The sequence below is a fragment of the Triplophysa dalaica genome, chromosome 1 (assembly GCF_015846415.1).
Source record: "Triplophysa dalaica isolate WHDGS20190420 chromosome 1, ASM1584641v1, whole genome shotgun sequence".
In the NCBI taxonomy this organism is placed as follows: domain Eukaryota; kingdom Metazoa; phylum Chordata; class Actinopteri; order Cypriniformes; family Nemacheilidae; genus Triplophysa; species Triplophysa dalaica.
In genome coordinates this window covers 13,041,687-13,113,775 of record NC_079542.1, presented here as the reverse complement: position 1 = coordinate 13,113,775, position 72,089 = coordinate 13,041,687, and the positions used below count along the sequence as shown (strand labels likewise).

The 72,089-nt window shown below is 38.2% G+C and overlaps 1 protein-coding gene across 10 annotated transcripts; it reads right to left on the bottom strand.

Moving 5' to 3' along the window:
* Positions 1–12,385: 12,385 nt before the first annotated feature.
* vstm2b (V-set and transmembrane domain containing 2B) lies at positions 12,386–49,244 on the bottom strand. Of its 10 annotated transcripts, none has more exons than XM_056758733.1 (6): positions 49,079–49,244; positions 30,669–30,823; positions 24,389–24,576; positions 23,632–23,661; positions 22,797–23,199; positions 12,386–13,386 (listed from the first exon to the last, which is right to left on the bottom strand). In XM_056758733.1, exons 2-6 carry the CDS (start codon positions 30,679–30,681, stop codon positions 13,298–13,300), a joined length of 723 nt encoding a protein of 240 aa, XP_056614711.1. In that variant the 5' UTR covers positions 30,682–30,823; positions 49,079–49,244; the 3' UTR covers positions 12,386–13,297. The 10 variants fall into 10 exon arrangements, with proteins under 10 accessions (XP_056614711.1, XP_056614721.1, XP_056614754.1 ...); XM_056758743.1 differs by having other exon boundaries at positions 30,669–30,820; XM_056758776.1 differs by lacking the exon at positions 49,079–49,244 and adding an exon at positions 48,968–48,986 and having other exon boundaries at positions 30,669–30,820.
* Positions 49,245–72,089: the final 22,845 nt, after the last annotated feature.

Here is a 72,089-nt window from a genome sequence, read left to right as displayed (position 1 = left end):
TTGCAGTACTATCCAATTACATCTTACATTTTATGACACTATGTAAGCACCGTTATGTACGATTTTTCATGTCAGGCATGTCATCTCACGCTGTCACCTCAAGGCAATGCCATCCTCCAAGAAGACGTGTGAAGTGTTATGTATTAATTTTGACATTCAATCTTGAATGATGTTCTTTCAGACAGTTGTGCGCCAAACATGCTGACTGCCACCCAGAGTTTGGATTGAGATGCGTTGGATGTGAGGGTCCTAAGGGAAAGTGCTGAGGGTGTCGGCATTGGCAATGTCACTATATTTCTGATTTCTTTCTCCAGTGGGGTTGACAGGCTGAATCACTAGGTCGAGACTGGACAGACGGTGGCAGCTGTTTATTCTGCGGTTCAGCTGACTGGGCACGGAGCAAGGAGTCACAGTTTTCATTTTATTTTGCTCTCCAGTTTCAGGAATCAGAACTATAATACTTTCCTCTCTGTGTTTATGATGATTGTTCATTATTTATGATACTATTTATTAAAGAAATGCCTTATAAGGAGAGTGTAATTAATGTGCGTAGCAGGATCTCATTTTAATGCACATAAATAAGAAATTATATATTGTGAGACACATTTTATATATGATCTTGTGTATATGTCTGCAATGTGGAGATGTCAAAGTTATAAACGGTGGTTGGCTGTGTATATGAAATCAATGCTATATTTCTACAGTAAAGTACATTGAGATAAATGAAAGTATGTTTGGAACATTTTTAAGATATGTTCTTCAAGATTAAATATGAAGGGCATGATACCTTAGGGAATCACGCAGGATGCACACAAACATAACAAACATCCCGCCCCCCCAGATTTAAAAGTGGTGTGCCCATTATGCTTGTGTTAACATGGAGATGTGTGGACCATTATGCACAAGTTTAATTGGAAGAATAAAAATGCTGGTTTAGCATATTGAACAGAAGCCACTCTTAGATCCCTGGCCAAAAATTATTTATAGATATCACAGTATTAAAAGCATAACTGTTGACTATTTACAAAAAGCCCGGATCATCTTTATACTCCTTTTATTTCACGGAATCAGAATTCTCAAATCTATTATTTATACAGCTCCAAACACTACCTTGTTTAAATCTCTTTTACTGCTCAGTCATTGATTGTTTTGATCTCAGCGAGACCCAGGACCTCCTTTGCTCCCCACCAGAGTCTGTTCTTTCTTTTTTCTGGCCTTTATAAGATATGAGACATATGGCCAAAAGGACACACACAGATGACAGTTAGTGTGTGCCAGCCAAGCTTCCTTTGTGTATAAACAGACTAGCAAGAAGCATTTTCTTTTTGGATGAGCTGTGTGAATGGACTTCTCATCTTCACTTCCACACCCACACACTTGTTGGGTCCTTATGTTTTATGGCGACTTTCCATAGACATAATGAATTTTATATCAGACAAACTTTATGTTCTATCCCTTACCCTACCCCTAAATCTAAATTTCACAAAACCTCTCTGCATTATATATATATATATGTCATTCTCCAATATTCTTCATTAAGTGGACTACCAGCAAAACTTTAGGACCAAAAATGATTCAGATACTTAGACAATGTTTTGATAGTGTTTTTTCTTTAATTGCTAATGAGACATTTTTACACCAAAGACTGAACAAAATGAACAATGCTATGGTTGTTAAATTGGCATTATCGGTATTATTATAATTGTTTACTTAAATTTAACAGCTATTCAACCTTATTCATTACATACATTTTTATCAAAGTTATCAGACATTACCAAGATTAATTTGTTCAGACACAGTTTAACTCTGAGTACTTGTCATATTTTATTACTATTCCTAAACTGTGATAATGTGAGAAATGTTGAAGGTGTCTTAATAATTGTTGGTTTGACTATAGGTTATATTAAAAAAACACAATTTAAATGACTTATAAGGTGTTTTCCTCAAGTGGACCAAAAAAGTCCCCCAAAAAATGCCAAAAATTACTGACTATTTGGTCCCCACAATGTAGGCTTTATCGAGAACACACACACACGCATGCATGCGTGCACACACACGTTTATAATTGGAGTGCCTCCCTAAGCTCTTTCTTCTCAAATAGGTGCACCACTTTCTTCTCATCCAACAATGTTGATCTTGAGTGTGTTCCTTTGTTTTTTATATTGCTTTAATAAGTACCAATAACAGGTGCTCCTCTTTTCTGCACTGAATGGCATTGTACAACAAAGCCACTTGCAATCAAATGAAAGATAGAGAACTAAGATCAAACATCTCAGTGCAGATGACACTGGTGTGTGTGTGTGTGTGTGTGCAGGATGAGATGAAAAAAGACATGCTCCGCTATTATTATACTATTATTTGTAGACCATCAGTCTTCTATCTCTGAGAACATTTTCAATGTACAAACCTCGGGGGATGTTGATTAAATTACACGGACAGCAGGTACCCACTAGATTTCCTTAACCGAATGCTGACATCCAAACTCTCCGGCTGAGCACCTGCACATCTAGATAAGTCAATAGGTTACATATATTTCAGAACAAAGTGATTCAGGCACTTACTTTTCATACATCATTTCCACCATTAGTAGCTCACTGCTTTGAAAAGTCTTTAGAGTACGGGCCTGATTTCCCTCTGCCACTGTCACATGCAGAAAAATTGGACAAATTGATAAAATAATTTCAGATGGCCACTTTATGGAAGATGGGAATGACTCAGCTTGAGAAAGGTAAAAAACGTGCACCACAATTTAACAAATGGTGTTATTTTGGACAGATTCCATGTAGATATTTAACACCTTAAGACAATATTATAGATGAAGAGAACTTAAAAGTAAAAGTCAGAGCAAAACCAAAGTACTTTCATTAAAGGAATAGTTCACCCACAAATGGTCCCCATTCGGACCATTTTTGGGTTAACCATTTCTTGACCTTTGCTACTTGATTTCTGAATTTTCAGTAGTCTCCCGTTATTGTTTTAGGGCTAGTCATTAACAACCTATTGTGATATTTATGTCTACATTTAAGGTTAACTTGAATTATGAGACACAGTTGTTCTGGCTGAGACCTTTGGCTCTTTCTGAGTAAATCAAGCAAGTTGATGGCGGCACATCAGGATGCTGTGTAGCCGTAGAGAAGAGATCAGGTTGATAAAAGGATGTAAAAGGATTAGAGCTTCACAGAGCCAAGGACTGCAGAGTGAAGAAAATACTCCAGTCTAATGACAGGAAATGGGATTACTGTTCTTTTCACTGTGGTCTCTGTACCTTGCAGGCATTATGAGTTGAGTGGTTTACGTCAATGACAAAATTATTCACATGAAAGAAACATCTATAAATGTACTGTGGAAGACAATATCTAATGTTACTATTAAATGTAAAATAGATCATTCTCAATGGAAAAACTAACATAACATGCACAGAATGGGGGTCTTAAATAATAAAGTACTTTTGTTCACATAAGTACCACAGCATCAGGGCCATGATTTTTTCAATGATAGAAAAAAACGAATTTCATGCTATTCATCTAGTTTTCAAAATTATAGGGAAAATATATGTAATACAAATAATTTTGAAAACTGGATGTTATACGATAAAATAATAAATATGAATGCAGTCACAATGTGCTTACCAATTTGTATGGGGGGTGTAATGGGCTAAACTAATTTCTTCTAATATTCTCTCAGTGAGCACTCCTGGAGCCAGGATATGATTTAAAATAGACAGCAATTTCACTGGAAATGACTGGCACAAGACCCTCTGAACTTGAGCGGAGGATAATGGCCAGCAGGGCCATTTGTCTTTTGCATATTTGTTGAAAGATGCCCATGGCTCTGGCACACTAATTCAGTATTTCACATAAGACTTGTCCATCACTGTACATCTTGTGTTTTTACTTGCTTCAACATGTCATTGAAAAAGTGTGCTGTAACACTCGTGAAAATTGGCAAAACAACATTTCTCCAGCTCCTATTAGCGGTCAGACAGATCAAGTACGACTACTGAAGTGCAAAACCCACGTGCCTGATGCAAGACTTGGAAAGAAAAGGCATTTTTAACGACTGGAAATGTCTGACATCATAAAATCAATGAGTGCTATGAAGTCTTTGGAGAGCTTTTTCTCGCAAGACTGACAGGCCAATTATGGGCTTCAGAATGTGCAAAACCACGATAGATAAAGTCACACTAATACCAGATTCTGTAGCCCAGATCACTGTCACATCACAGAGATCAGATAAGATGCAATCAAAAGCTCTGTTCCTCATGCTCTCCGTGGCTGGGCAGCTGTGCATCCTGTGTCCTAATGAAGAGAAATAACCCACTAAAATATCACACTGTTTTCTCGTTGATAAAGCTCTTTCAGTAAACTCCCTGTAGAAAAATAGTATGCTTTTAGTAAATAAGCTTATTAGTTATAGAAGGGCTTTGATTGGTTATTATATGTTTCTTAAAAGACCAGTGTGTAGGATTAAGGAGTATCTATTGATAGAAATGCAATATAATATACACAATTTCTTCAGAGGTGTATAAAAACATTACATAAGGAAAAGTTATGTTTTTATTACTTTAGAGTGAGCCATTTCTATCTACATACACCGCAGGTCCCCTTTGGAATTCACCATGTTGTTTTTACAGTAGCCCTAAATGGACAAACTACAGAGCATGTTTCCTAAATATGTTATCTTCTTCGCCAAAGGAGTGAAAACTTGATGAATCTAAGTGCTGTGTCAGCCACCCTAGTGCTTCGAAAGGGAAGGGTGGAGTCATTGGTTGCAATTCGCAACCTCACCACTAGATGCTGCTAAATTTGGCCCTTATTGCAAAATCAAAGAACAGGGTGACCAAGCTACTTTTATAGACCAACAAGTGGTACAGGCCAGTTTTGTAGAGAAAGAGGGGTTTGGCAGGGAAAGCGATGTCCATCTCCCATGACCAGATGGAAGAGACAATCCCCATGACTACTAAATGGCCCTTTAGTTTGCCAAAGATCGTATGGCAGGGCTGAGCTGGACAGTGATATGAGGGTTTTTGTGTTATCGAGATCTAATAAGCCAGGTTAAGAAGCTCTTTGTTTACACTAATGCATTCAGGTTTATTTTGCATGAGTCATAATGTTGATCTGCCCTTTGGTACAAGATGAGATTTTGCGTTGCATTGACATCAGAAGAAACTTGCCAGGACGCTTGTGTAATTGGAAAGAATCAGTCGTATTTTGGCACATGCACTTTGCCAGATTTTCTGTCACATACACTTTTCCAAAGCTTTGGATTAGTTCCAAGGATTCAATGTATAGGAGATACTGTACATACACACATAAAACCTGTTTGTCATTTAGAGACTACATTTTTATGGGTTAATTTTATTTTATGAAGACAGAAAACATGTATAACGTGTCTAAATTAAATTAAAGGGGCTGTTCTTAGGAGCCTGCGGCCAGTCTGGGATTTTAATAAGCATATGAAAATTGAAACAAATTAATATTTCTTAATAAAATATCTCATTAAATGCCTAGGTAGGTGGTGTACAGCTCCCTTGAGAATTTGCGGCTAGAAACAGTTGTTGAGAGACTAGACAGGAATTAAGGAAGAGAGAGAGAGAGAAAGTTCTGCTCTCAATTCTGTCAAATCAGTTTTATCCAACTGCAGGGAGGTCATAGTGTCCCTATTCTATCCTAGACTATTTGAAAACTAGGCTCATAAAGTCATACAGTATGGTATGCTTGAAGTTTTTATGATGTTACATAATGATTTATTTTAGCACAAACTACTTCTGGGAAAACGAAGAAATACTTTGCAAACGGTTTAATGTATGATTACAGTAGTAGGGCTCCAGTCAAATACTGAATAACTCACTCTGTCAGATACTGGACTGAGCTGGGTTAGCATGCAGATCAACCAGTTAAAGTTACAAACAGATGGGACATGCTTTCTGACTGCCTGCAGACCACATCAATATGGCTCTCTGAAGCACCGGCGCTGTTTTCAACATCTGTTGAAAATGAGGTGATAACATGAGCTGAAAGTTGACTAATTCAATCATGGATGTAAGTTAGGAGTCTTTTCTCTTTCAGTTTGTGTTTTAAAAAGGCAGCTGGTGGAGTTAAACTGTTGACTGCTCGATTTCTTTAAAACGAAAGTGGAAACAGATGTGCAGCTGTCAACTCTTGCTAACAAAGTGCTGAAACAGACAAAGCTAAAAAAACAGATGCTTGCTGCAGGGTTTGGATAAACAGGGCCTTCTTGTATGATGTGCTCCTCCTTCACTGGCTGACATGAGGGCCTTTGGAGGCCTTGAGAGTCTATAGTGGAAACGAATTTAATTGTATTACGGAGGTATGTAGGAGAATATGCCATTTTAGCACAAACACTTTTTTATCTGCTGTCTCCTGCAGTTCCCCTCGAGCTGGTGAAATGACTGCTGACACTCTCACCGACGGTCAACATAATCACCTAATGTTCATACTCAAGTGACAGAAAGAGGAGAAAACTTTCCAAGTCTCTACATCAGTTTTTGTAGTTTTGCTGCAGTTGGATTGTCAGTAAGGGATCGCTGAATAAGCTCCAACAGATAAGAAAAGAGCCAAGCAGTTCTGGATTTTAAATGTTACCTCACCTTATGCTTGGAAATGTCTTGTAAAACGTACAAAGAATCTTTATAGCTCATATGCACAGTATGAAACAGTGCTGAATAGTGAAATGTGTGAACACAGTGGGAGACTGAGGGCCTGAACTTTTATTTTCGACAAGCCAGCTCCCCCTGAGGTCAGATTACTAAAGTGAACCCTAAAAAAAATTTCGTCCGGGTAAAATTTTTGCAACCTAAAAATGACAAACCTTTTAGTCTATTCAAATGGAAACATAACTTTTTCTTCCTGTGTCTACACTGGATGCGCAGCGTGGTGCGACGCCACAAAATCATAGAACGTGTTATTTCTACAGTAAATCGTCACAAAATTTTAGTGCTTTGTCAGCCACCGTAGTGCTTCTAAAGTTAAGGGTGGAGTGAGCCATTGGTTGCAATTTGCAACCTCAGAAATTTCACTGACTGGTCCTTTAAGGCAAAATAAAAGAACAGGTTGACAGAGATAATTGTATAAACCAACAAGTGGAATAAGCCAGTTTGGTAGAGAAAGAGGGGTTGGGCAGGGAAAGCGATATCAATATACAATGACCAGATGGAAAAGACAATCCCCATGACTTCAAAATGTGACAACATCTTAGCCCTGCATCAGTCTTCATAGTACTTGAAAGGGATGGGTGGAGTGAGCCGTTGGTAGCAATTCACAACGTAACCACTAGATGCTGCTAAATTTTACTGGACCCATAAAGGGTGACCAATGATAATGATTCGTCAAAAAAATACCACAAAATATGGAGATAGACAGCTTTTTTTAAATGTAATAACTTATGAGTTACACTCCAATTTAGTCCAAATTAATTGTTGACCTATAGTTTAAATGTAAAATTGTTAATAGTATTTTTCACTGCCTGAACTTGCTGGATAATATACCGCTTAACTTCCATCATTCATAACATTTGTAGCAGTAATCTCCATGTTCATATTTACTTATGTTTTTGATTACCATTTTATTTATTCATTAGGATATAAAGTTAAATAAGTGTCAATAAATATAACATAAATAAAATAAACACAACTGTACATTTCCATCCGGTTTATTGAACTGTATACTGCTTAGACAGTCTACTGCTATCATAATTCCTCTGTAATGTGGCATCTATTATTTATATGCGTAAACACTGTGCAAGTTCACTGATTTCAGTTCTCCTAGACTTCCATTTGTTCTGTTCCCCAGCCTTTACAGAGACCTGAGCTATAAATCATTAATGTGCTTGAGGCTGTAAATCTGTATTTTATCCCTCGTATTGGCTGTGATGCAGAGATTTGCTGCAGCAAATTTCTGTAAATAACAATACAAAGCACAATAGAAAAAACCAAAGCAAAACTTCAGCGGCACTTCTAAAGCAGTCTGAATTCATTGATCTACTGTGGTTTATTGCATTGCTAAACACACAGAGTTTTTTAAACACAGGCTTTTTTTGCTCAAGCTTGAATCTGTCTTCATAGGGCAAAATATAAGACATTTATAGAGGAACCATAATGCATTAAACTAATAAAGATACATTCTGCTGACTGCACAATCTCCTAATAACCAGATTAGTCTGTTTAGCTTCACATTTTCAAGACAGAAGCAATTCAGTCATATCAATGTTTGAAAGGTCAGCAATAACGCTAAAATTGTTTAGTGCAGAAACAAACACAATATTATGCAAACAATTAAAAACTAGTTCGCTAGAACAAACCTTGTTTGATTTACACCCTAAATATGATTCATCTAAATGTGAATTTTTATGCACAAGTGCTTTTTATTTTGGCAGGCGTTATATTTTAAGTTTTGTCGTACAGCCTTTGAGAGAGTTCATTACTGAGTTTGCTTTTGTCTGCATGCCTTGTCACATAATATATTTTTATGTAGCTGCAGCTCTGCTCAGAGTGGCCCGATCAAACAATAACAACATAGTCATGGTTGACACAGGCTGTTGGCACGGGTAATTGTTTTGAATCTTGCCCTGAATCTCTCACAGGATTTAAACTTAACCGGATTAGTCTGAGGCTCCGAAGTCTGCACTTACTCGCTTTCACTTTTAACATTTAATCAAGCTATCAAACACCACACGTCTTTTCCAACGGATCAAGTCTCTGTTTAGTTCTACAGATGGTGACGTGCCGGCACCATAACTATGGCATCTGTGATGACGGGCAATATCTGTTCTCTAATCCCCACGGCAGGAGCTGCGCTCTGTAGCAAAAGAAACCAGTGTCCTATAAACACCACTGTATGCTAATTGATTAAGTAATTTTCCAGCCGTTTATCACCAAGCTGCATCCACACCTTCTTCAGCCATTTGCCTCCAAGAATATACTGTCAGTGACCCTGTAAGGCCCTTAACCTTGTTTCGATGCTTCTCCAAGAATGATGAATTGAGAATCGTGTTTACAAGGGCCGGTGCACCAGACACCTCGCATCCGTTCGCAGTTTAATATTCAAAGAACACGGTCGACGCTGGCCACAGAGGAAATGCTTTAAAGAAGATCAATGCGCTTGCTTGAGTGCCCGACTATAAATAAGCTTTAGAGGGGCTGCGCATTCGTAAGAGCAGTCAGAATGATACCCGTGTCACCAAAATGGTCTTTATTCGACACCTGTTCTAGCAGGAAATGTATCATTGTTGATTACATGCAACCAGGAATAATGAGACAGGTCACGAAGCCCTTTGCTTTCGTTTGCTGATAAGCACTTAATGTGGACTTGTGAAGCATATGGCTCTTAATCAAGATTCTCCAGCATTATAAATGCAGGCGAGGCATATGGCTGTAGACTGTTCAGGCATTTAAAAAATTAGCCTGCAGGTTTAAAGTCCTGTTAGCACGATTGCTCGCTTTTAAAAACCGCCAACAAAGTCAGTGATGCTCAAGGGCAGCGTTTCTGGGTGAGACGTTGTCTTTTTTTATTTTAAGCCATTGTCTACTACCTTTGAGGTCGTTGTGCTTTTAAAACATTGGATTTCATCAATTGAAAATCTTTTATCTAAATGGTAGGCAAAGACTGGGCAAAATAAATCAGATTGCGAAGATGGGGACCATTATTAAACAGTTTTTTGTGTGTGTTTGCCCTTCACTCTTAAAAATAAAGGTGCTTTAAAGGTTTTTCAGACTGATGCCATTCAGTCAAATTTAGTCAAAGGTTTTTTCGCCACAAAGAACTTTCTGAAACAGAAAGACTCTTTTGGATGTTAAAGGTTTTTAATGAACCATTTAGAAAAAAGGTTTGTCTATGGCATTGTGAAGAGTGTTCAGTGGAGGATACGTGCATGCTGAATTTTGAAAGGCATTTTTACGTTTCTTCTTTAAACTGTTTATATATATAACATATAGGTGAATGAAATCACTTTATACAGTTGATGAATATTTGAAATGAATATTTTAATACAATAATGTATTTAAGAAGAGTACAAATTCTTGGCGTCTGATACCAGCAAATAGAACTTAAATTCCTTGGAGTTCCAACCTGTTGTTTTGGACTCAAGATCATTGTAATTTATAATAACTTGAGATGATACACTAACTCAGCTCAGAGCTCACTAAATCTGTCAGGTCAGATTTACATTACTTTGTTATCACAACAGGTTATTTGCATGATTCAATTTGTATGACGTCAGAGATGATGGCACACGCTATACGTGTGCTAACTCACCTTGCTTAAAGTTTGACTGATGTCCAGCAAGGATAAGGATCTTTTGGATCTTTTCTGCTTATTCCTGAAGAAATTGTCTTCTTACAGCTACCCACATTCTTCTGCTGCAGTACATTCACGTAAGACACACACTAGTGCTGCTCTGTGCATACATTGTGAAAATACAACTAAGGGTGAATGCATGTCCACAATGCATGTTATTCGCTTACTTGTGTGGTGAGCTTTATCAGGGAAGGCAAGATTGTCTTACTCAGAAAGCAATGCAAATGAAACAAACAAAACAAAACAAACAAAACAAAACACAAATTCAACAGCAATGTCCTGTCTATATGCTGGTAAATTGCAGATTCAAACAGATGCAGCATCTCTTGATCTACTGAAGTCTTTACTTACTGTAAGACTGTGTTTCTGTGTTCTTATGTTAACATAAATTGGCTGCTTCATTATCAAATTAATTTTCTTACCGTGCTGATCAATTCTTAATTACCACATTAAGCCATTAGTCCATGAATACTCAACGGGACAAAGTAAAATGTCTTTTCCTTTCATGTTTTGTTTCTGACATAAAGCTAAAGGACATTTCTAAAGGACATTGTGTATACATCAGGGCACAAGTTATATTACCTTCTCAAAGCTACACAGACTCCACAGTTACGCACTGAAGCTGCTAATGTCCTCTAACACATTTTCCATGACCACCATATTGTGAGTTTCTGGATGAAAATGCTTGAGTGACGGATATATTGTGTCTAGGGGAAAATCATCTACGGTTTATTTTTAAGGTACAAAATATGCTTGTTTAATGAAAAGTTTGTTGATTACTAGTCTGATGGACACAACAAGATCCTAGACAGTCATTTTTGACACATTTCCCTGTCAGGCGTCTCTCATGAGACAATTATGGCTAGCAAATGGAAATTTTGGCTTATATTTCTAGATTTCCGCTTCCTGAGAAAAATAAACCAATTTTAGAGTCAACTACAGATATTTGGCTTAGATTTAACAATTTCAATACAAACACAAAATTGCACATAAATATGATCGCCTACAATTTCTTACTTGTGTATTTTTTGTTTGTCCTTTGTGCAGAAAGACCTCAAGTTTTTAGAGCTTTGAAAGCCTTACCACTGAGCAATAACATGTACCGGGGAAAAGCATCTTAATCATTTCACTGCCTTTATCACATTATTTAATTGACAGCATTAGACTAATTTAGTATACATATTACTATTCGTATGTTAAAAGAGAATGCATTTGCATTTTATGTACCAACCATATAGTGCATGTTCCTTACCCATCATGTTTCCTTAAGAATGGAGGAAGCAGGAGAGGAAGATAGTTGGTTCACTTAAACAGTGGATGATTTACAGTAGTGGTTAGAGCACTCAGGGTCTTGGATGCTGTGCAACCCATATAAATGGCTTTGTCAAACACTATTTAATTTGATGGGGTGGAGAGGCCTTCAGCAAGAGGAGTCAAAGCGACCTGGCTCATTTCATTTTTAAAAAGAAAAAATGCTAAAGTTGTGATGGTTCGCTGGATGCTTGGCTTTACCTGCTGGATTCATTTATCTTTGCAAACAGTTATTTATTCCACTAAGACTAGGATGACCTTTCATTGTATGTGTGAATATTAAAGTGAGTGAAAGTCAGTTACCTGGAGGAGATATACACGATGGCTTTCCGAGGCTGGTTGGCTGTGTGACACCTTCCAGGGTTCCATAAAGAGAATACAATTCCATGCTTTAGCATGGAACAATGCCTCTGTCATTCATCAGAGGATTTAGAATATGGTTATTTTAAGACAAAAGAGAGTTATCTGACCCTGCAAAAAGGTGATGTGTATTTGACTAATGAAATGTACCGTGTGTCGTCTGCCAGCCTCTGTTCAGTTGGTATTGCTTTCAAGAATAATGTGTTTTTTTCAGCTGGAACTAGGATTATTCAATTGTAAAGAACACATTGTCGTTCAGATGCTGTAGTTCTTAGTTTAGACTTGAAAACTATATGTACTGTGGATGTCTAATGAAAGTACGCCTTAATAAAAAATAACAAAAATGTTCTTGCGATGTAAAACCTAAAGAATTATAATGTTCATATTTTCTCTCTTTTTTTTAAAAAAAGAAACAACTTTTATTTCAACTGATGTTGGCAACATACCAATGTTTTTTTCTTTTTACATTTTTTCTTGACCACCATACCTTTAATAAAAATAAACATCATTAGAGGTGACTAACAACAAGTATGGTAACATGTCTTTTTGATCAAAATATATAAGGTTGCATTTTTATACATTATGAGGCCAAAAAGCTTGAGAACTCAAAAGTCAGATGTGAGGAAACAGAATACACAGTATTACACACAGTCTTGTGGAAAGGACTGACATGAAAGAGTGTCCTGTTCGACATTACTTCAATGAAACCATTCATGCAAAAACGAAAAAAAAGGTTGGGAAAATGTAAAAATAAACCATAAAAATGAAATCATCAAATTAAAATTAGAAGGCATTCATGATTCAATTATTCATATAGTTAAATCAGAACAATGATGAAACTGAAATGTAAAATCTTAAAATAAAAATGAAAACCCTAAAATGAAAATAGAAAAGCCATGCATTTAGCAAGGCAAACACTAGTATTTGGAAATCTGATGCAGCGTTTATGGATGTCAGTTGTGTGAATGACACAGTTGTGAAGCTCTAATTCACAAAGACTCCTTTTTTTTTACTTTTTTGTGTGTTTTTCATCATGCTTCTTATAGAATCCATTTTTACATCCAAATCTGAGTCAAATGTCCTACACAAGTCCCAGAAAAGAACATGGCTGTTTTTTATAATTCTGATGTTTTCTTACACTCCGAATCATACGCTGATCTTATCTTATCTTCGCATCCCATCCCTCTCTGTGATGTGCCATAATGGTAGATATATTTATTTTTATATATTTATATATATATATACGTAGTAATATTTTTCCCTTTGTCGTTTGGTACATAAAGTGAAATTGCGAGTTGTTTGGTTGTGGTCTCTTAGTAGGCAAACAGGAAGGGGAGGAGCTTATGCAGGATCAGCAGAGTGATGTAAAGGAGCGGCTCAGTGGTCGCCATTGTTCCGGAACCTGCAAATGTCAGCAGCAACAGAGAAAGAGAGACAGAAAAGTTTGTTAGGTCACAGTACCTAAAAAATTATGTCCAATGTTTTTCATTTAAACACACATTCATCAACATTTAAAACTAAACAGCATCTTCTTTCCTCTCTACCTATTTAATCCATCTATGGCTTATTCAGCATCTGCGCCATGTTTCACATTACCAAAGTCCTTCAGATGTCTCGTTCGTAAACACTACTCAGCAATTTTGCTTTTATCACCTCATTCCTCCGTTACAGGCTACGCACAACAAAGAACGGAGTAACTCCACATTTTCATCCATAATTTTTATGCAGTCATCTGTTGAAGGTGAAAAAAGTGCTACAGCTCCCAGCCGGGAACACTGAGGAACCCTTGGACCTTCAGGGAGCACCTTGCCCTTTGTCTGGGACCTACATGACATTTTCTCTTCTTGACTGACAGCAGAACAGTAGCCCACAGGCTTTTTGAGCCCAAGCCAAGAAAGGCACAGAGTACTGAAGCAGACTGTGAAATAAACACATTACATAAAACGCACATCTAACACCAGAAGGAATACTAGCAAACCCCAAATACACAATTGCCGTCTCTCTCCTCAATATATGGACATACACCCACATTCGCGAACAGAAACACACTAGTAATGAGTCACTGCTTAACAGAGCGCTCCTGACTTTCAGAGTGTGAAACGGCCATCTGTTTTCCACAGTTCTGGCTTTCCCGTGGTCATATCTCACTGCACTTCTTTACTCTAACTCTCCCACCATCCCCAAACAGATTAGCATACTGTGCCAGGCTGCCCGTGACAGGTAAACCACGGCACAACACGCTTGCACAACAACACACAAGCTCAAGGAGCATGTTATACAGTGATCTCCTGGAGCGTGACCATTTGACCTACACATTCACCCCTGGCTGTTTCTTTTATCATCATTGTTGCAGAGGTAAGAAGGTGGTGTTGTCCCCTTACATGGGTGGTTGGGTTGATATAGGAGAGCATTTGTGAAATTCTGTGGTTCAATGAAACATTATAGCGTGGGTTTACAACAGAGGCACTTCATATTATTTTCAGCTTGTTCCTCTCTCTGTTCTTTTTACTATTTATATATATATATTTATATCAATTACTGAATTAATAAAATATCTTAAAGGCTAAAGGCCATGGTGGCAGACCAAGGCTGAGTAACACATGGAAACATGGACTTAGTTGTGTTTAGTTGTGTTTTTATTAAAGTGTGTTTATTTCACAGTCTGTTTCGGTACTCTTTGTGACTTTCTTGGCTTGGGCTCAAAAAGCCTATGGATCAATTCATGCACTTGTACGTAACCTGTTTTTCTATATTATAAGGAGCATAAAATACAGATCAAAAAAATAAAGACACTGCTCCAATTTTTGTTTTATTCTTGTCATGTCTCGCAAATTCCAAATTAAAATATTGTTTCTTATTTGCAGAAAACTGAAACAATTTTGGTCAAAATGACATAAAAGATGCAATGTTTGGGGATCTTGAAAGATTAAAAGAAAACAGGTCCATACTCATGTTTTACATGCATTTTAGGATCAGTTCAAAATGTATATATTATGAAATAATCCTGATTTTATGATTTACAACTTTGATGCATATTTGCATTTTCTCAGTCTTTCACATTGCTGTTGGGTGACTTATATGTCCCTCTTGAGGTTTATTTCTGTTAAAACACTGGACAGGAATGACCACAATACATGCAGAAATGCTGATGAAAGCAAAACTGATGTGTTCTCTTAATTTTTTTCCACAACTGTATATTCCTCAAATAAAACTCAAAAAATATTTTGTTGTACTATTGAATACATACCATAAACCATTGTTGAATAAAAAATACAACTTCTAAAGTGTGACAATGCACTGACAATGGAACAGTTTAAATTGATAACACATATGGAAGTGCACTAAACTAAAGATCTAGCTGAGAAATACCCACAGTGTATAAAGTTAACAAAGTGATCTGAACTAGATCAGTATATCCATTGCCATGTGTTAATCCCATCACTTCAGCAAGCAAAAGAGAGCAATTTTTAAAAGGGTTCACTACATTTCTTCACCATACTCTTACATCTTGATTCACAGTATCCTCCATTAATTGACCTTTTGTAAACGTCAATCTGCAAGCAATCGAAATCAAGATACATAAGAGATTAGGCTAAACAAGGGTAAGTGAATACACGAACAGACGAGCAAATCAGATAAAATGCCAAAGTCATGACCCTGAATGCTGTGGAAATAATTACAGTCAACACGGACGCAGAGGGATTCTGAGTCCAGCTCATTACTCACATGTCAGCAGTAATCTCCTCCTCTTCCTCACTTAACCCTCTATACAAGGATATTAATCTGTCTGTTCACTTAATAACACATTTAATGAACACCGCCCAGTACTCACAGTCCATGCCACTTTTAATAACATTTTGTTACCTTTGAAGGATTATAGTTCTACTCACATTGTTATAGAGATGGATATGTTGGTACTGTGTACTCACAGTAAACCCCCGGCAATATAATCAGAATTATTTAGTTTTACAAAATAGAATTTAAAGGATATTTAAGAGATGCGTGTATTTTGGCATTTCCTATGTAGTATAAGGCAAGCCTTTCACATGTAGCCAATTTGAGCCATTTGTTCCTATTGCATTTTAAAGGTCCAGTGTTTATTTTTTACTGACAGAAATGTAATATAATATACAAAAATAATGATGTCTTCAGAGGTACAGAAAGACTTTACATAATGTAGCATTATGTTTTTATTATTTTAGAATGTGCTATTTCTATCTACATATACCGTGGTCCCCGCATTTCCTAAATACGTTACCTCCTTCGGCAGAGAAGCGAAAATGTGACGACATCTTAGTTCTGTGTCAGACACCATAGTGGTTCGAAAGGGAAGGGCGGAGAGAGCCGTTGGTTGCAATTCACAACCTCACCTATAGATACCGCAAAATTTCATACCATGGACCTTTAATTCGGCTTTTACCTCTTCATTGGTAACAACATCAATGTTTTGTAATTGCCATGCATTCCTCATTTTTTTCACCTCACAACTCATCTATTGCTTTGATCAATTTTTTCAACTCCTCTACCATCCTAGCAGGAGCACTTATGAACTGTTATAATGGCCCTTGAGGGCCCACTGAGAGATCAGAAGCAATGGACTCTAAAGATGAAGGATTAGAGGGTTACAGTGTGATCATATCTGTTGAGCTGAGGGTATGTCTCTCTGTCTCAGAGGGAATAATAGTGTTAGCACGCTCTACACACCTTCAAATACATTTGACTATGGTTTGTTGAAACTCTGATTTAAGCTGCAGGTATAAATTTGTCCGCCCCAGCATGCCTGTGTATGCAGAGACTATTGTAGTGAATAAATAATACCAGCAAATGACTTCTTTTTTTTTAGTTTGTGACATTGATTAATTTTTATATAATATCAACTACTGGTATAAACAGCATCACAACTATAATACCACACAGTAAAGTTATATGGAAAAAAGAAGCACAATTTGGTAAAAGGAGGAGCATCATGACAGTTATTCCCGGTGGACAAGAGGAGAGCTCTAGCAAACAAAAAGATTAAAGTTTAAGGGTCTAGAAAAGAGGGATTATTGCCCACAGAAAGACAACACAAACTCTGTATTCATGCTGATAATTGGCTTGTTTCAGCCAGTGCATCTACAAACAGACACCGAGAACATCACCCTAAAATACTGCACTATAGAACATTAGCGTGGCATATTTTAGTTAATATTTTTTTTACTTATAAAGTAAATGCAAAAACATTATAACTCACAGGACTGATAAAATCCAGACACATCGATATCACTGATACAATGGACATCGGGGACAAATCAAGAAGCTATTAAAGGTCAGGTCAATGAAATTTAGCGGTATCTACAGGTGAGGTTCCAAATTGCAAATTTATACATCTCTAAAGATATAGTTATGTATATTATATTGCATTTCTTTCAATGGATTCTCCAAAAAATAACACATTGGACAGCTTTCAGACTATTATATGGAATGACTGCCTATTTTGTCACATACAGTAATTTAAAACAGCTACCATTGCTCTATTATTCATGGTATGAAAATCCTCACTGCTGTCTTACATTTAATGCTTTATGTACAGGCTTACCTTCATCTCTCTCTCTCTCTCTCTCTCTCTCTCTCTCTATCTCTCTTTGTGTGAGTCATTCGCTAAACAAAAGCTAGATTGAGACAAAGCACTTCTTGATTTCCCTTGTGTAGTCAGCAGGAACACAACTAAACACAGTGTCCCAATATGACCGAAGCAAAGATGAAACAATTAACACTCGTCCTGGAGTGCTGAAGTGCTTCCCACACAGTGACAATCTACAAACACATCTAGCAAATGCATGCTTGCAGTGGGGTTCTGCAGTCGAACTGGGCTCATAAGTTCAGTGTAAAAGCTGTCCAGCAGCACTAAACACTGGGCTTCTCCCCCCAAGCACATAATCACCGCACCACCAAACCCCCTGCGCTCGCTGTCATGTGGGATTGCAATTTGATTACAGGTGAAATAACCAGATTGATGTCTGCGGGTATTAGGCGTAGAGGGAACAGGATCCTGAAAACACAGTGATGCGCACAGACACACACACAAACAGAGAGTAGATTAAAACAGCTGTGCGGCTGGAGTGATATAAATTTATCAGGGTGCCAAGCTTAGTAACAAAAAAAATTGTTCCACTTCAAGCAGAATCATTTTGTGTTTTTTGTTCCAAAAATGGTTTACTTACAAAAAATACAGATGCATAACGTTATTTTAGTTATTTCTTTTAGTTATTTTTCAGTTATTTAAGCCTAAAAAGACACATTTTTACTTTGTGTTTATCTTTAAGATTTTAAACATGTGTTAACTTACACTTTAGCTATTAAACATAACTCCGTACATTTGGTTGATGCTCCTTTGTTTAAAACAAAGTGTGTCATGCGGTTGGTGTTTACAGATGTCTTGTGTAATAATCTGCCATCAGAGCGTGGTCATTTCAACGTGTGTTCATGTTCACTTTCACATTATTTTGTACATAAACAAAACACATAAAATACAGGGCCCTTGTACACCTGCTCAATTCATGTGTTTTCTGATTGGGTAGTTTTATGTCTATTTAAAACTGTTCCATTTACAATTGGCATCATAAGCTAAACGGATATGAATCATAGGCCACTATTCTTTTCCAGCGCAAAATGTAAATACATTCTTCAGTATTAATTCATTCTACAGTCTGCCGTTTACATGTCATGTCTAAAAGAACACACATTTTCTACTTGCCGAAGTGATGCGCTCCTGTGGTGTCTGCCGATAAAAAGCATCACGAGTTGTAAGTTTATGAAAATTATAAACTAATTTCAAGCGCCGAAATTCCCTTGCAGTAGCTATGCTATTATCTATATTTATACGTTCATCTGTTCAGCTTTGTTGAGCTTCTTCTCTGCTGAGCTTCAACTCGGGAAAAACGAGAATGTCACAAAGCATAAGTGTCGCGTCCACGTTTCTCTCATTGGGAGTGTGATCGGTAAATGTATTTAAAACAATGAACTTGAGCTGAGACATGGCTAACTTGCACTATCACTTGTCCAGTTTCGTCTGGAGTGTGTCACAAACCACCTCCTGGGGTTGTGGAATGGCGCATTATGGGTAGTCACATTGATCCTCCGATATTCTCACATCTTTCTCTCTTCATCTTCATTGTAATACTTTGCAGTTTTAATTTGCTTAACCCCTATTATTTCTTAATTTCTCTCTTCTCAACGTGATCTAAACACAATACCTGCCAAATTAAGGTTAAGTATTCATTCCAAAAATTCTTTATATCCACTTGTCTGCCCTGTCCCTTTTCCTGACACAAACAACGGTAAAATCTATAATTTGCTTAAAGGATTTGATTAGTCAAACCTACTTAATCGTGTAAAATAATTTTAACATGAATTAAACCTACAGCAAATACAAACAGCTTCATAATACAATAAGAAAGCAATGGCATTAATATGAAATGAGCTAATTATGAAATGACAATCTTGTGCACCAATAAAAGCATTTAGTTATAGACCACGTCTACATACTTTTCATGTTTAATGCTCTGAGAGAATCAGGTGCATTCTGACAGGAACTTTCATTACAAACACATGCATTTTGTAACCTCATTGTATTTTGGCTTGGTGGGAATCTGTAACCATTTTCTACAAGGCATTGAGGCTATCTGCACCTTCAAGTCAGTATAGATAGCCACCCAGCCCTGCTGGGGAAAAATAAAAGACAGCCAAAACAGCAAGAGGCAATTTGATGCACCTGACAGCATGCAGAAAGCCATGCTTATCAGCTCCTGCCCATAGCATTCCTTTAATATTAATTGTTTCTGCCACTCAAAGCGATGACATTGTGTAAAAGTGACATACGCATACTTCCAAAAGAGAAGGTGTGTGTGTGTGTATTTGTGTGTATGAGTTAGAGAACGAGTGAAAGAAAGTAAGTTAGTAAGAAAGATAGTTGATACCATGGCAAAAATCCTTCAAATATGAATCATTTAAATTTGTCAGACTCTTTAACTTTTTCACTTTAATAACAAAAAGGTTAAACAGCTCTTAACCAAAAAAATATTACCAGTGACAAGGTTGCACAAAGACAGAGCTGATCATATGAGAGGCAGATATAAACAATCTAAAACTTTTGATTTTGCATAATATAATATATATAAAAAAGAATCACCTAATATCTGTTTAAAAATGTGGGAGAATTTAGGTAGCAAATAGAACTTAAGTGACTTAACACAACAACAATCAACAATTTTAAACCATTCCATGCATTTCTTATCAAGGGCAAATGGCCCAGCTAATTAAACAGAAAACTGTCTTAATGACTTTTAATGGTCAAACAAAAATGGCCAATATATACCCCATTAAATAAAGGGATAGAGAGAGATAAAGAGTGTTAAATTAAAACATGGAATGAAAAAGCACAGAGGATCATTACACTGGCCCTTTTAAGGTCCGACATGTTCACCAAATGGCTGTCTCCATGTCTGACTGCATTAAAGATTGGCTGAGCATGTTTCCGCTCATACACTCACTGCCATGCGCAAAACCTTTATGTCCACTACAGGTTTTGTATGCCTACAGTACATACGTTTTCATGATCACACACACATTGTGTGTCACCATTTGATTTGTGTATCTAACATGTCTTGCTGTCTCACACCGTCTTCTTAAAGAAACAAAGCTGCTTTAAATTGCTTTGGTTAAATTCACAGTACACAGGGAAATTGTTGCAACCTGATTAAAAGTGAAAACTTATTTATAAAAATACATTTTTTCATGTCTTTATTAATAGTAGGATACTGATCAGGTTTTTAAAAGTAATATTTCTTGAAGGAATTCTAGATTGTCTTCTAGAAATTATATTCTAAAATTCATATTTACCAAAATAATATTTTGATTAATAAGCTTTATGCTGAAACTGGATAACATTGTATTCGGTTCAGGTCTTGTGTATGCACTTATTACATTTAGAACGGTTACACTTAAAATTCCTTTAAGAAAAGATACCAAATATTAGCTAAATCAATCTATGTAATATATGCGGATTGATATTTTACAGTTTTTTATATTTCTTTTCACTGACATTTAAACATAACAACAAAGCTGAATTAAATGATTACCTCAAAAATCAAGAGATATCTCTGCTATTTCACAATACTTTTCACACTTGTCTGACAAGTGGATGTAACAAGACCTGTTTTCCAGTTTGGTCAAGGGATTTTCAACATATACCCTATTCAAAATGATAGAAATAGACAGTAGACACAACTGAAGTGATAGAACACAAATATTGACAGTGACCACTCATAAAGCTTACAGACACCAACACTAGTGTCAATACCTAGTTGCCCTCTTTTAAAACTATAAAATGCTTCTAAATTCACTGTATCTTCCAACAGACCACAGTATTTAGTCAAGTTACCTGCAGGAAAATGCATCCCTGTCACAATCTCCTCTGGCTTAACTAGTCACTTGATGTAATCGCTCGCCATTGACTGCAGAAATCACTTCTGCGGTGACAGAATGTAGAGTCAGAAACAAGCCTTTAAATCCCCATCGAAGGCCCCATAAATAGAGGACATGACCTCGGGGCCAGTGTTAAAGAGACAAGGTGATGTCTTGATAACCTCACTGTCACACCGCACTGTGGTCACAAAGGGACAATAAGGTCAGGACTGATGCTCTGAGACAGGACAGACCATATCGGTGCTTCCTGCGTCAGACAGAGAAAGTATCATCAAGTGCTTTTATTACTTTCTCTCTCTCTTTTGCCTTCAATCTTCTGAATTTTGCCTTTCGCATAGAGTACACTGATACATAAACACAAACACCTCAACACATACAATTTTCTCCCAGATTGCCTGCTGAGGAGACAGGGGCTTGATACGGCAGGGCTTCAAATTAAACCTTCCAGCAGCGACTGTAAAATGTGATTATTCTGAGATGTGCTTCATTGATTAGTGTGCGTTTGTGCCTTTTTGAAAAAGTGATGCCTCTCCATCACAAACACATCAATCAGAAATAGACAGCTCTCTGGGTTATGTCAAAAAAATGTACCAAATAATGCTGGCAACAACATTGGGATTTATCGTCCTCAACCACGTGCGAATAAACAATTCAATGATCTGTTTTTCACTATATGCAAGAGTCACATTTCACACACTCTCATTGAACACTTTATTAAAAATACATCCAAATAAACTAGAAAAATAAATAAATAAATAGAGGTCATTCAAGTTAATTCCATATAATAACAAGATGGTTCAATGGTATTATTATGTATGGTGGAAAGCGCAATGCTTAATATGGCGGCTCTTAAGAAGGAAGCCCTGCATCCAGTAAAACAATCCAACTGTCAATCATTAAAGACAAACGATTCTCTATGGGAAGGGGATTGCACATACGTGCAACATGTTATGTGATTTTTAACGGCAGTTGGAGCTTATAAGAAACAAACTTTATATCAGGTTTAACTGTTTATCAACATAATGTACCAGACTGTAATGTGATTCACATCATAGGCCTAGATTAAAGTAGAAAAAATATGTTGTTTTATTGTGACCTTTGCCAACAAATGAAGGTAGGCTTTGAACTTCGTATTTAATGAAAGAAATAGCTGCCCAGAGGTGTTGTAAACACGACCGCCAATTGACGAGACGTTCCTTAAAAGGGCTTTTGTTTCACGTTTAAATACGTAGCATATCAAGCAAATCCTTAAATGCCATTTAAAGAATAAAATCTCACTCATTCAAGCTCAAACACCCTGTTTTTCCACTTTTGACCACTCAGTGCCGCTGTTGCACTTTCACTCACCGAATCCGTGCTGTTGTCTCAGGATGGATGAATTGCCCGGCCGAGGCGAGGCTGAAGACTTGACTGCAGTGTCAGTCGTGGTGGTTGAGGCGGGAGCGGGTCCGATTCCGAGCGGTGGAGGCACGCGGGGTTTTCCCTGACCTTGGCCCGGCTCGGATGTGGCCCGTCCGCCCGTCGCCGTGTTACTGTTTCTCAGCGGCCATCGGTTCTGGATATGCGACACGGCCTCCTCGGCCAGCATTCCCTCCCGTGGCGCCACGCTCAGAGTGGCCTGCACCTTGTTTTCCTGAGTCTCGTCAGAGTACAAGTCCAATACCCGACACTCATACACGCCCTCGTCCTCCTTCCGGACGCCCGACAGGCTAAGCTTGTGGGAAATGGCGTTGCCCTGGACTCTTACCGTCTGCTCATGAAGACATAAATATATTATATTAAAATGGGGTTTGCGAAGATAATCCATATTTTACTTGTCATTATAAATTCCGTACTTTTCATTTAAAGGCAACTGAATGAAAGTACAAATTAGAAGTTGCTGTGTGCACCTTTAAATGTTGCAAAACAGCGAATTTAAACAGAATTACATTTTCCCTACATAAAATAAGTGAACAATAGGATTTTAGTCAGTTTTTGATTTCCGTTCATTAAAATGAAAGCAATTATAACAGACTATCCGCCGAAAGACGGATCTCCTGCCGCCGAATCGCATGCTGCAATATATTCATGTAATGAATCACGTGTCAAACACACTAAATCCATCTCATGGATAGTTTTTGTATTTTATTTCGTCTTCTGTAATTCCACAAAACGCTCACAAAAATATCATCGGAATACTCACGCTTATTTTTGTGGCGTCCCGGTGGGCAACCTGTAACAGATCACATCAAAACATGAACAGGCAGCGAGAGTGATTCATTTTCCTGTGTCATAACATCCATAGGGAACCACTGTTTAAGCTTGAAAGACCCTAACAGTTAATCATAAACGAGAGGTCTAGTCATTCTCATCAGCACCATGGACAGCAACAGTTGAGCGTATTACATTCGTTTTCCTGTCACGTTTTATGGTTTAGGCTATCTTTCATATGGATACGTTTTTTGTATTTCTGGTTTGAATGAAATCTAGTCATTCATGTCACATGTGTCCTATTGATGTGAATGTCCTATTGATGCACGCTGAGGTAAATAGAGAGACGTTAGTTTTGTTAGAGATAGTCACGATTTGAAATGTGCTTATTTTTTTTCTTGGCGTACAATGTTCCATCTCAGGGCCAAGTTAAAGACATTGGGACATTTATATCATATTGATCATGACATCAAATTTATATCACTCAGCCGAATACCCACCCCCCAAACCCCCACAACCCAACATGATTGAATGGCGTGCTTTGGTAATCGATTGCTTTGTTGCGTTTATTTGGGCTCACTCATCACGGGGATACATCAAAGACGTACGCCGGGTAAATATGTGCACGTGAAACATTCTCGCATCCCACTGCGGCCGTCAAACAACCCCCTGGTGCAACTTTCACAACAAGTCTCCTGTGGAAAACTGCCTGTTTTCATTCATTACCTAGAAAACCAAAGGCCCTTTACCTTGGGTCTGTTGGCCGGAGCGCTAATCTGAAGTTCGTGAGCGAGCTCTTTAGGGGCTGATTCCTTGAGGTACCACCACTGAATCTCCAAAGAGAACGGCGAGACTCCAACGGCTCGAAAAGCGCACGGCATCTCTATGTCCTCGCCCTCTCCGACACTCACATCTTTGGGCACTTCAGTAAATGAGGCTTAATAAAGAAAACACATCAATAACATATTGTTGTTACAAGAAATCATTCGAATTTAGAAACCAAATAGACATATTTAAGAAATATGCACGTGTTTGTGTTTTCTTAATCATTTAGAAAATTATATTAGGATTCAGATAGGAGGGTGTTCGACGTGATATTGTCTAGTGTACATTAGATTAATATTATGCAACAGGACACGACAAAACAATAAATAACCAATCCAACGTAATGTGTTAATAATTCAGCATCACTATACAGAGGAAAAAAACTTAATTTCAGAATCACCAAACCGCATCTGCTATCTCTCAGTAGACTCTGCTCTTAAATACGCAACAGAGAGAGGAAATCTCTAGTAAGTTTACTTACCATTTACAAAGAATAGCAGGGGTGCATTCAGGATCAAATAATACAAGACACCGTAGAGACCCCGTTTTTCCATGTCATAAATAAAATGGTCAGATTGGAGAACGAGTGAAAGTGGTCATTTGACCGGAATATACAGGTTTTATTTCATCACCATCTTCATAACTTCGTCTGGTGTTGGTTTTGAAGACACAATTTATTTCTCCGAAATGTACAATAAACGGTCTGAAATCTCCAAATAAGATACTCCAAAAGGATGCTGCGTCAGTCAGCCAAAACGTAAAATCCAATGTTGCGGACCAGAACACCCCTTTTCTGTTGTGAAATCTATGCGTTCTGCAGGATCTTCTATGGTATACTCGAGCAGGTATCCTTTCGCTCCTAAAGAATCCTCTGTTTGACCATACGCTTCTTATCAAGATAAAACTTGCTTTCAACAGTGGGAAATAAGCTCACTTCGGACTCCATAAAAAGAGAAAAGATCCGCGATTCGTTTCCACCACCCATCACAAAACAATCCCGTGTATATGTCCTCGAAACAAAAATAAAACTAAATGGAAACTCGACGATTTTAGATGCAGTTTAAGTACCTAAACGAAGAAGAGGCATCTGTGGATAGTTCCAGCTCTGTGTGTGAGCGCGTGAGCAGCGAGGAGGCGCTTTGGCATCTCCAAACCCGCGAGACCACTGACAGACGGGGTTGGCAAACTAACTCTGTGTCTCTCAAATCAGCATAAGGCTCGACCAATAAGAGGAAAACCGTTCCAAACGACGTCCACAGCAAACGACTGGCCAGAAAATAAACGGCTGTTAAATGATTCATGTGATTTACTCTACGAGATCAACAAGCATCACTAAAAGTAGCTACCGTCACAGACTAAAGTCTTTTTTCAATTTTAATGTGAAACGCTTCAGATAAGGCGTATGACGTTTAATCTAATCTCAGTCTGTGCGTCTGGTTATTAATAACAGGGGACATGTGCATTTCTTATGGCGACAGATAAAAAATATATTTTGTTTTCTTTAGCTGTGAACATGGCCACACAGAATTTAAGTAGATCAGCTTCATTACTTCCGTTTCAACCCTATAACATTCTAGTATTAGAGCTGAAAAGGCTGCAGTCAAATCAGCTGTTGTTATAATTGTATGTTTTAAGTTATAGTGACAAACAAATTGAAAAATTAATCTTATATTGAAAAACGGACAATTGATTAAAAAGAAATCGAAAAACGTCAATGTACTGCACGTTTGCTACAGATCAAAAACACGCATATTCCTTCACATAGAATTGCAGGATGTGTCACCATATCTGACCACTAATCCGACGTTGTCCCTGGAGTCCCAGGCTTGTGCAGCAGAGTGCTTCTCTGGCTGAATCCTAAAACAGCCCTCCCTCCCAGCTGCCTGCCTGCCAATAATGTAGCACTTGTTCACCCCTACACTGGTATTAGCACTTCACCAACACAGAATGGAAGAGATGGAGATAAAGGGAGGAACAGGGCAAGACCTATATTAAAATTAAGCTTTTGTAGGTTTCTGATGTATTGGTAGTCGTATATGAGAGATGGTAAGAGGGAGTATTCAGGGTGGTTGATAAACAAGATGAGAAGGTAAATGAATGAAATGAATGGCAGTGTGAGAGGCAGAGGGGGATTGAACAGTAGGCTGATCTATCCTTCCACTGCAGGAAGATACTCCTCAGTCAAGTAGTACAATAACAGTTTTGAATATTTTTTTGTGAGAGATATCAGGAATCCAAAGTTAACTGAGGCTGCATTTCTCTCCATCTCTCGTTTCCTTCACCTGCAGGTCAACTGCTTGTCCTTAACAATGAGGCAGGTGCCACTGTGTTCACAACAATTCTAAACCTTTGACACTGCATAATGCTTTAACCGAACAATGCTTGTCATTGAAATACACTCTGGCTCTTTTGTGTCTGAAGATGTCCAAGCACAAACACTCACATAATGAGCTTGGACCGCTATTCATAATTTTTATAGAATAACTCTGATCAGTATCACCCAGTTAATGGCACTATGGCAAAAGCCACCTCATCTGAGTCTGTCACTAATGATAAGATGACCTTTATATGGTGTGGATCATCTGCACCTGTCACTTGACAGAACGGAAACTCAAAACGGATAACGGATAACACAAAAAGTGTACAAATTAAGTCTGAAGAGTACAAACAGAGAGGACCAAAATAAAAGCAATGTTAATTGAATTCGCAGAACTTTAAACTAATCTAATATCAGCAGTCTCCTGGTGATCAAGACAACATGACAACGGTGGCAAGGAAGCAACTTTAATGATGAATAAATGGAGAAAAACCTCCGGTGAAACCAGTCTCAGCCAGGAGGGCCAGTCCTCATCTGAAGCATTACAGTTGCAGTCAGTGGCTTTTGATTAAAAGTTACTCAGTAAATGTTCATGATTAACATAAAATTTGCTTTGTGCGACAGGGTCATGTTGAAATAGAAAAGGGCCCTGTCTAAACTGTTGCTAAAAAATAGAAGCACACATTGCATAGAATATCATTATGTGCTGTTTGTTCTCATGAAAATTATCTAAAGTAATCAAACCTGTTTATTAGAAGGGGTTGTACCAATACTTTTGTCTATATTGGGTATAATAGCATGTGTTATTCACATGCTTTTTTTAACCCTTGTATGGTGTTCGGGTCTGTGGGATCCGTTTAAATTTTTTATTGAAAGAAAAATTATACAATTCATTATTTTTTCAAATACATTCTTATTGGCCTTGGCTTATTTTCTGTGAAAAACATACATCAGGAAATTTTTCAATGACCAAACACTGTACCAAAATTGTAGGTTCTATGTACCTTCATTGTGTCCTCCTCATGTCTGGGCCTCCTTGTAGTATATGTTTCTGTGGCTTGTGTTTGTGTGAGAGAGAGAGTGTGAGATTTCTGTTTCTGCCCCTGCCAAATATTAACCATATATGTTGTTTAGATTGCTTAAACTTTGGATGAAGTGAACTACTTTTAATTATTTTAACATTAAAGGGGTTGAATTATAAACCCAAAACTTCAGCGGGTCCAGCCACAAAAACTGGCGTAGTAACAAAAGGGTTAAATAACACCAACGTGATCTATAGATAGATACCAGATATTTCAAATTACAGTTTCTTTGGGTTGTTTTTGCAGACGCAGTTATGGCTTGTGTGAAACTAAAGTTGACTTAAAGCTGAATGTGGTATTCAGAATGTGACAACTGTGTCACCTTTAGTTTTCCACATGAAAACTAAATATATGAACTTGCATTTAAACAGGAGCCTTTATCTTTGCTTCAGGATGAGTCGTGATATTCAAACAGAAACGGGATAAAGGTCTCTTAAGGTTACCCTTTTAGCTAGCTGTTGTCGTCATCGTCCAAAATCTCACATATCTTTTCTGTTCCACAACATTTAGCAGAAAGTACAATTAGATATTTATGATCTCTGGGAAGATGCGTCTGCTGCTGGGCAGTCTCAAGAGTTAAAAAGCCAGTTGGGTCGCTGGGTGACATGAATTCTGTCTAATTCATGAGCAGGGAATGTGATATTAATGTGTGTGGCATGGCAGATGTAGCCTGCAATGCAATTTAAAACAACACAGCTGAGGGCACTCAGAGTTTTTCATTCATCTCCATGCTATTTTTCAACCACTGAAACCTAAGAGAGAGACTTTGATGCACAGGTTTCCTTAAGCGACCTGGTATTAAACTCTTCTTTGCAAAGTTTGTCAAAGGATTGTATAGGCTGTTCTTGGTTCAAGATGTTTTAAATATTTAACATTATTGTTCTTTGTATTTTACACTGAACTGGTGTACATTGTAAAAAAAATGAAAGGAACACTCATTGGTAACACACAATAGCAGACAAAAGCATTGCTACACCCCCATTTTGACTTCTTCAAATCAAAGCTGTTGTATTGATAAATGTGCAGATATAGTTAAATAAAAAAGAATTAATTTGCAACTCATAGTCTTCAACTTTACAAACTAAGCAAATCTTTTGAACACTGTGCTCGGTGCTGTTGATTTCTATCTAAAAAGCACCCAAAGCCTTTTTGGCCCTTTCACAAATCTGTTCATCTTAATAGGTTCCACTAAAAGAGGCTTACGATATAAATGCTCAATGTCAATAGATCAAAATGTCATTACATTTTGAGATTGAGGTAAAATCTCCACCTTCAAAGACCTAAAAGAGAGTTTTTAGTAGTATGAGAATAAGTTTTACCCTCACAATGTTTCCCAACCTGAATATCCAATCTTTTCACTGTTTCCTGATATTTTATAATTCAGTAACGACCTAACCGAATTCAATTTATTTACTTCATGGAGAACATCACAATTCAAAGCCAATGTCTCACTTTTCAATGTAGTAGATTTGGTACATAGGGTAAGAGAAATGCAGAGGCGGTAGGAAAAGAAACCAATTTATCCGTGTATATGTCTTCATACTTTGGGCTGGATGAGACAGAGAGAGCTAATCATTTTTATTTGCCGCACTTTCCAGCCAGATGGTTTCATGTTCTGTCACGAGGACGGTTCTCCACTGCTTTTGTTATGCTAAATTGAACAAGGTTGAATACGAAACCGAGTTCTTTCCTACTGTGACATGGGAAGATTTATATTGCTTGCATCCATCTTCAGACAAATGTTTTATATAAAAACATGCTGAACAGGAAATGTTTGTGTGCGTATGCCGTTCATCTATACTTGCGAGGGCAAAATGCTTGAAAATGTTGGGTTTAACAGAGATTCTAACAAGTAAAACAGCTCATAAATTAAAGAAATCATGTTTTATTTAAATCCCTAAGGACATTTGGTACAACGTTATTTGAAAAAAATAAAAACAGGACGAGTCAAAAATTTGAAAACATCTTTATTTTGATTTTTCCACCTTTCAGAATAATAGTAAACTCATCAAAACTATAAAATAATTGTGAGTGTGGGAATTATGTGACTAAAAGCTTCTATCATATATGCAGTATATAAATATAACATATATAGCACTAAAAGTAGTTATTTGCTCGTAATCAGAGGAGAACCACTTTAAGTTCTATATAGAACCATATTTTGGTGCTTCAGTGTTTCTTTAGCGGGATGACTGAGGTGCTATATAGAACTGAATGAAAGTGAAAAATCGACTTGTTTTTTGCAGTATTTGAGTTCTGAAAAAAAATACAGAGCATCTTTTTTGTTATTTTGATCCGCTTCTACAGTTTTCATTGTCTGCAAATAAACGCAAACACAAACAATATTTTAATTTGAAATTTGAGAAATATTGTCAGTAGTTCACATAATGAAATAGAAATTGTCGTTTTACCTAAACACATACCTATGCATTGCTAATTAAGAAAAACTGAACATAGTTTTGAAATGGTCTTAATTTTTCAGTGGCTGTATATATTTTTATCAACTTAGTTTTCTTATTAAAGACACTGATATGTTGGCACAATTATATTTATGTCTACAAAATTAATTTCAGACATTTAAGCATCCACTTTTTTAAGCAGATATATAAGATAAGATATATAAAACACACTTTTGACCACTATATAAAAAAATAATACTATGCATTAAACATACTACCGTGTTTATTATTCTAAAACTTCATAATTATAACTAACAGTGAGTGTATGTCCCCATTTAGACATCTTGGATTTATGATTCTAACAAATGCAATTGCCTTTTTTTAGATTCAGAACAGAATGCTGTACCTTTTGTGTTCATGCAGTGATGTCAGGAGTACATCCAATTAGGACTCCTACACACTCATGTTTCATCTGTCAGGGATATCTGAATCTGCAACAAACATTCTCAGGAAATAGAGGTCAATGTGGTAATGTAACCCCGCTCACCAGCAAAGAACCTGCTGAGAAAGACAGAATGTAGAAGACAAGCACAGAACAACTGTGTTACCCAATACATTATTTTATCCATTAAATGTAAAACGTCTCTCTAGATCTGAGATGTTCAATAAAATATTTTAATGAAAAAGCTGTTTGGGCTTAATGTATAGATCCCGGCCTCAGCAGAGTGGATGAACACCCAGGTGTGCAGGGCTCTTTACCAGCTTTAAATTACTAGTGTTAAGCTAGGGGTATTAGAGTGTTTGTACCCCGCTGCAAGCTCCCTAATCATCCAAAATAACAGGCACCTGGGAGGAAAAATCTCTCTGACATTAAGACGAAGGGAGGTGGAAGAGGGTCACCAATTTATAAACAAACAGAAATGACTGCTCACCCAATGAGTAGTCCAGCAGCTTTTAAACATCGTGTGCATGTCAAGGTGGATTCTAGGACATCGTGAAACATGACTATAAAATGTTCTCCACTCGCAGCTTCATAATGCGCATTGCATCTGTTTGTCTCAATGTCAAACTATTCCAGATGCATGGAATGAAAGATTCCCCTATGGCATTATAAAGCTATGCAAGCAGCAAAGTTTAAAAGTAGCTTATAGCTATGTAGCAAGCATCATTTAAGAGCTTTATAGACACTTTAAATGGGGCTGCAGGTTTAGAGATGACATAATGACTCTCTCAGACACTGAAAGCAAAAGCTGTTTATTAATGAAGAGATGCCTCAAAAGTGCTTGGGTAGAATGTATGTGCCAAACGCAAGGTGTCCTGTTGACAGAGGCTCTTTTAAATGATTAAGGAAACCATCATTTGCCATTTGTTCACTCCTTGCGGGTTGTCTCTTTCTTTTTCCTCGCTCCTTCTTCCTCTTTTAGAGAAAGGACACATCGTGGTACTTATTTGCACTGGGGAAGCTCAGATTACTACCATTTGTTCTCAGCATGGTGAAACTAAAACAGCGGGTACCCCTTCAAAGCCTTGAATCAGCATCATTCAATACCCTCTCTCTCCCTCCCTTTTCCTCTGTGTCCCTTTTAATTCTAGCACTTTCCATGGATCACACCCAGCTACCTTTCAGTTGCTATCTTCCTCTCCCTCTTGCAAGATTTTTGTTAACAACAACCAAAGTCATTAATTTCATTAAGAAATGAAAAATTATATTTCATAATACACATGCATGTGTTCATTTTATCATGCACAAAAGAAACAGCTGGGTGCGAATTCATAGTGATACATCATAATTTAGAAGAGACCTGTTGCTGAAATTGAAGAAGTCCCACTGCAGTTTCAGCCTAGAAACACATAACCCCATCCACAGCCTCTCTGTCCTCCCTACTGTGTCCATCTGGGGAACGGCTGGGGAAAACAGACTGCATTGAGGAGCTTCTGTTTACACAGGCATAAGGAGATGATTTCCTTTTTCATTTCGGACATCATTAGTCAAAACAAGCAAAAGGAGAAAGACAGGGAGAGGATGTGGAAGCAGGCGATGTTTTGTGTGAAGCTCCTGGCTGCTTATGTCATTCAGGCTGCAGTTTCACAACCGTACAGTACAGTATGTGCAAAAGCTCTGAGGTCTAAATATAAACCTTTCTGACGATGGTGTTAATGCTGCCATGTTGGCAGTCAGAGGTCAAACGTCACAGAAATAAATTGAACCGAGTATAGAAGTAATGAGTGTTGTCAGTAAGTTCTGGTTTGTTCTGTTCTCATGGAGAAAACCATAAGATATGTCAATATCCTTCACTTTTAAAAAAAAAAGTTCTATAAAAGATTCTTTAGAGCAATATCATAGAAGAACCATTTCTCATTCTAACCATTCAGTCAAAGGTTCTTCAGAGAACAACTTGTTTCCTATACTTTTCATTGTCTAAAGAAATCCTTTCCGTTCTATCAAGAACCTTTATAGATGTGAAACAGAACATGATATCTGTGGTATGTGTGGCGCACAGGGTTGGCTTTTGGTGGCGAAATGTTTTTATCCAAAGTTTTCTTTTTCCACTAAGTTTTGATGCTTGCACTGAAAAAATGCTGGGTTATATTCAACCCTTGGTCAAAATGGGACAAACCCAGTGTAATGGTATGTCTTTGTAATCCAAAGCGCACGACACAGAGTAATCCAGTAACAGGTTTTAATAATGAAGCCAAAGAAAACACAGGAACAACTTTACGTAACACTATTACGATACCAGACAATGAAGAGGAACAGGATGTTAATAAATAAAGTCTGGTTGATAAGGCTGATGGCTGACAGGTGATGGGATTGTAGACGAGACACATGTGAAGGAGCGTGGAGGATCGTGGGTAATGTAGTTCGGGGAGAATACAAAGGAAAAATGGGTAGGGAACAGACAGGACTGTGACTGTACTCCCCCTCCTGGAAGGCGCTTCCTTGCACCTACGAACAACAACGGTGGGGGGGTAGGCAAAGACACCGTGGGGCTCAGCTGCGACAATGCAGGCGGGCCCCGGAAGCTTGGGCGCGGAAGGGCCGTGAAGCTCGGGAGCGGAGAGACAGTGGGACCGGGAAGAGCTGCAGCCTGCACGCCATCTGGAGGAACGGCAGCAAGGCTAAGTGGGGAGCTGGGTGGTGGATGAGTGAGGTGTGGTTTCGGGGTGAGTCGGAACAAACCCCCCTCCAACGACTGGTACTGGACGACCCCGATGCAGAATTCGGAGCCACCCCGTGTGTCCCCCCAGACCAGTCAAAACTATGAGGTTCAGAATGGGATCGCTCCAACTCACCCGAAAGCACGACTTAATGAACTCCTTCACGTAATCCTTCAGAGGCCTTCCGTCCTGCCATATTTTCAAGAGCAGGTCCTCTGAAAAAAGATGTTGTAATCCATTTTAAAGTCTGGTATTCTGTAACGGTATTGCTGTGTAATCCAAAACACACTACAGGCCGTAATCCAGAAACATGTTTTAATAATGACACCAAAGAAAACACGGGAACACAACTACACGTAACACTTTTACAATATAAGACAATGAACAAAGGAACACGATGTGTATAAATAAAGTCCGGTTGATGAGGCTGATGGCTGACAGGTGCTGGGATTATAGGATTATCAACTCCAAGAATATCATGACTGCGATATCAACACATTATCGCTTATTTGCAATTAAATTGAGGCTTGTATAATTTATGGTAAATCGTTCTGCTTTGTCAACAACTACAAAGAAATTAAATCTTATTTGTTGACTTCATGGTTAAAGTTTTCCTCCATCTTGATGTAATAAGCACAGTACAGACATAAAAATTTGCAAACAGCTATGCTCCAGGAATATGTTGGCAAACTTTGAGACACAAGCCAAGATTTGCTATTCATGCGAAACTCTATTGAGACACGATACGATGAACCTTGGCAAATCTAGCAACTATATATTTTTCTGAGAAACACTCATTGAAACAGCCTGCTAACCTCCAAACAAACACCCAGTGAATAAATCAAGGAAGTGTCATCATTCCTCCAGTATTCTATTCATCAAGTTGGATTAAAGTACGTGATTTATACCTGAGGCTGAGACTAGGTTAGTGTGAACTTTAGTATTAGCTCAAGTAATACTGATTCACCAGATAAAAAGTGACACACTGCAGAGGTAACAGTTCGACACTCATTTTTAAGTGTTTCCTTTGCAACTATTTCATCTAAGCCTATCCCCATATTCATTCACGGTAGGTACGGATTTTATCCCTGAATATTATGACCCCTGGAACTGCCCCTGAATTGGGGGCAAGGTTTAAGTATGTGATTAACTGCATTAACTCTCTTATGTCTGCTTTCCCTCACTTAGCCCTCACTTGCCCACTTTGGTTCCTCTTATGTATAACAGAAACCGCTTTCAGTCTATTTCCATCAGCCAACAACCTCTAACCTCCAACTCACCCCTACATCTCAGTCTCTTTAAAGTGCACAGACAGCAAGGAAGATTAACACAAACAGACACAAAAAGACAAAAAAATGGGTCGTTTTACTTTAAGATTTAATGACTGCTTTTACTCTTTCTGACAAGCATCTGCCAAGTAAAGAAACTTTGAATGAAGAACTGTAGCCTACTTAATATGCTCTTTTTGTATCTTTTTATGTTTGTTTATATATATATATACACACACAATAAACCTAGTAATGTTGTTATTAATAATTTATTTATAGATCAAGGACATTTGGTGCTCAATATAGAGAGCAAGAGTATTCATAGGCTGTGTGAAACCAGAGGCTGATTCACATGATTTGTTGGCTCACATTTCCTTCGTCACTTTCAACTGTCCTTCTCAGGTAACTTGAATAAATGGACATCACAGAATCTGTGCTTGACCATGGTATGGCTAAAAGTCACATGCACATGTTTACATCATCTCATTTTCGGATTAAGAGAAAATAAGATGTCTGCACTGGCTTGCTTTAGTCTAAATCTTTTCAGCTTCTGTAGTGCTTGTGGATCAACCCAGGCCCAAGGGATTTGGGCCTCGAATTCAGAAGTGTTTAAAATCACTCTGGTAACGGTGTGGCCTTTGACAAGGTTTTTTGTCAAACTGCCTGAATTGGCACAACAGCATGGTTCCCTGGGCCATCTATATATCAGAGCGAGGCTTCAATTTAGAGAGCATTCAATTACATGCACCTTACAGTATCTGACTGGAAAACGGCACAGTCCATTGAACAGGAGAGCTCATTATAGTGCAAATCCTGGGATGAAAATCTTTCGGATTTACAGTGTTCTAAAAAGATTTGACAAATCAGACCAACCGCCATCCGCTATATTGTTACCAACAGTGTTTTATAGGGAAAATGTTTTTGAAACTGGCAAGAAGACTGAATATCAAATAATGCAGATGCACAAAAGGTGCATCCCATCAGATTTTTTCTGGATTACTCACCAACATCAAAAGCTTGACTCTGTTACTTTGTAAATACAGTCGTTGACACACATGCCCATTCATTCAGACATAATCCACAGATGCCTCTTCAGGGCATTTTCAGCTTTCCGGTTTTATTCAGGCTTTCCCAGCTTGAACCTCCATTCTCCATTGTGCCAAATCAAAGCAGGGGTTCACCCTCTCTCTGACCATAAGACATTCCTGCACTTTTTTATGTGGGCTTCAGAAAACACGTCTCAGATCTTCAAAGCCGAAGGCATCACGTACAGCTCAATAACTGATCCACCACCTCTCTCCACTGCGTGCTTCAGATATTATCATGACAGAACCACGCTCCAGCCTCATGGATCCCTGATCTTCATTTGCATTTATATTGACGATAGGCAGCTCTGCAAAAGCTTAACTCGCCATGAAGTATTATTCCTAAAGGTGACAGGGATACTTGCATAGTGGGTGAGAGAAATACTTATGTAAAAGGAGTGTAGCTCAAGGGAATATTGCTGCTTCAACGTCTCAGGTAAAAGCACGAAAACTATCAGCAGAAAAATCAGCTTTTTATTTCTTGCAACAATGCAGTGTGTCCATTAAAAAAAAAAAACTGGAAATGTGGTTCAAATAGACTCTTGATTATGACAATAAGTATTCAGTTTTGGTATTTGTTTGGATTTTGGAGGATTTCCAGTAAGTCTGGTCAAACAGAGATAGGGAGTCAAGGCCCATGATGATTGGTCACTGATCACTAGCCACTAACACTGAACACACTGCTCTGTCATCCTCAGACAAGCGTTGCTATGGTACTCAATCTCCCACCAATTTGCGCTGAAATTAAGTGACAAATATATTAGCGCAGTAAATAGCAAATTTGAGGCATCTTTAGCTCAGTCTTGATTGCTATTATCTGTAGAATAAAGAAAAGAACAGATAGAATAATTTGGGACCTTTCACAAGATTATGTTTTTCTAAGTAACATGCTTTGTTACACAGTAAACCAGATGCAGTTTTTCCTGTTTTGCAGCAATTGGGTTTGCGTGTTTGTTTGGTCTTTTTATTGCTTTTTTAGCACAAAGTTATTCTAATTATTCTAGGCAAGGCAAGTTTATTTATATAGCACATTTCATACACAAGGGCAATTCAATGTCCTTTACATACATGTAAAATGATTGAGAGAAAGAAATAAGCTTTAAAATGCAAATAATTTAAGATCACAATTACTTTTTAAGATTTTAAGAAACAATAAAACAGCAATAAAATTGATTAAAACTGTGAGTGTATGAATAAAAAGAATGAGAGCAAAATATAAATAAATTAGACATAGAAGTGCAGTTGATGTAAACCAGCACAGTGCTCAGGTTGTGAATGCACAGCTAAACAAGTGTGTTTTTAATCTGGATTTAAAAGTAGCTGCTGTTGATGAACATCTGATGTCTTCTGGAAGCAGATTCCAGCTACGGGTGGGGTGGCGTAATGGCTAAACGCTGACTCGCCCTGTTTTGAATGAACCCTTGTTATCTCTAACTGACTTGATCCTGATGATCTGAGAATCTGTTTGGTTTATATTCAATGAGCATAACTGAGATGTATTTAGGTCCTAGACCATTGAGTGATTTGTAGACAATTAATAATACTTTGAAGTTGATTCTAAAAGTAACCGGTAACCAGTGTAAGGACCTGAGGATTGGAGTGATATGCTCAGATTTTTTGGTACTTTTTCATAATTTGGCCAAGTGGGAGCATGTATAAATTGAAGAGGAGCGGTGAAAGAATCGAGCCCTGTGGTACACCACAGGTCATGGGTGTCCAGTCAGATTTGTGGTTCCCTATGTTCACATAGTAACCTCTCCCTTTACGGTATGACCCAAACCATTTAAGGACCAACCCAGAAAGCCCTACCCAGTTTTCCAGTCTATGTAGGAGTGTGTGATCTACTGTGTCAAATGCAGCAATGAGATCTAGTAAAACCAGAACTGATAATTTGCCTTAATCAGAATTCAATCGAATATCATTAATTATCTTTATGAGCACTGTCTCTGTGCTATGATGCTGACGGAAACCAGACTGATAATTGTCCAGGTAGCCATTTGAGTTCAAGAATTTGGTCAGCTGATTGAAGACAACCTTTTCAATGATCTTGCCTCTAAAAAGAGGATTTGATAGGGGTCTGTAGTTAGACAGTAAGGTTTTGTCTAGATTGCCCTTTTTTAGTAGAGGTTTGACCACTGCATTTTTTAGGGACTCATATTTATTTCAGTTACCAGTGCTCTTTTCAGTCTTGTTTAGTCCACCTCCAGCAGATGGGGGTTTGTGTGATCCCTGGCGTTGTGGCAGAGGCCGGAGAGCTCTTTCAGAGGGAACAGGTTGGCCAGGTTGACCCAGAGGCTTTGGTGGTTGTGGGGCCCGTCGCTTTTTAGTTGAAACCTGTGGACTCGCGACAATAGAGTGGGAGAGTTTTGTTCCAGCAAATACTAGTTCCTCCAAAAGAGCTCTGACTGCTCTTTTCGAGTATAATTTTTCCCCACATGTATGACAATCCGATTTACAGACTTATGTTGTGTAAGGATGTTGGACAGTTCCTTGCTTACATCAGCAATCATTGCTTGAGGGAAATAGTATGTAAGTATAGCCCTGCTACGAAGGTTTCTTATAATAGAGTATCAGAGTACAATCAGAGTATTTTGCTCGGCTGCTTTCTGAGCAGAGTGCTGTTGCCTGTGTGACACTGAGCGTCTACCAACTGCAGTCTCCACTTTAGATATTTGTCTGAACACATTTGGGGATTCTTCACCCATATTCATTAGTGCCTCAAATTTATTTTCAAGATGTACAGGGGGTAGCAGAGTACCAACATTGTCTAGTCGAGTCTTAGCCCTATCTTTATATGGCTATTTGTGAATTTGTGAAATTCTTGACAGTCTGATGTTACGAGCACCTTTAGGTCTTGCACCCTTTTTCTGCCAACGGTTTGTGTCCTCAGCTACCTTTGTTTGCATCTGTACAGGTTTGTCTGAGCTCACTATAATATGATGAGAAGTGCTGGGTTCAAAGAACTCACCGGCTATATGCTGAGGGGGTCCACGGCGAGTATCAGCTGTGTGTTCTTGCAGGGACGGCAATATTGTGAGTAACTTTGTTTCGAGAACTGCAATCTTTTGTAGAAGTTTGTAGCAGTTTGAGCAGCAGGTGGTTGTTGATCCAGAAGAAGGCATTTTCAAACCAGTTTGAGAGTGGGCAGCAGAGTTATCCTTTAGAGTTTCAATTGTCGGCAGTAAGCTAGTAGACTACTATCTTAAAAGAAATCCTGGTTGCTGAGCAGTCGCAAGTTTTTAATTATTTCCCAGAGTCTTTGGTTTTAGTTCCTAATAGTCTGAGCACTGTACTGAACTCCTGGTGTATAAATCAGATAAAGCATAAAAGCATAACCGCAAAGCACTGAGGGCTGGTTAATGCGTTCGATCAGTAGCAAAGCCGGAAGCTAAGTCTTATGACAAACCTGTTCTACACACACAGGTTTGTCCAAACAGAACAATTCCCAATGCAGGAGCCCATAAACTAAAGCCTAAAGCCTCAGCCTGTTTTTCCATCTTCTTTTTCAACAAATCTATAAACAGCACAGCTGTAATCGTCCTGTGAGATACAACAAATTAACTGCTGTAAACAAGCCAGTTACTCCATCTTATCTGAACTGAAGCATTTTTCACCTGTTGAGACTATGTTCCTGCCTGTTTCAAATAGACACCAAAGTCCAAAGCTTGCCTTCTCATGTGGAAATATGGAAACTGTTGGGAACGTATTGATTCTCTGATTTCAACTTAACGATATTAAACAGTTGGTACTCATAGCAATGTAAAGGCCATACAATATTTCAACTTTTACGACCATGTGTATCAATTAGCCAAAATTATCAATACTCTTTTTTTCTCCCCTGAGACGACAAGCAACATTTTATTTATTTTTTGTTGCTCTTTTGTGATGTTTTGTGTGGAAGCTTTTGATTCATTTCTGTTTTAGGTAAGTGTTGGGAACAGTGGACTTCTGTTCCGTTGCATGTATATTATTTATAAATACGACAGGACATGCAAGGACAGACACAGTGGGCAGGGTTGTTAGGTCTCAGAAAAGCTTTTAAGAGTAAAGTTAAGATGTTTCTCCTTGGCCTGAGTCACACAAGTTCAGCAGCTCAGCTTGCCAAGACTGGGAGAGAGTAAAGAGCTGGATCTTCAATAAACATAATAAAACATAATTAAACTTGTTCTGGGATTTGTGACTGTTTTTTTTTCTCTAATCATTACACTAGTCCCACATATATTTAGTAAATTGTCCCAGGAGTTAAACATTATTTCAGAATATACAGCCATTGATCTACAACAACACGATTCATCTCACAATGTGTGGAACTGAGCATTGTTGTGCTTCAAAAAGATGTCAAAATCCTGTCAGAGTGACAAAACTCCCCTGCCCACAATTGTGAGAGCTAAAAGCTTCATCTCTCCCTGCTACATAATGTTCTACCTTTCAACCACCCTTTTCCCCCATCTACCTGTTTACTTCCTACTCTTCTTTTCTTTGCTCTAAGAGCTCATACTCTATATTACATGTCATTGGAAAAAAAGACCTGTCATTAACTCCTCAGAGCTGGCAGACAGGAACACAGCAAAACCATTTTTTCAGCCATGTGGAAGAAAAAACAAGGCAGTCATTACTGACCTGGCATTCATGTAACACCATCCTGCTTGTAGAGTTTCTGATAGACTGGCAAAAACAAGTGAAGGAGGAACCAGTGGAGTGTATCACAGAATCAAACGCAGCAGGGAACGTCGGTCCACGCTGAATAGCACTTTATTCTTTCCTGGTCTTTTTCTCGTAAATCTTCAAAGACAACAGAGATGCTGGGAAGAACTTTGGATGAAATGAACAGATCACACTAAACACAGGAATACTGTGGAGTGGATGGTAGGTTATCTGATGCAATACAGCATTCTCAGTTCAACACCATGCAATGGGGATCAGTTCAGGCTGGCTTGGTTCAGGGTGAGTTAATCGCAATCTGGTGTTCGGAACAGTGGCTATGTTAGCAACATCTTGGAGAGCATCTCTGCAAACCAAACTGCGCTTTAAGCTTCACCTAGCTTACTTGAGAAAAATATAGTGATTCTTGTTCTCCTCAGCTGGACAGTATACATCGTCTAAAGAGCTTTAGCTACAGGTTAGACTCATCTTAACATTCCTTGAACAAGGTTACATCTGTATAGACCTATGTGCAGGACACTTCACTGCAGGGGGAAACCACCTGAATCCCCTTTGTTCAAGTCCAACATCCTCCACCTTCACCAAGCATACACTCTACACATCTAGAATGAATGTGAGATAGAAAAGAGAATCTGTGTTTGCAGGAGGCACATTTACATTAAATCATTTAGCAGACGCTTTCAGCAAAAGTGATATGTCATACAGGAGCAATAATACAATAGGTGCTAATACAAAGAAACTAGTTTCAACAAAAGCCAGAGCAATATCTGTTAAGAGAAAGATAGAGGTTTTATTTTATTTCTCATTTGTCTATCAAGTATTCACAGAAGAGATGGGTTTTAAGAAGTTTTTTGGAATGTTGTGAGAGATGTGCTTGTCGGACTGAGGAAGAATGTTCCACCAGGAAGGAGTTGTGAAGGAGAATGAGCGGGAAAGCGATTTGCTGCCCTTTAGAAAAGGCAATACAAGACGCCGCTTGGTTGCTGAACGCAGGGTTCTTGATGGGGTGTAGGAGAGTGTGAAAGTATGCCGGTACAGATCCAGCGATAGTCCCGTAGGCAAGCATTAGTGACTAGAAATGCCAGAATGAAATAAACAACAACAAACAACAGGATTTACTAGGTCCTATCCAAAGTACTATTTTTTTATTAGACTATTAGGTAAATATTATTAAGTTTTTTAAACAATTGAATTATTGTTTTAGTAAAACTGTTCTTATTTAAAGCAGAGGAGCATATTGAAAAATATTGTCATTTTAAATTCCTTTTATATAGTTGGTCACTATTGAAGGATAACTGACAACAGAGACTTAAGATTTTAAATATCAGAAAAGAATGAAAATTACAATATCTAAAACACAAAATAAACTGCATCTATCACTAGCATCGTGTTGTTTAGCTTACTTTTTTCTCAAATGGTGGAACTGACTGCTTGAATGTAGTTTTTCTACTTTAAATTAGCTTGTTTCATGCTCCACTAACACAACACTGCACGGCAGGTCATTGATTCTGCAGGTCCAAATAACAATTTAATTAAGATTTCAGTGGTTCTTAGACAATGTGCGTTTCAAAACCCACAGGGTTGACCCAGAGGTGAAATTATGTTGATGATGATGATGATGTTAACTTGCTTGGTGGTTTGTTTGATATTCTTAGTGTAATGACATGCTGAAACATCATAATTAAACTTGCTTAATTACATGTTTATTCCTAGATAGCCCCGACAAATGGAATATAAAGACTTCTAACCAGCAAATGTAAAAATTTATAGGAATTAGTTATTCTTTCTTCAATCCACCATCACAAAGACTATCATCAAGGCCGAATTAACTATGCCATGGAAATACAGGATGGAGGCAGCGTTTGAGAGGAAATGGGAGAAGTATGCAGATCTGGGTGGAGAGCATATACATTTCCAGTGGAAGTTGGATGCAGAGACTTCAGCGGAACCTCCACACAGCGATTCCTTAAGACTCTCTGAGTCAGAGGCCCCAAGTTGCAGAAGGCCTTGAAAGACCTGGCAGAGGAGGGAGAGCAGGGGACCTTTTGGCTCTGGCCATGCAGAAAATACAAGGCTTGGGGGAGAGGTGGATCCTAGGGTAGATGCAGGGGGCGGCAGGGAGATGTCGGGAGACATCCCTAGCAGGTAGTCTTACCTGTGCTTATACCAATCTGGTTGAGAAGTGATTGTAAACATAATCATACTGCATCAGATGCCATCTCCTCATTGACATCTCACATATTTGCCTGTCTTTTTTATGTTATTTTTGTTCCATTGCCAGTGTTAGTCTAAAGATGCATGTAAGATGCAAGGATTCCTGCGCTGCACCACAAATATAAACATGCAATAAAATTGCAAATATAAGAAAGCTCAATTTAGCCATTCTGTTTGACAGTTAATATTGCAACTACTGTAAAGAAACAACATGTATGAGTCATTATTCTCTAACTGGATATGATATTAGATTGCTAAGAATATCCGTGCGGCAAACTTTCGGTCTTGAGTGACACGTGTTTTCATCAACCAGGCACCTCTGCTCCACCCACATGATGCTTTTTTGCCCATGTTTGATTAACGTACGGTGACACGCTGCCAAGATGGCGACGGCAGCCTCCGCCCATTTTTGGCTTCGAAATCGCCCTTCACAAACCTACCTGTGAAGTCACAGACACTACGTCCATCTTGTCACGGTACAGATTGGCAAAACCCAGCTGCAGGCAGGTAAGGTTTAACAAAAAATATTTTAATAACTCAAAACAGAGAAAACAATAAGGGGGTAAAAATAACAGGAACAATATAAAACCCACTAGGGGGTAAAAATAACAGTAACAATCCCACACGAAGAGGCTTGAATAATTCCACACGAAGAAGCATGAACACGAAACGACAACAATCTGACAAGGAACAGTGAAACAAAAGGGATTGAAATAGGGAACAACTAACGAGTGATAATTACAAAAGGGAATGATTACGGGAGACAAAAAGGTGGGGCTGAGAGACATGACAGGAGGATGCGTGGCGCAAAGTAACAACAACAGCCACACGTCTCCACACCAAACAACCACAGGACATGGTTCTGTCCTGCTATCTCCAGAGAGTTAGAGAACTCAAAAACAGGAAGGACAAAGTCCTGACAGATTCCCCGCCCCAAGAAACGCCTCATGGCGTTCCAAGGGAGAACCCTCCACGGGTCGAAACAGTAACACACACAGAAAAACGCCATAAACACAGTACAAAACAAGCTAAGGGAAACATGAAGGAGGCTAAGATGGAGTTAGGGTGTGCCAATAAAAATAACAAACAAGGGAGGGGGGTGGGGCAATACAAGAGTACATAGAGGGAAGTCCAAAGGGGCTAGGGCTAGGTCGGGAAGTCTAAGCCCGAGAGGAAGCTCGAGGGCGAGGAGTCCCAGGTGACTAATCAGGGGAAGTCCTGGGAGGAACAAGGCTGGGGACCGGCTGAGTCACCGGCTGGAAAGTTTACCCCGGTGGCTAGCTGGTAGTGGAGAGACGGCGGAAGGTGAGGAGGATGGTGTAGTGACGCCTCCAACCCTGATCTGCGGGGAACGACCCTCAGGGATTGCAACCAGTGGACAGGGTCATGACAGTACCATGTCTTTTGTGCTTGTTGTGTTCTGTGTGTTGCACCCTGTCTCCTGTCTCTTTCCTTGACCGTGCCCCCTTGTTTTACCCTTAGTGTGTTATTCCACTCACCTGCACAGTGTAATTATCCCTCATTAGTTTTCCCCATTTAAGGCCCTCGTATTCTCTGTACCTTGCCTGTTCGTTATTGTTTGTCCTCAGTCTGTGTGACGTATTCCCCTAAAGATATACTTTGTTTCTGTTTTGCATTGATGTGATTTGTAAACTTATTATTTTGTCATCTGGACAATCTTTGTTTTGCCCCCTTGTGGGAAGTGTTCTTTTTGCATTATTTATTACTTTCCTTTTCCCCCTCGTGGGATAATTGTTTATTTAAAGTCTTTTGTTTTCTACCTCGGCTGTCAGCGCTTGGGTTCTCTGTCTGTGCATTTCATGACGGAATGAACAGGCCAAAATGAACTCAGCAGACATCACCTTGTCCCCTGCTAGGTGGGAGTTGGCTGATTGGTGACAGTCAACTTCCGCCATGGTCCAGAGAGTGGAAGGCATGGGAGAAAAGAAGTAGTGCGACTCCGCATCGGACACTTCCAGCTAGGAGTCAGCCACACTCCGGAAGAAGCGGAGAAGGGGATTGCTTCCTCCCTGCCGGCATCTTCCCCAATGCCGGTCCAGCCTGCATTTCTCCCAGTACCGATCCAGCAGGCATCTCCCCCAGGGCCTGTTAAGCCGGCACTTCCCCAAGTGTCTGTCCCGCCGGCATGTCATCCAGTGTCAGTCCCACCGGCATCAGTGCAGGTCTGGCTGGTATCTCTTGCAGCGCCAATCCAGCCTGAATTTCCCACTGCGCCTGTCCATTCAGGTTTCGGACCAGTACCGGAGGCCTCCCTTGATCATTACCGTCATTTCACCACGTTCAAGACTATCCCTTCTTTTCCTGCCACTCTCACACCTCCCCGCTCCAGAAAGCGGTTTATTGTTTATTAAAAGTCTTTTGTTTTCTATCTCGGCTGTGTGCTTGGGTTTTCTTTCTGTGCTTTTCTCTTCAAGAGAGAATACTTATGAAAAAACTGTTGAAAACATGTCTATTATTGTTACCTATTGCCAGAAGCATTCATACAGTACAAAATAGGTGAATTATCTTAGTAAAAAAAGAATCAACGCAGTGCAACTGTTGAACCATGGCAAGTTTCTACAAAATATTCATAATATCTCTCAATGTAAGTTATCATGTTACGATTACATAAAAGACAAAAGACACCAGCTCATTACTGTGCTTTTTCATGCATGAAAATATGTCCTTTGAATAAAATATAACATGCAAATAATAAGCAAGTGGCACAAACTGAAAAAAAGAAACACAAAAAAATTAAATGTAAGTCCCAGATTCATAACATTCATTCCACTGAGACCATTGAGCTTATTACTAGCTGGCATTGTACAACACACAGAGGGAGTAAACACTTAAGCTTAATTAAGAGAGTGCAGAGGGCCAGCAGTAGTGGAAACGCATTTACTGCGAAACATTATAGACATGGTCGTTATTGGAGATTTGCCACAGGCGCCTATCTAGGTGCCGTTTAAAAAGAACTGAACGTTGTCAGTCTTAAAATCAAGCTTAAGCTTAGAAAAAATATTTAGCGCATGAAAACAAAGCAGATATCTTTAACATTTCATTAGCAGTCTTCTGTGGACCCTTCGTGTGCATCACCTTACTCTTAGGTCTTTGAATTCAAGCCAGTTTGATTAATGTCCAAGAGGTTGATTTCAAACAATTAGACCACATGGCACAGTGGCCACAGGGAGCCATTCTAATTAAAATTTTGTGTGTAAGACAGTGATAGACAGTTGTTGTGTATTTTGTCAGATATGATTCAACCAATGACATCAGAATTCAGCAGGTGACTCATCCTGAGCCAAGTCCCATCTCAAACAGCTCCCTTGTTCACTAAGAAAGGAACTGACCAGGGAGTCGGCCATATTGAAGGGGGGGACACAATGGTGCTTCATGCATTCTGACTTGCTTACAATGTTAAACAATCTGTCTTCTCATGCTTGACATGGTTAACTTGCCAAAAAAATGAGTTGGACATATGACGTAGTATTTCTGTGCTTGAGACACTCTCCCTAGGAATCATATAGGTTTCGGAAAAAAAAATTCGAACAAGAAAATCAGTTTCGTAACAAGTTTTCTTCGTCCCATCTCCAGGAAAAGTACGCCCACAGCAAGGCAAAAGAAATTGCCCACCCAAGCATCAACAGATGAGTCATACCTACTTACCATCAAGATTGGCTGCGCTGCATCAATATTGGCTGCGGTGTGGGCCTGCAGCTGCAGCTCGTTACTCTTGCGAAAGTGAGAGAGTTGACGTGTGTTTGTTCACTGCATTTTAGTGATGGATGTTATGTAAACGGTGGATATGACGCTGGAATTGGAGATTGTTTGAAACTGATAGATGGCGCAGTCCCAGTGCTAAAACCGCAAACGGTAAGGGAAACTCATATGTCTGTGTTTTGTTGGCAATGGGTGCGCACGTGCTTGTCAACCCTAACAACACCTTATTTCATCATTTAAAGGGTACAGAGTTTTTTCCATTTTCTGAAAAACTATGAATTGGGAAATTCGAACCATGTACCAATATACTGATTAATATTAGGGTTGTCACGATATCAGATTTTTACAGAATGTTATTGTGGCCAAATAAATTTGCAGAAAATATTATAATATTACAGTATTTATTGGATGTTTTAAAAGCATAAATAAATGATGCCATCAGTCAAATTCATTTTTGTATTCTGTCTTGTATTTGGTCACGATATGTATACAATTATCAATAATCTTGATTGTTGTTATCACAGCTATTGTCAATATTGATATATTGTGACAACCCTAATTCACAACCGGGAGCTGATTGAAACAAATAATTTTCATGAATCTTCTTAAACTTTTTTCTGAATCTTCTTTTATTCTTTAGTTTTCTAATTATATTTAGGCCTATTATTTGATTTTAATTAACACAAATGTTTAAATAGTTTTAGTTTTCGTTAAATATAATAATCCTGGTTTATTTATATAAACAGTAAAAGTACGTTGCTATGCAACAAAAATCATGATTGTGTGTGCGATGAGTGATAGAAAAAGCAGATCACTAAAGAGGCCATAGCTGTGCCTCACTGTGAATAAACCGTAGCCATTGACCAATCCTCACCAGAGATCTGTTTTTATAATGGCTATGACACATCTCATGACATGTGGTCAAAGCCTTTCAGATTACTCAGACTGGCCTTCATTCGGACTTCAAAGAGAAACCTTTTTTTACTCTAAGCAGTAAAAAAAGAAAAGACTTTCACCTTTCCAGTGCTTGTCTCCACCCGTCTTTCGTTAGCATCCCTTGTTCTGCCCATTCGCCATTCTCTCCTGCTTTTTCACCAGTCCTTAACTGAGCACCTTTCTTCCCCTATTGAGATATTTGACATTGATCATCTGTATAGCCAGTTAACTGGGCATTTAAGGGGCACTCAAAGGTCTATTGCAGCTAATGAGGTCAGGCAGTAAAGTTAGAGCAGAATTAATCGCTTGCATATTTCTGTCTTTTTCTGCCCATCCTCCTTTTTAATAAAATACGCTTCAGTGGAGGCTCAGCCACGGGGACGGACTTCCTTCTGGACAACTGATGCAAAAAAAACGTAAAGCTCCTTAATATCTCCGTGATATAAGCCATAAGGATGAAAACACATTTGCTGAATAATTGAGCTCAGTCAGCTGATGTAAAATGATACTTTGAAATAGATCGCACAGGTGTTTCAGCGATGGATGGAGGTACATGAACAAAATTTTGATGTTTAATGCTACTTCCTGCACACAATTATGTCATTTTAATGGACTCCGGTTGTGGCTTGAAAGGCTATTGTACTTAGTAGAAAACCATACTACCATAGGAAAAAATACAATAGTAGTCAAAAGTGCCCCTGAACTGTTTGCTTTCCTATAATCTTTAAAATATTTTCTTTTGTGTTCAACAGAACAAAGATATTTGCAAAATATTTTTTCCTATTATTGTAGTCAATGGTGGTGATTTAAAGAAGTTATGACCAGTCATGAAGAAAAAAATGAGATGACTAACTTCTAAGACTAGTCTAAGCAGTTTATGCAACTGTCCCTTTATAACTTAAATAAGACGGCATTCTTCAATAAACAGATCACAGATGTAATTATTTCCCATGGTTTTTCTAAAACTGGCACGGAAAATACCATCTGCCAAAAAGAGTTTTTCAAGTAGACCGATATAGTATAACAATAAGCAATAAGCATTGGAAATGGCAATGGCTTGACCTCACTCGTAACACCTTTTTACATTAGCACAGCTAGGAACATGCCGGTTACTTGGGGTTCAGTCATGCAGGAGTAACATGTTCCTGTTACAGCTATTTCTGACAGCAGAGATACAATGTATGCATGAGGGGCAGGTGAGTACAGCCACAGTGGTGGTGTAATCAATGTGAGGATAAGGGTGACAACCCAGAGGTTAGCTTCCATTATTTTAGGCTATTGCTGTGCAAGTTTTGGGTGAGTGGCTCATTTGTCAGCATGTGTACACACACACACACACACACACTCCAACCATCCTTAGACGCATCGAGCAAAACGTATCTGTGCTTGTTTTTAGTGTTCTAGTCTCCTTCATGATGCTCTTCTATTTATCATTCATTCATTCAATAATTCAGTTTTCATAGGGTTTAATAAACACTCCTGTCATACTGCACATGTTTGTTATTTTAATAAATGTCCAATAACATTTTGGAGCGATCAGTCTGACCGATTTATGAAATAGATCTGTAACCACATATTTGATAATAAAAAATGATCACTTAAGTGTCTAGAACTATTTCTCAATTCTTAAAACCACAAATAATTCATTGAAGAGTACATACCTAGGGATGTTTAAGGTTCTTCTTTTGTGTATGGAGTGTCCAACAACAAGTTTATGTACATAGAAGGTGTAAGAACACTTTTATTTCGTAATAATAGGCAATTATTCTTACCTTACTTCTTGACTGGCTCTTAAATGATTCTTTCCTAGATTCATCTGTTTAATCCCCTCCTCTCCGCTAGCCAAGTCTGATGTGATTGGTCAGTTGGTCTAATGTGCTGTGATTGGTCTACCGTGAATGAGGCTCACAATCTACAGTGTTTGGGGGAAAAGATTTATGTTTTCACTAGCGATCCCACCAAAACGTAGGCAGGGACAAATATATAGAGACGCAAATCCGTAGTCGACTCCCCTTTTTCCAAGCCAACAACTTTGTTATTCATTCACCTTCAGATTAACAACCTGGCAGACTGCTTACTTTCAAACACGGCAACATTAAACACTGCATGAAATGTAATTTTCATGATCTCATGTTATGTACTCTTTAAAGAATGGACGTATTTTGTTACTACAAGTTTTTGACTGTGCATGTACTGTATGTATTACACAACAATCATAAAATGTAATAAAAAACCATATTGTCTATTTTGAAACCCCTTTGTACTGCACAGTCTTCGGTTTGGGTGTCTGACACAAACACTCATCCTAATTTTCTCTGGCATATTTCTCCATTCTGAAACAATAAAGTTGATATAAAAGGAAACAGGCTTGTCAAAATCAGGTGAGAGGGGGTCGAGATGATACTTCTGCCACAGCCACTTTTCTGCTGGAGACATAGTCACTTAAGTCTAGACTTGATTGCTAAAGTGGATAATACTGCGCTCTCCAACAGACATTCAGGCACAGAACAGTGGGGCAATGGGTCGTTTTCTGTAAAGAGTGCCTCTGTGTTTTATGCAGTTATGACCCTACCTCTGAGAGCATATATCAAAGAGAAAAACTGAAAAAGAAAATGGGTAATAGATCTTTTTTTCAAGGTATACAAGCTATATACCTTGAAGCTGTATACAAACTGTAAAACTGTCATTACTTACGGCAGCCTTGGGTTAGAATAATATTTCAGGGGAGAGTAGAAGCAAACTCTCTTAAATGTGGTGAACCCTAATTGATAGAAACAGTGATAGATTACTTTGCCCAAAAATGAAACATTGCCATCTTTCGACTTCAGAATTAATAAAGAAAAATAAGTAAATAAATGAAGAACATAAAGTAGTAACATTAAGTTAATGCATAAAAAATTAAAAGCACAAACAGCCACAGAAAAAAATAACATCCCATTTCAAAAATGTTTTCAGTTGTTCTGAATTTATTATTTATTTGTTTAGGTAAAATTATAATTTTTGTTTCATTCTGTGACACTACTAACAACATTTCTCTCAAATCTCAAATAAAAATATTATTTCTATATGCATTTATTTGCAGAAAATTAAAAAACAGTTTAAATAACAGAAAAGATGTTCTGTATTTTCAGACCTCAAATTCTGCTAGAAAACATTAACACAACAGCAATATTTGTACACTATTTTATGTGATAACCTAAACCTTATGTGATAAAGTAATATAAGAAGGAGTTAGCATCTCTGGGACTAGAAATTTGGGTTTAGGCCTTAAGATGTTTATGATTTCTCAGTAGAAAACATCTACAGAGGCTTATGATGGCTCTGGTCTCTTCGTGGTGATCTGGTCCACTTGCCTTTAAGTCCATTTTCACTAATTTGGCATTTTTAATCATTTTGTTGATTAACAGTGGAGTTTCGTCTGAATAACCTTAATACAAATAAAAATAGAAGCTGTAGCACAATGAAGGGAAGAACAGGATATATAGTACAATCATTTAGTAGGTAATAGCTCTTGTAAGGTGCTGTGAACTTTCTATGGGATTAAATAATATTGGTTACGTCAAATTAAATCTCTTTTGAAAATTCTTCTGCTGTTGCACACTTGTACTGATAAGATAATTAATAATATTGAAATGTTACAATAAAATATTACAAAAATAAACATTGAACATTTGAAATAAATAAATAACATTTTCCACCTCGATTATAGAGAATATGTAGACTGTTTAGAGATATCTGATTCACACTGTATGAGAATTATATAATTTAGTTTGCTCAGTTTTCATCAACACGAGTCGATAGCTCAATCTAATATTACAGTTCTTTCTAGATCTGTCATTGGCAGTCACTGCAGGCTCATACTGTTTATCTAGCACAAATATTTTAATAAATGATTCACTGTCATTTTTGGTTGGTGAATAATTTAGCACACACTCAACTGGTGACATTAGGAACAAACTTTCAGGCACGAACCGCTGCAGATTTTCTGACTGGCTGTCCCTACAGTGGGAATATTCAGATAATTTCTTCAGAGAGTGGATTGCAAAACATGGATATTTACTTGCAGCACAGCTTAATTACTTCACTGTCTGTTTTGGAAAAAAAAGATTATGTTCTTTTACAAGACATTCAATTAAACAGCAAGTTTTAAGGTGTAGACGTGGGATACACACAGTACCGGCCAGAGGCTGTTAAGCTGGTGCACTGCTGCACATTCTCATATGTTCCAAACTCAAGCAGTAAGAGTCCACTGTGTTCACTGTCTTGTGGGACATTCATTATCTAATTCATCACCAGAATTGCTTCTATGTTGAATAGATTCATTAATCAATCATCTGCATAAAGACACATTGCACCTAATTCGCTTACATGAAATGACTGGCAAAATACAAAGGTACAAAGAGTATTAGTAGGGCCTAAGTACAAAATGTACAAAGTTATGTGATGATACAAAGCCCATTAACGCCATGAATGATAACTGTAACCATAACTATAAACTTTTACAAAGCGTTCTAAATTTATGAGAATAGGAGTCCACATCAGAAGTACAATTAAGGCTCAATTTCAACAACCGTATAAGACTGTGTCAGGATCTATTTAGATGCAATAGACAAACAACAAAAAATTCTGAAATACACTGATGGTTAACTGTGAAACCAGTGCTTAAAGGAGTCATGAATTAAGACATAAATTTTCACCTGAGCTTTTGTTATATAAGAGGGAATCGTATTCAAGGGCACATCTTGTAAGTGTCAGAACTGAAAACGGCCTTGTTACTGAAATCACAACTGTTATTGACACCAGGCCCAGCGAAAGTGGGTAAAAAGCGTTTGTTCGCTTCGTTTCACAGAGGATTCCTTCGTGAACAAGGCACATGTCGACGCTGGATTTGCAGAGAGACTACAATTAAAAAGCAGTGCTGTGCCGTCAATATTGGATCCGATAGGAATGGAGCAGCAATCTTATGTGAGTAAAACATTTTTGAACATTGCGTCACTATTGCTTTGTTAGAGATTGCTTTAACAAAGCAATCAGGGGGTCAGTTAAGGTCTAGTGGTTAGAGAGTCGACTCGTAGCCAGAAGGTCGCTGGTTCAGTTCTCAGTGCCACCATCAAATGACTGAAGTGCCCTTGAGCAAGACACCTTACCCCTGTTTGCTCTGCAGTGATAGCTGCCCACTGCACCCTACTTGTAAATTGCTTTGGATTAAAGCGTCTGCCAAATGAGTAAATGTAAATGCTTTATATTCCCTGATAGACCTATGATCTGTGATCTTAATTCTGTGCGAAAATGCAATGCCTGTTATTTGTAAAGTAAAAATTTGAGTAAAATCACAGGCTTCACTTATCCCGTGCGAACGCGCCACATGAAAAACAGATTTGGAATGCGTCAAACCAAAGTCACATAAGGCTCCATCTAAGTTTACTATGCAAACTGCTATTCAATCATAGCAGTGGGCATGTACTTCCAAGTCTTCAATGCGGCACACCCATTAAAACCGAGCGTTAGTCGAGCTGGCCTAAAAACCTATAAAACCTAGAAAGCCTAGAAAATAGCCTATTACTTAATGATTTTGATATTGTTTAATGTAACCTTTTACTTTTGTAAATTAGTTTACCTTACCTTACCTTTTACTTGTAAATTAGTAATGGAATAAATAATGGAAATGGAATCTCTGAGCGGTTTTCTATCTGACTATTTAGATGTTTTAAAAATGCACATAAAAAAGACTAATTGGAAAAGGACATGTGAAGATAATCTCAGAATTATCGAATACATTTTACGGAATTTCATCTTGAGTTTGCCAAATGTTAATGCGATGGAAACAGTTTATTGTAATAATGCTGATGTTGTGAATATTTGTGCATGTAGACAAATAAAACAGCCCTTAACATTTATGTAAATTCAGAAGTTTAACGTAAAACTAGTGGGTGCAGGTGGAGGCTGCCCTGTATCACGTTAGACACCTTATGCATTTAATCATCAGTTAACCATATTTCATCAGTTCTTCTGCGTCTCTTCGCAGCATTTGTCCAATATCACATATACAGTATATCTCTCTGAAGTGTCCATCAGGACAAGTTCTGTGTTCTGTGACAAGTTCAATATATTGCCTAAGGCAAAACATGCGACGCAAATAAATATACACAAATATTTGACAATTAACAGATTAACAAAACGAAAGAGAAAAAACTGTGACAATATGGTGCTGAGTTTGGTTCAGTTTGTGAGGAACAGCTCTCCACAAAGAAGTTCAAGGAAAGGTGATGACAGAGCTCATCCTGTAAGTTTTCTTTATTTTGAAAAAGTACAATTTCTGTGTTTAGTGCAAGTGTGTACACAACTAAAAGAAGCTAACTTAGATACCTCACTATCTAATGACGTACTTATAGTCATATCTGTTTGACCTTTTGAGTTTTTTTATTGTTTTTGCGTTGTAAGTAACAGAAAGGTAAAGTAACTTTTAGAGCGATTTCTTTCCAGATTATGAACTGTTAAAAACTGCCAGCCAATCAAAATCCATTTGAGTTTAAACAGCTCGCACATTTGTGGAAATGTGAAACTGCAGCATGTGAGCTAAAAATAAACATGATGTTATCATTGTTAATGTAGACACTGCTGTAGGTCCATTAGGCAGTCGTGGCCTAACGATTATAGACTCGGACTGGTAACCCAAATGTTGCCGGTTCGAGCCTCAGTAGCAGCATGGATTGTAGGGGGGGAGTGAATGGTCAGCACTCTCGTGCACCTTTAATACCACGGCTAAGGTGAGACCCTTTAGCAAAGCACCGATCCCCCAACTGCTCCCACTGCTCTGGGTTTGTGTTCACGGTGTGTGTGATACTCACTGCTGTGTTTGTCTACTTGGATGGGTTAAATGCAGAGCCCAAATTCTGAGTATGGAACACCACATCACTTTCATCTTTATACTTCTTGTTCTTGGAGTGAACGGGATTTACTGATGCATTCTACTCCATATCGAGTCTTGAAAATGCGCAAAACAGTGTGTCCTGTCTTTCAACAGGTTCCCCTCATGAATATATAATAATGGTGAAGTCTTCATATACATGGATAGGATGCAGTCAATGCAAATAAATCAGGAGCAACTACAAATTGCTTTAAGCTACATATAAAGAATTGATAAATGCACACGCAATTAATATCTTTGAAGCATTTTATATAACTGGTTTTCGAAACGTTCTGCAAACAGTTCAAGAGTGTCGCACCTGTACCTATCTGCTGTACCAACTGCTAATCAAAGATAATGGGCACTCACTAAATACAAGTGGAAAAAAATGATCATGTTTGAAATCCCTGGTATTAAGTTAAATGCACAAGTGTGTGACGATTACCAAGAGTGAACATTACGTGCAATTATCATGTATAAAAGCCTTCTTTAACTATTGGTATTCCAAAGACATATTGGCCCTAATTTGCTTATATAAAAATACTGTACAAATACAACCGAATAAAAGATGGATTATTTTCAACACAGCCTTGGGTCAAAAAGGGACAAGCCCAGCAGGCAGGTTAAAAATTAACCCAGAAAATGTTAATTTTCGATCTGACAATGAGTTACAACAACCCTTCATAGGTTAATTTACAACCCATCTCTTTTTGACCCAACATAGTTTAAAAATAACCCAAAAGTAAATTGATATCTAAACTGACATGTATATACACAACATATATTGTATTAGTAGCATACAATTCAATTCAGTATGTAAATTAAAAAGATTAATACTGACTTTTTATGTTTTAATGTACTTTTAATGAACATTTATGTAATAATGTACTGTATCCCAGCAAACCAAGCTAGTCATTAAGAACATTAATCAGACATAGACAACATACTGTTACACACTAGACCAAACAAGGGTCAGTCAATAAAAACACCTCTTATCGTTGTATTTAAAAGTGGTGAATTAAAAAAGTTGTGGAGATAAGAAGAGGCCCTTTCTCTTTTCCTGTGAGAACAGACAGCTTTCAAAACACAAAACATGTTAAAGCACAATAATGACCAAAAATCTAAAGAAAACAAATAACAAGGATGTTCAGACAAATAAGCCACAATGTGCACTTAAGAAAAATGTGCTGTGTCAGTTATGCAATGGAGAAACATCTTAGAAAAGAAGCCATCTCAGTTATTATTTAAATGTCTCTTGGAGGCAGTGAACCCTAAAGTTTCGGGCCACAAAAAAGAAAGCCAAGCCAAATATTCATAGCAAGCCTCTGCTTTGCAGAACATCACACCTTTTCAAATAATAAAAGTGGCTTTGAGATATATTTACATAAAGATTGCTATTTAAATGCAACATGAGGAAATGTCTTTTGTCTCATTCATGCTCCGTGTCATCCAAATATTACTTTAACTACATATATGTATGTTCTACTTGTATAAAAGCATATATAAACATACATATATGAACGATCAACAAACGATAAAATTCCGGTATCTCCCTCAAGGTTGAATGCCGGCCACACAAACACAATATAACATAAAGTCCAAGCCTGGTTCTCTCTTTTCGTACACTCCTGTCGCTCCTCCTTTTATGCTTCATGCTCCGTGAGAGATGCGAGACTGGTGCAACGCCCAGCTGTCGTCGTTATCGCTCGTATCACTGGCCTCGCCTATTCCCTCATGGCCCTCGTCCCGCTCTGCTTGTCACAATGGCTAATTATCAAAGGGCAATGTTTCCAGAAACACAATACAGTATTAATAATACAGTATATATAGTTACTAAAGTCAAGAACATAAAATCGACGAAGTATTGAGTGCTACAGAAGCAGTGGTGTCGCAATTCAGGTCTGAGCACATCTGCAAGAACTTTTCACAGGCCCCATGCGTCCGTTAGCTATCACGTTGCGAATTACTGGACATCGGTTGTTTACTCGGGTTCCTTATTTAAATGTTGATGGACGTCATTCGCACTCAAATAGAAAGGGCAGACTCCAAGGGAGCGAAACTCCCAAGTGTCAGAAAGAGGGAGAAATCGATGCAGCCAGCATTTTTCATGTTTTTTTTTTCACGTGACATGAACGGCCCTAACATTTAGCTTGCATAATAAAACAGTTGTACTACTGTAGATAAAAGCTTTGCAATGCCAAGGCTTTTTAAAAATGTTACGGACATCAAGTAAATCAAGGTACTCTGCTGTTTTATGTAAATGTCTGACAAAGAACTACACAGAGCCTAAGACCTTTACTGCGTGGTTGTGAAAATGAACAATTTTGAAAAGCGAAATGACTTACTATAAAGACTCAGTCGCATCGCATCGGTTCTCTCTCTCTCTATGGTTTGGGGAAAGTGAGATTTTAGAGCTGCAGAGGCCATATTTAATCCTATTTAATGAGGGGGTGTGATATTAATCACGAAGCAAAAGGCTAATAATGAAAAAAGCATCCTGATTAATGAAGAATTACTGTATCTCACTAAGCCCTGCCTTCTCGGCGCCCGGCTCTTTCATTTGAGCTATCTGATGCTCAAACAGAAAAGGGAGTAGAGGATTTAAAATATTTGCCTATGCTCAGATAAGGCTCCTTCGTACCTCAGTCAACATTGTCATTGTGACAAAGAGGACACACTGAGCCGGAACTACACACCTCCAGCTAAACGCCACAGTCAAGTCTTATAGTCGATCTGCTGCCTCTGCTGAGGAGTGTTTAGGCAACCCTTACATTTTCCATTTAGCCCACACAATAGACTTCAAACAGATGTGGCTTTATAAGAGATTGTAATGTTCAAAGGAAGTTTCGAGCAGTGGGACAAAGTAGATTGGAGAATACAAGCACTCATAGGGGGGACGCATAGCGACATCACCGCTGTGCCGTGCTCACATGATCTCAGGTTAGGTTGACATAACCCAGAGGGCACTCTTATCAATCCGATGGCAGCCCCATTCCTGGGTACAGAATCGCTTTACGACGGTCATTACTGCTCAGCTGATGGAGCTCCATCTCTGCCAGTTGAACAGGAACTAACAACTGTGAGCCCCAATAGCACAGCCTGAAATGTCAGACTCCATTCTCTGTTCACCTCTGCCTCATACAAATGATCAAATTATTCAGATTTATTAGATTTGACCACATTTGCCTTCATCCATCATAGCTCATTGGTCATCAATTCCCGGACCACACACGCCAGTCACTAGCTATCTCTACATTTTCTCACTTCGTCATCATGTCTTGCTGCCACACGGATATTGCGTGCAATTATCTGGATTTGCAGGGTCCTGTGCGGTATTGTTTTGTTTGGTCTCTGGTCGAGGAGAGAGATTAAGATTCAGTGTGATTGCTGTAGTAATCTCCACAATATGGTTGCGCTTGGCTGCCCAGCAGAGGGGGCGGGGTTGATAATTGAAAAAGGACAGTTGTGTTTCTGGTGTATTGAGTGTTTGCCCTCACATGTTGAGGGATGTGTGTTCACAAAAAAATGATTCTGTCTTCATTTACTCCCCTTTGAGGTGTTCCAAATCTGTGTAAATTTCTTTATTCTGATGAACACAGAGAAATATATTTGGAAGAATGCTTGTAACCAAACAGTTCCATAGTTTGACTGACTACCATAGTAGGAAAAATTACTTTATACATGTATTTGTTCTGTTGAACACAAAATATATTTTGAAGAATGAAGGAAAGCAAACAGTACTGGGGCACTTTGACTACTATTTTTATTTTTTTTACTATGGTTGTCAATGGTGGCCAAGAACTGTTTGGTTACAAGCATTCTTTCAAATATCTTTCTCTGTGTTTATCAGAACAAACAGATTTGGAACAACTAAGGTGATAACAGAATTACAAATGTTGGGTGAACTGGAACTTTGAGAGAAACAATTCCTGTTATACATAAGTATTTTTAAAATGATTCATTGGTTACCCTCAAGGCAATGTTAAGCAATGAAAATGTTGTAAAAATGTAAACATAATTTAAAGCAATCATCAAATAGCAAGGTTACATAATGACTTGGATATCTAACTATTGTAATAAAATTTTGCTGTACTTCTTAATTTAGTTACAGCTCCCAAATGAAATTGACATAAAAAAAGCAGGCAACATTAAAATGGAAAGTAACAACCCATTATGACTCACAAGTGAATTAAAATTCACTGCTTTACATATAGGATTAAGAAATCACTCTGTGTTTTTCTATCACAAGTCTGCTTATGTAACTCGAGTTGGCGTTATTTGTTTTCGGGGACGCAATGCATTTTAATACATATAGTTGAAGGGTAAAACAGTGAGGATTAAGGATTATGAAAAGTAGAGAATGGACCGTGGAGGATTAAAACAGTACACTGATGGCGGTAGCAACCGATAGCACTTCATTTGACATACTGACGTAAAGAGCTGCAAAGCAAGCTGTCTGTTGTGCTCCTGAATCTCTGTGTATGTTAGATCTACACTGTCAAGTCATTTCCTGCTCTCACAGGAAACTGTTCAAGTTTTGACAGATCTGCAGAAGAACAGCACCTTAGAAATACTCACTTTTCACATGCTCGTTTAATACCCATCTTCGCCAATAGCAGGTGGTTCCTCCATCTCTCCCTCCTTTGTTCCTTTTTCTCCGTCCGTTCAGAAAGACGTGTCCAGCTCTAATTCGTTCAATCTATCAATCCTTTCCTTTCTGTCACCAGAATAGGGCAATTTACAGTGGGAGGGCAGGCTGGGGAGCTAACGAGGCATGCCTTCTGTTCTAAATCAGGCCCTGGTATATGCCTATTGGGCAGAAATAGACGGTAAGTGAGAGGGGAGAGAGCGAGTCAGCGAGGGCAGGAACAAGATGAAAAAGATAGAGAGGCAGAATGAGAAGGGAAAAAATGAGAGTGAATGGGTTCAATCGGTCACCTTTAATTCACCATCTAATTTGCATGCGTTTGCCATTTGAAGCCCTGGCTAACCACAGAAGACTGAAGGATCCGGCTCAGAGGAGAAGCCCCGGGAGGTAGAAACTGTATGAAGTGAAATAACAGCCTAGATCCAAACAATGGCACGTGCAACCAGACAGCTAACTAATCTGCCTCGGCTGATGGAAACGATTTATTAACCCATCTTGAGCCATTCATGTAATGTACAATCTTTATTTCTTTATTTAAACTCTTTTTGCTCTCTCTCCATCTCGCTCTAACTTAACTGCTAAGATTTTCAGACTCCTGTCTTCTTAAGCTGCAGAGGTAATTTATAATAATTAAAAGTGACCCGTATATACAAATCATATGCTATTATTAATGTCATTTTTTGTTCCCCGAGCATGTTCAGTATGGTAGAACTCATGACAGGAAAACAAATGAAGGCAGCCACCATTGATGAACTTTGTTAATTAATAGCCCTGTCAGTAAGCGAGCAAAATGAAGGAGTAGGAAGAGAGAGATCGAGGGGCGGAGGTAGGAGGAGAACAGCCATACCATCTCACGAAATAAGAAAGATGTCTTTATTGACACAGCTATGTTTATAGTTCAGAGCGAGGCTTGTAAATCAATTTGAACGCTCGCACTAACAACGTTTGATTAATTTAATTTGATTCGATTGTGCTGATCATAACTCAGGATGCAACCAGATGGCAAATGAGAGGTATGCAGGGAAGCTGTTCCAAAAAGGGGTGGGGAAATCGACAATAACATTTATTGGCTGTCAATACTGTTCATTGATCTTTGCCTTTTTCCAGGAAACCTGAAATGATCAAGAACAGCTGTTAAAATAGAAATGTTAATGTCAAAGGGCTTGATTTACCAAGATCCCAAATGAAGGAGGACTAAAAATTTGCTTGAACAAGAAACAAATACTGGGTCCCCAAAGTGGGTCGTGTAAAAAAAGCTGTTCATTAACAATTTCGCAAAGATTGGCAGATTGTCAACCATCTATTTGTATGGTGAAAAATTGCTGCTATAAGGAAAAAAGCTCACTTGCTGCTATAAATACAACTTTAAGCACGTCAATGACATAATTTCTATAAATTTACCAACATATTGAAACACATTTTTTAATCACATATGTATATGCTGTAGATGGAGCTGTAGTGCGTATTCTAAACATGTATGAACAAATGTAATTTCTACAAGTAAATCATACTTTATCACAGGGTTTAAGATAGATGCAAAAACCAAGTCTTTCAAATCACCCAGTAAGAGGAACCACCGGCTTAAAAAGGAAAAACTAAATGATTAAAAAAGGAAGACATAAATCAGTAGTTTAAGTGTGCTGTATATTTAAAAATATGAACTGAACAAAATATGATTTCAGGTCAAGTAATATTTTATGCAAAAAATATAATTTTAAATTAAACAACTGCTCACTAAAAGAGAATCACGAAAAATATTAAACTCAGATCAAACAAAATGATTACATCAATGCATATCAGTAATCCAGCGGTACTTGGTAATGCATTTTTAGCCTTTAAGCAAATAAGAAAAAATAAATGGTTTGTACGCATGTGTGAACATGTTTATTTATATGCATACTTGGACCCCTTCTGCCTGAATGTGAAGTTTAAGCTGTGCTAGTGGCCTCTAGGGGTTTGCATAGCAAACTCTTCCTCTGGCTGGATCACTTGTGCAGCCCAGGGATTTACATAATGTTAAAATGAATTCAGTGCAGGCAGACCATCACTGATAAATCAGAGAAACAATAAGGCCAAAATAAGTAGGATGAAACAAAAATAAACCATGATGAATTAATATCATGCTATGTGGCAGAGATAATCCCCATAAGGTGATCTAAAAAATGTAGATCATGGGTTAAAATGCTATATAAGGTATATAAACTTCTTATAGTCATATGTTAGAACTATGACGCAAGCTCACAAGAATTTAACCTAATTGGCTTGTATGGGACTAAAAACTGTTGGGAACCCCCGCTCGAGACAATGCATGAACCAAGGCTTTATCATCTGCATTTAATCGTATAAAACCAGAATTTCTCATCCCTCCCCTAGACTCTCCTGCTAAAGAAAGAAATGTTCTCATTGTGCATTATGGTGACAATGACTTTGGCAGGGAAAAATGAGAAAGACTGGATCAGGCTTTAATGGCAAGGGGCAAGCTTGGCAGATCAGCATAGTGCAGCAAATGTGTATCAAATGCAGAGCCAAATAACAGGTAACAAGATGCTAGAACATTGCACATTAGTGCACATTAGCGCACAAACGCTAGTTCTGGACGTGAGGGCTGGATGTGACCGAAAGAAGAAAAAAAAGCATAATTACTGACTGTGGTGGTAAAAATTTGCTCCATGTGAAACTTGGTGGATAGCTGTTCATGTTCAGAAAACTTAATACAGAACTAACATTCATCATAAAAGATGACCAAAAGTGGGGAACTATAGCTTTGGAGATGTTTATGCCTGGAAGGGAAAAAAATCCATAGATAAAATGTAATTTAATTGGTTGCATGCAGCAAATTCTATAAAAGAAATACAAATAAAACACCTCAGAAACAATAAAAAATCCATCCATCTCGCTGCTGTATGCAGACCATTGCACTAGCAGTGCAAATGTCATGGATTCGATCACCAGGGAACACACCTACTAGAATGCAATTTACATTTCGCTTTGGAAAAAAGCAGCTGCCAAATGCAAAAATGTACATATTATGTTTTTTTTAGCCAGGTCTGAAGCAGGGTTTGAATTTTAGCGCGGGTTGCGCATAATTTAAACCATTCCACCAAATCTAGGTTTAATAATGGCAGAAATTCCCGCATCGTTTGTATTTGCATTATCTCTGATTCAATAATGAAATAAACCCACTAACGTGAACAAAATGAAATAGAAACACGAAACAGTCTTCTCTTTATTCTAAAATGTAATTCCGCAGTCAGCGCTGCACAGCTCTCTCTGACCATACAAATACATTTTCATTTGAATCTATTGCTGATCCCTGTTATGCATCTCTAGTGTTTCCCCTACCATTACTTTAGGGGAGCACCCGCAACAGCACCCCCCACGCCCCTTGAAGGTCAAGTTAATTAGATTTTCTATTCAGATAAGCACACTCCCACCAGCGGACAGAGAGCGCGTGTTAAGCAACTGAAAAGCAAGCAGATACAAATATTTTTTAACGTTCCGAGGGTGGTAAAAATGGCAACATTCGCTCTCCTGCTCCGTGTCTAAGTACAGAAAAGATGCACGCCCTGCCGCTGACGAGCAGCAACATTCCAGTCACCACCGGATGACAGGTGTTCACCCAGCTTGGCTTCATTCCATCTGCACCGGGAGACATAATGAACTATTTAAAACATCAATCTATTTCTGTAGTTTAAATTTAGCAGCGCGTCTATAAAGCTGAGCTGTAGACATCACCTGCACTCAGGGACATTTATGTTGATTATATTTTGCCGCTATATCTTCTTATGTCATATTATGCGCCAAACACGCTTTATTTTAACCCCTTCAACTCCGTGAGCGCTGCTTCTGCCACCAAAGACGTGTCGCATTTAAAGACCTGTAGACACCAAGAGATGGTAAATAAATGGACAATTTTACTGTACGCTTAAGTAAACGATAATTCAGCAGTTGTCTAATAAAGTATTTTTAGCTGTCAGTCAGTTTACGGTTTACAATATAGGTTTGTTATAGATTATAAACCATAATGTCTTGCATCTACATTTAGCATTAATGATGTTAATCATATTAATAGCATTAATAATCAGCATGTTAAGAACATTCACATACTCAGTTACAAATGTATAATAGAATGCAATGAAAGTCACTTTGAATAAAAGCGTCTGTCAAATGCATACATGTAAATTTAAATTATGAATCATATGTAATCTGAGATTATTTAGAATCAGTTCTAGTATGAATGAAATGCAAAGGCTTTTGCTCATGATAAATTCATTTCAGTTGTTGTCAGAAGTTTTTAATCATTAAAATAGGCCACTAGGACTTCGCTTTAGCACCAGAGCCTACAACACATTTTCTCAGTTACCAGGCCTTTCTATGTTCTATACATACAGTTGTCTTCAAAATTATTCAACCCCCAATGCTGTAAATGGTTTTAGGGAATTAAGTGTACATTTGTAATTGTATTCAGAATGAAATCCTACAAGGACTTCTTAAAGAACCATATGCAACTAAAATGACATCAATTAGTTTTGTTATACAGTAGTAAATGTTTCTTTTGTGAATTCTTCATTGACATAATTATTCAACCCCTTAAAGACTACCACTCTGAAGAACAGAGGTTCAATGAAGTGTTTTCAATCAAGTATTGAAAACACCTGTGGATATCAGGGAGCAGCAATAAAGCCTAATAAGCACCAATTAGGCAGCTTTAAAATGACTGTGATACTCAGCTCCTTCTAGACATTTACTGGTGTGGTTACAAACATGGTGAGGTCAAGAGAATGGTCCAGGAAGACAAGAGAACAGGTGATTACTCTTCACAGGAAGGGCAATGGCTATAAGAAGATTGCAAAGATGTTAAACATACCAAGAGACACCATAGGAAGCATCATTCGCAAATTCAAGGCAAAGGGCACTGTTGAAACGCTACCTGGTTTTGTCAGATGTGGGTACTGAAGTTTCTGCTCAGACAATTCGGCACACCCTGCGTAATGAAGGCCTCCATGCCAGAACTCCCAGGCGCACCCCCTTGCTGTCCCCAAAGAATAAGAAGAGTCGACTGCAGTATGCCAAAAGTCATGTGGACAAACCACAGAAGTTTTGGGATAGTGTTCTGTGGACTGATGAAACAAAATTAGAACTGTTTGGGGTCATGGATCAACTCTATGTTTGAAGGAAGAAGAACAAGGCCTATGAAGAAAAGAACACCTTGCCTACTGTGAAGCATGGCGGGGGGGTCAATCATGCTTTGGGGCTGTTTTGCTTCTGCAGGTCCTGGGAAGCTTTAGCGTGTGCAAGGTACCATGAATTCTCTTCAGTACCAGGAGATATTGGATGACAATGTGATGCAGTCCGTCACAAACCTGAGGCTTGGAAGACGTTGGACCTTTCAACAGGACAATGATCCCAAGCATACCTCCAAGTCCACTAGAGCATGGTTGCAGATTAAAGGCTGGAACATTTTGAAGTGGCCATCGCAGTCACCAGACTTAAATCCGATTGAGAACCTCTGGTGGGACTTAAAGAAAGCAGTTGCAGTGCGCAAGCCTAAGAATGTGACTGAACCGGAGGCTTTTGCTCATGATGAATGGGCGAAGATACCCGTAGATCGCTGCAAGACACTTGTGTCAAGCTATGCTTCACGTTTAAAAGCTGTTATAACTGTAAAAGGATGTTGTACTAAGTACTAAGATTGAATGTCACTTGGGGGTTGAATAAAACTGATAATGATGTGAGCTCAGAAAAGACATTTGTGGTTATTTCATTATAAATGTTATGTTATATTTGTCTGACCTACACATGCTTCTTTGATTTAATTGTAAGCAGGATGACTGAATGATCATAATCAATGTCAAACCGACCAAAACAATCAATTTCAGTGGGGGTTGAATAATTTTGAACACAACTGTACTTTGGGTATCAGAATATAAAATAAATTTCCTAATAAAACATTAGATGTTAACTTTTTATATATATATATATATTCTACTTGGCTCACCTGTTAAAATATAATTTATTTAAAAAAGTATTGTCAGGACCTGCGCCCCAAAGAAGATATAGAGACCGCACCCATCCGCTGATCTCGTCACACACCAGAATTTACCAAAGTGAGCCAAATAATTTATTTACTGATTAAAATTCAAAGGCCACATGTTTTTCAAGCAATACAGAATAAAAATAGTTAAAAATAGCCCATCCTGCATCAGGAGTAGACTCTGAACTTCAGCTTGCGACGCGCATGCAGATTTTACGTCTCCAGTGCGCAATACCTGTGACTAGGCATGTGTTCGGTAATACGGTAAACCACTGTAGTGAAAACGCACGGTAGTGTTATTATGATTGCCATTTGCATTCCTGACAGTTGAAGAGCTAAAGTTTGCATCTCGTAATTTAACAAATAAAATACAGTAATCCGCTAGGTTTAGTTAATAATTGCAGTGTGGCAGAATAGTTGTTTTGATTTGAAGATGAAACGCAACACAATCGTATCTTGCCAGAGAGTGCTGCTGTCTATTAAGCAATATAAGTTATCCTACTGCTTGCTCTCCGGAAAATAACATGAATTAGCACTATTCTAGTGCTTGCTGTCTGGAAAGTTACATGAATTAGCACAATTTTTTTATTTATTTACATTTTACTTCAAGCACACCCCACGATGCAACACGATCTCACCATCCAACTTGGCAATACCACAAGCACTCGCTCCAAAACAGCCAGGAACCTCAGAGTCATATTAGATGAACAGCTGTCCTTCAATGATCAAATTGCAAAGACAACGCGGTCATGCCCGTATGCCTTATTCAACATTAGAAAGGTTAGACCATTCCTCACTGAGCATGCGGCTCAACTCCTTGACCAGGCCCAGGTAATCTCTAGGTTGGACTACTGCGATGCTCTCCTTGCTGGTCTGCCTGCAAAAGCTATCAAACCACTCCAGCTGGTTCAGAACGCAGCAGCACGCCTCATCTTCCAACAGCCCAAAAGGGCTCATGTGACACCCCTTTCCATCTCTCTCCCCTGGCTACCGGTTGAAGCCCGTATCAGATTCAAGTCACTAACGCTTGCCTACAGGACTATCCCTGGATCTGCACCAGCATACCTTCACATCCTCCTACACCCAATCAAGAACCTTAAGTTCAGCAAACCAGCGGCATCTTGAATTGCCTTCTCACAACTCCTTCCTGGTGGAACTTTCTTCCTAACTCAGTCCGGTCAACCACATCTCCCACAACATTAAATTAAAAATTACTTAAAACCCATCTCTACTGTAAATACTTGACAGAAAAAAACACTAACCCTCTCTCTTTCTCTCAACAGGTAGTGGTCTAGCTTTTGTCGAAACTAGCAACTTTTTTAGCACCTATTGTATCATTGCTCCTATATGACATATCGCTTATTGCTCCCTGAACTTTCTGTAAGTCGCTTTGTATAAAAGCGTCTGCTAAATGATTAAAAAGGAAATTGTTGTACTGACACTGACAGGTAATTATTTATAATGAACTGATGTGTCAGTAAAATTACCATTTAAAAACCAAGCCATGAATGTTATGTTAATCTATACATACAGTATGTATTCGACTATATATGTAAACTATTGTAGTGCAAGTAAAGTGGGTATCTTCAGATAAATCATCACCATTATATGTGTTCACTTAATAAAATCTAGTATGGAGTAAAATATGTTTTATCATATTTAATTAAACACCAGACAAATTATCAATCAGCTGTACTTTCGATTTATTTCTTATTATTCTGTGATATTTGAGAAAGTTATTTAACTTTACACTATAACACTGATGTTGGCTTATGTTTTTTACCTGTTTGTAATGCATTTCATCACCGTGAGACTTCCTTCTACCATAATAAAAGCTTAATCAATAACCACTACATAAAAATCTACTGCCGGCACGAGCCTACCTGTGAAGCGAGTTGTAGATGCGATGCGATTATAAGATACAGCAAACAAAACAAACACATAAACAAATTTTATATGTATGCCTATAATCAAAGCACAATATGTTATATGAAACAACAGTCTGCTCGGCAGCAGCTTAACATAAACCTATAATAGACTTACATAAAAAAAACTTTCTGTCAACAGGTAGTGTTCTAGCTTTTGTTGAAACTAGAAACTTTGTATTAGCACCTACTGTATTATTGCTCCTATATGACATCACTTATTGCTTTCTGAACTCTCTGTAAGTCGCTTTGGATAGAAGCGTCTGCTAAATAATGAAACCCGCACACATACTAACTGTAGACCTCTCAGCTACAATCTCAAATAAAGAAATATATAATTATTTAACATTACTTCTGGCCTGCATGCAAAACTCCAAGCGTGGCCTTTATCAGGGTTGCCGCTGATTAAGTTCCGGGTCAGCGCATTAATGTCCAAACAGTCCAGTATAAAAAGTCTGAAATTTGTTTGGGAGCCATTTGGACAAGACAGTGAGTGATTCAAGCACTCAAGTTGAGTGACACTTGACACTTCAATAACGAATGATATGACGTCATGCGGCTTACCTTTTACATTGAAGTCATTCATGTTTTTATTGAATTTTAGCAGATAGACAAATTCATATATATATATTTTTGGATAAACATTTATTTTTGACACTGTTAAAGTTTTTCTTCTGCTTGACGCCAGGGGGTGCTGCAGCCCCCCCAGCAAACCCCAATTCCCGCGGCTATATAAATTTAAATGCAGTTATGAGTGGCAAGCCTTGTAGTCTGCCAAAGAAAAAAAAACACTTTAGAGAAGGCCACGTAAGGCAGGATATATTAGGACAAAGAGAGGGTTGAATCAATATAGCCATTGACCACATCTCATTTGTAGATCTTTATGGCTTACGTAATTGCGACGAATAGATTGAGTTGCCACACTAACAGGTTACTTAAAAAGCAAATGTTCCATTCATCACACTTTGATTTGCTTGTCCAGTGGTCTCAATTACCTGAGCTGTCACTAAAACCAAGCCCGTGTAAACTCCCAGTCCACTCAGCACTATATAAATTGACCCAATTTAACAATAATTACTTAAAAAAAGTTCCTCAAATGGTACGAACAGCAAATTATTTAATATCTCAGCAGTGGAGGAAGGCTAATTTACAGTCTGGCTCTAACTGTATTGCGTGACAGCTCACAACTCACACACACACATTTTACCTATTTTCATTTTTACAAGAATGCCCATTCAATTAACCCTAGCATGGATTTCTGAGGCTGTAAGGGAGGTTGTACAATGGGTGAGTGTAAGGTTTTTAGGGTCAGTGGTTAGTGGGGATCTAAACTGTGGTGACATGGCTGCTGCCCATGAAAAATGAACGTGACGTTTTGACGGTATAAACAACTTATGTGGCACTTTTGTTGAATTGTGTGATTAATCTTCAGGATTTTTGCGTGGGGGAAGAAAAAACTTTTAAAGAGAAAAGTGCTATGGTTTTGCTGTGAGAGAGAGGGCAGGGTGACTATGAATGAGAATTCTTGGGGGAAATTACAACCAAATCTAACATTTGTTCAGTCTTATCTGTTTTCCTACATATCGTTGGTTTTGACAATTTAAGTAATCAATAGAGCATGTGGGATCTCAGTAAATTTCATCGTTCTTGTTATTCTCGTACCTTAATAAGTCACTTTACAAAACGTCCGAAGATACAACCATCCCCTAACATTCCTATTCGTCCAGAATCAAGGGTGGAAATGCACTAAGTCATTTCTTTGAACACTACGTTCGCATTGTTTAAGCATCCAGTACACTAAAATTAATATGCAAATTGGTTGCAAACATAAAAATCAGCATAATGTCTGAATTTCTGGATTGGTTCTGAGAGCTGGATAGTGTAGGATGCAGCAGATTACCACAATCAGACATATCATGAAGATACTACAAAGTATTTCTCCAAGCACAGAAAATTTTAAGATAAAGAGGTCGGGCAATTAGAAACCCGTTTAGTTTTCTTAGTTTCTGCGATGACTGCTGACTATCAGTATGTAGAAAAGTGTGTACTGTAGATACACATTTACATCAGGAGTTCTTACTCAATATGTTATACTTGAAATCAGGGTCCTATATGGAATTCTACATTTTTTTAAGCTACTTTGTACTTACAAGTAACCGTTGTCAACATAGCCTCCAACTTCCGGTTGCTACTGTTAAAACAACACGACAGTTCTTACACACATTTTACAAGGGAAAAGATTACACTGAAGTGCTTATTTCTTTTTTAACCACTTCCATAAGACCAATTCGACACGGGATGCAATACAGCAGAACGTGACATAACAAAGGAACCCATTAGAACCCATTTTAATTAAACATTATGTTCACAATGGATGCGGCACGACATGACAAACCCATTTAGAACAAGGCATTTGTCGTGTTGTGTCGTGTAGCTCACATCTGGTGTAGACAGGGTGTAAGCCCTTTAACAATATTTTTTATAATATTTAAGAATGTGACATGTGCTCCTTCATGCTAGCTTATTTTACCATGTTTCCATGGCTCCAGCATTAGCCTGTGAGTTGGTGACAAGAGATTTGGGTTGATAATTATTAGTTTCACACTCGTAATCACTTTGCTTGATTGTTACTTTTCAATTAAAACACAGTGATGCCCAAGGGCTCAATGTAGCTGGTCTGTGGGCTGTCGTGAGAAGAGATAAATATGAAGACCACGTATGAGGCAGAGCCTTTAAGGCCCCAAGCACAAAAAGGAAATAAAAATAAGTACACACCTGGATGAAACTGGTTTGGAGATAAGGAATATGACCCAGCATGTTTATTGACTCTACTGCAATTGAGTTCTGAAGAATGGCACCTGGTGCAAATCTCACTTGCAGGCTGGAATACGGGGCTGGAGAGAGAGAGAAAGACTGCAGACAGGAGGAGACCAATCAAACCACCTCCTTTAACAAAACAAACATAATACAAATATATATATATACATTTACATATATATATATATATATATATATATATATATATCCAGGGCTAAATTATAAAAAACCTGAGCATCGATAGGCTCCGCCCTTATCGGTTTTTGCTTTCGGTAGGCCTCCTGGAGAAGCACGCTGCACGCTTTTGAAAAAAAGAATGCTTTTGAAACTTGTGTCCATCTCAGTTTCGCTTTAACAGCAGGTACCCTAATCTGAGCGGATGAGCTCTTTTAACATCACAAACACACATGGCCTGTCTCTCAAACTCGTTCATATTTGCATCTTCTCCACGTGCGCATCTATTAAAACATTGTCTATTCGTGTGAGTCTAATTTCAATTGTTTAAATTATTTTTGTATATGACGTTTATATAAAAAAACAAAAAAACAAATAAATCAGCACAAATAAATGTAATATTATAAAATATGTAAATACACATTCAAATATTTCAAAAAGTTGCAGCAATGACAAACCAACCAACTTTTAATACTGCTGGTCCAAGCTAAATATAATTTATTGTACAATGCAAAAAACAAAAGATTTAACATTGCCGTTGTACAATATACAGTAATTCAATAATTGTTTTTGTTGTATGAAGTGGCAAAAACATGAAATTACTACATTGCTACAAGGGATTATAGGTTGCCATTAGTCAGCGAGATTCCATTCGTTGTTACAATCAGACCCAATCCATCATCTTGGACTCTAACCAACGTATCCACAAGGTGCTTTTGCAGCCTCCTTTTGGAAAACAGTTCCACAAAGTGAAGACACAGCGCACTAGCACTAGATTCAAGAACCGTTTCATCTCACTGAAGTGAAAACTGCTCAACAGCTGAAATGTGCATCTGTTTATAGTATTGTTCATACTTATACATATTTACACAACTTATACACACATTTACTTCTTCTACTGTCCTGATTGTGGTGTAATGTAATGGCATTACACAGTTTGTTTCTCATTAACTTTGTTTAAAGCAAGGAAGCAAGGTAAGGTTCTTGGTTTAAAAGTTGTTTCTTTATGTCCTGACATTCTCGCTCTCATTTTCTGATATTAAATTGTCTGCTGTGGAACACATGTATTCTAAATCACTTACGTTTATCACACAGCTATTAATATTATTATTGAGGCCACCAGATTACTTTCAAATGTTTGAGATATGTTCCTGTGACATTTTTTGTTTATTAACCAACAAACCTGATGGTATCCTTATTCGTTTTCAAGAGCAGCAAAAATACACAAATACATAAACTAGGTGAGCAAAATTATCAGCCTCAAATCTCCACATGTCAGAGGAATAGGCCAGCAGCCGATGTTGCCTGAGGTGGTTCTTGCATGTGATGAAAATAAAAAAGATGGGAGGAAACCATGCTGAGATTACTGGACCATTTTCAACCTGTGCCAGAGCCTTCTGAAGTAAAACCTCAAACTGTCCTTTCTGTCTGAATTTCTTTTGTGTCTTTGTTACTCTCCTACTTCACCATTCCACTGTCCTCACCTGATTTAAACTGCTTGTAAATCTTAAGACGTCCTCAGTAGAATATTCATGATTTGACAAGTATTGACATGGACTCTTATGTCAAAAGTCCACAGAAAGTTTTTATTTCATTAAACTCTGTCAAAACAAAGCCATATTAACTTGCATCCAGCGAAGTGAGCCCTGCACCATGAATCATGCAGTATTGATTTAATTACCAAAAAATTAAATCAGATAGCATTTTGTTGTGCAGAAAATCAAATTAGGTGCCCAGTTACATTCTGTGTATTGTTAAATCAATAACACAGCGTTTGTTGGTTTATCCGTTTTGGGGATAATAGTGTAAACACAATTGTGAGTGTTAAAACACGAACAAATAAAAGCTATGCTTTCAAGTAGGATGTTGAAAGCAATGTAAATGTATGATTGCGTTCATTGCAGATAGCTACACATGCATTATTCAGCAAGCATTCTTCCTCAGGCACTTAACTTCGCCGTCCAATGAAAACAATGTCCTACTTTTCACCCTAGGCTAAGGACATGAGGGACTGATTGTTGCCTGGGTCTGCCTCCCTGATGCTGCTTTGAAGAAATGACAGAAATCAAGTCTCACCGTGTTGCCCAGATTGGTAGGGGTGGAGTCACAACAGCATCTCCTGCTGACTGGATAGTCTGGGATTTACACAATATGCCCAGGACTCCATCAAATAAGAGTTTATGAGTGCTTCAATTAAAAGATGCTGCATGATAGTGAGGAGAAGAGTTGTTTTGAGCTTGTGAGGAGAAGTTAAATAAAAATAAAATTCATTGTTTAC

Bases quoted from the DNA above. Each gene is read 5' to 3' on its own strand.
- vstm2b (XM_056758715.1), bottom strand. From the start codon at position 25,018: ATGGAAAAACGGGGTCTCTACGGTGTCTTGTATTATTTGATCCTGAAT. The intron at 23,200-23,631 runs GTGAGTATTCCG...CTTCATGAGCAG, and splicing joins GGGACGCCACAAAAATAAGC to ACGGTAAGAGTCCAGGGCAA. The intron at 13,387-22,796 runs GTGAGTGAAAGT...TGACATTTGCAG, and splicing joins GAGACAACAGCACGGATTCG to GTTCCGGAACAATGGCGACC.